The sequence below is a fragment of the Pelophylax lessonae genome (genome assembly GCF_965119305.1).
Source record: "Pelophylax lessonae genome assembly, chromosome: 9".
NCBI lineage: Eukaryota > Metazoa > Chordata > Amphibia > Anura > Ranidae > Pelophylax > Pelophylax lessonae.
Window position 1 is genome coordinate 121,335,255 of NC_138776.1, and position 72,089 is coordinate 121,407,343.

A 72,089-nucleotide genomic window follows, 5' to 3' on the forward strand; every position below is an offset into this window, starting at 1 on the left:
TGTAATCGGGGCCTAGTTGGTGTTTGTACGTGTGAGATACACCGTATTATAACATTTTTTCTATTCCGCTATTCAATATACACCCTTTTGGAGTGTAAGAAAATTAAATTACGGCATAGTCTGTATCAGTACATGTGAGATACACCTTTTAAATTTGTTTGGCGCATCTCCTTCCACCGCCAAGGATTGCAGGGCGCTTCAGTTTGCCTCCTGTTCCCAACTCCTCCTACTCCTCTTCCTCCCATTAGGGTACAAAAAATTTGAATCGGGGCCTAGTCTGTGTTTGTACGTGTGAGATACACCGTTTTTTTATCCTTTTTCCTATACCGCTATTCAATATACACCCCTTTGGGGTAAAAAACATTAAATTGCGGCATAGTTTGCATATTTGACTGTGAGATACACCCGTGCGATACTGTTGTTGTTTTGTTCCGCTATTCAATAAACACCTTTCTAGGGCAAGATCATAAATTACAGAAATATGAGGAGACCGTCAAATAGGGGCCGTGGCCTGGGTCGTGGTGCTGCTGGTAGAGCCCCTGTTGCAAGGAGAGGACGTGGTCGATCTGTGCCAGCTACACGCACAAGTGAAACACCTTCCACAAGTGTGAGTAGGCGACAGAACCTGCATCAGTATTTGGTAGGGCATAATGCGCCTCTAGACGTGATGAGGCCTGAAGAAGTACAGGCGATAGTAGATTGGGTTGCTGACAGTGCCTCCAGTTCCTTCACATTGTCTCCCACCCAGTCTACTGCAGAAAGGTCAGAGTTGGCACCTGCAGCCAATGTCCAACCGTATTTCACCACACCCCCTTGGAAATCAGGCAAGCAGTCTGAGCCCCAATCCATACAGCAGTCTCTTCTTCTTTTTGAGGACTCTGTCAGCAGGGTTTCCCAGGGCCATCCACCTAGCCCTGCCCCAGAAGTTGAAGAGATTGAGTGCAGCGATGCCCAACCACTTATTTCTCAAGATGAGTACATGCAAGGACCATCGCAGCACGTCTCCGATGATGACGAAACGCAGGTGCCAACTGCTGTGGCGTTCCGTTCAGCATTGTGGAGACCGACAAGGAGGGCAGGGGTGAAGACTGGGTGGAAGATGATGTGGAGGACGATGAGGTCCTCGACCCCACATGGAATGAACGTCATGCAGGTGACCTGAGTAGTTTGGAGGAAGAGGCGGTGGTCGCACAGAGCCACCAGCACAGCAGAAGAGGGTGCAGAAGCAGAGCGGCCGTGCCCTAGACACTACGCCTGCTACTGCCCAATGCAGCAAGGGAACGAGCGCACCAAAGTCAGCTCAAAGGAGTTCTCTAGCGTGGAAGTTCTTTAGAAAATGTGCTGATGACAGGACACGAGTGGTTTGCACCCTGTGCAATCAGAGCCTGAAGCGAGGCATAAACCTTCTCAACCTGAGCACAACCTGCATGATCAGGCATCTAAGTGCAAAGCACGAGCTGCAGTGGAGTAGACACCTTCAAAACCAAGAAACGTCTCTGGCTCATCCTGCTTCCTCTTCTGCTGCAGTCTCGGCCGCTCCAGCCACATCTGTAGTGATACCGGCACCTGCCACCCCGCAAACAGACGATCTGTCAGCAACACCACCACCTGGGTCACCAACAACCATCTCCACAATGTCCCGTGGAAGCGTTCAGCTTTCCATCTCCCAAACACTTGAGAGGAAGAGGAAGTACCCCCCTACCCACCCGTGATCCCTGGCCCTGAATGCCAGCATTTCAAAGTGATTGGCCTTTGAAATGCTGTCATTCCGTCTGGTGGAGACGCACAGTTTTAAAAACCTTATGTCGGTGGCTGTCCCACAGTGCGTCGTGCCCAGCCGCCACTATTTTTCCAGACAAGCCATCCCTTCCCTGCACAACCAAGTGGGGGAAAAAAGCAGGTGTGCACTGCGCAACGCCATCTGTGCCAAGGTCCACCTAACTACCGATACGTGGACCAGTAAGCACGGTCAGGGGCGATATATCTCCTTAACGGCACACTGGGTAAATGCAGTGGCGGATGGGCCTGAGGCGGATAGCAATATGGCGCATGTCCTTCCACCACCGAGGATTGCAGGGCGCTTCAGTTTGCCTCCTGTTCCTAACTCCTCCTACTCGGCCTTCCCGCTCACCGCCTCATATGTGACGTGCCCACAAGGTGGAACTCCACCTTGCACATGCTGCAAAGACTGTGCGAGCAGCAGCAGGCCATAGTGGAGTTTCAGCTGCAGCACGCACGCGTGAGTCGCTCTGCGGAACAGCACCACTTCACCACCAATAACTGGGCCTCCATGCGAGACCTGTGTGCCTTGTTGCGCTGTTTTGAGTACTCCACCAACATGGCCAGTGCCGATGACGCCGTTCTCAGCTTAACTATCCCACTTCTATGCCTCCTTGAAAAAACAATTCAGGCGATGATGGAAGAGGATGTTGCACAGGATGAGGAGGAGGAGGAGGAGGAGGATGAGGAGGTAACATTTCCAAGGCTTTCAGGGCAGTCATTCGCAAGGGGCTCCGAGGGTGGGTTCCTGCACACACAAACGCCAGGGACACAATTGTCCAGCAGGGGCACAGTTCTGGAGGATGAGGAGGATGAGGAGGAGGAGCTGGAGGAGGAGATGGAATCATGTTCACAGCAGGGTGGCACCCAGGCCAGCTCATGGCCATCACTGGTGCGTGGCTGGGGGATACAGAGGACACGGACGATACACCTCCCACAGAGGACAGCCTTTCGTTGCCTCTGGGCAGCCTGGCACACATGAGCGATTACATGCTGCAGTGTCTCCACAACGACCACCGAGTTGCCCACATTCTAACTTGTGCTGATTACTGGGTGGCCACGCTGCTGGATCCCCTTTAAAAGGACAACGTACCATCCTTGATTCACTCGCTGGAGCGCGATCGCAAGATGCGCGAGTACAAGCGCACGCAGGTAGACGCGATGCTGCTGGCATTCCCACCTGACAGCAGGGCCACAGTGGAAGCACAAGGCAGAGGAGGAGGAGGAGGAGGAAGAGGTCGCCAACGCAACCAGGGCACCGCCAGCACCTCAGAAGGCAGGGTTAGCATGGCTGAAATGTGGAAAAGCTTTGTCAGCACGCCACAACAAACAGCAGCACCAGCAGCTCATATGGAACGTCTTAGCAGGAGGCAGCATTTTACCAACATGGTGGAGCAGTATGTGTGCACACGCCTACATGTAGTGAATGACGGGTCTGCCCCCTTCAACTTCTGGGTCTCCAAATTGGGCACATGGCCTGAGCTTGCCCTTTACGCCTTGGAGGTGCTGACGTGCCCTGCAGCCAGTGTATTATCTGAACGGGTATTTAGCACGGCTGGGGGCGTTATAACAGACAAGTGCAGCCGCCTGTCCAGAGACAATGTGGACAAGCTCACGTTCATTAAAATGAACCAGGCATGGATCCCACGGGACTTTTCCGTACCTTGTGTAGAATATCGATGGATACCGACCTTACCCACCCATTGTTCCATTTTTGCTCTTTCTCACTCTTTTGGGGTGTACCCTCATTTAAAATTTGTGAAAAGAAGCAGTGTTGGCTACCTCGTCCTCCTCAGGGCCAGATTAACGTAGGGGCTATTGGAGCTGGAGCTCCAGGCCCCTACCTTTTATATAGGCCCCGGGTTGGCCATATTCACTGTTACCGCTCTTCTGTCACTTGTAAACACAGAAGTCTGGCTTCTATGCTCGCTTCCCCAGGCAGCTCCCTCAGAACCTCCCCACACAGCACGAAGGCCGGACAAGGAGGGACAGTTGCCGATGCATGGATGTGTTTATGGGCTTCAGAGACAGCATCCCATGTTGAATTAAGCATGCATGGCTGCACCCTTCCTCCTCTGGGTGCATGCCAAGGCACGGCCCTTAAGGCCCTTCAAAATCCTCAGCACCAAGCCCATGATGCTCTTAATCCGGCCCTGGTCCTCCTCCACCGCCGCTTCCACCTACACCGCCCATAGGTGTGCGCAGCCTATTGCATTAGGGTGTGCACCCCAAAGTTTAAATACACATGCATGTGTTTGCCTACATGTACATGGCCCCGATACATTACTCTCCCTGCTGGCAAAGTGAAATAGAGCAGAGCAGGTCCGAGGGAGATCTTTCCCATCTCCTCACTGGCAAACAGAGCGATAATGCTAATGTGCCCTAGGTGATTAGGGTGTGCCCAGGTACACCCGGCACACCCTGTGCGCACGCCTATGACACCGCCACATCCACCACCACCTCAACCTCCCTCCTACTCCTTATGGGCCTCGTCCTTCAGAGATGAAGAACATTGTTTTATTTTTCTGTTTTTTTTTGTTGTTTTAATTTATTTCCCTATCCACATTTGTTTGCAGAGCACTTGCCATGCTCTTAACAACGTTTTGCTGCCATTTGCAGCACTCTAGCCCTTTCCATTGGTGTTTTAGAGCCATTTTAGTGCCTGAAAGTTCGGGTCCCCATTGACTTCAATGGGGTTCTTTGTCCGGGAAAAGTTCGGCAAAAGTCCGGGACACGGACCCGGACTTTTTTTTAAAGTTCGGCCGAACCCGCAGAACACGGACATCCAGGTGTCCGCTCAACTCTACTTATGGACTCTGGTTTACCTCTGCAAGTTCAGCTAGTTAGTTATTTAATTTAGTGGCGCTGTACCTTCCTTTCATTACTACAGGGGCGCCCAGAATCTGGAATTCCCCTATCTGCCTCTGGACCCCCTGCTAAATTGGGAGGGCCACTCCTTTGTTGATGACCTTGCTTGGAGTGGCATGAGGTATTGGATTAACTAAGCTTTCAAGACACCTCATGTCCAAAGAAACCTCACATTCTATTCTACCTATACTGGTGGTCAAACCTCTGAAAAGGATGTTGAGGATTTGAGAAGAGATTCTGTGATTTGTGCATAAATCAAGTTTCTTACCCTGGTACCTGCAGTTCCTCTTGTCCACTAACCATTCCCAGAAAACCTTCACACCAAGGATGGCATTTTACATACCTCTTCATTCATTTCCTTCAACTTCTACCTTGTTACCGGTATTAATTTGGGAAATCTTCAGGCTTCATAGCATGCTTATCCAGTGATCCCTGTCTTGAGTGTCTCCAGTGACCCCAGCATCCTTTAGCTGTATAAAAAGTATGATGCAAAGCATTTTAAATGTTCTAAACTATCAGATAATACTCTGAAAACTAGCAATATTAAGATGTCATCACGATTGCCCCAGAAGATAAGTGTTTAAGTGAGCAAACACTCTAGGAAGTAGGTTACTGCAACCCCTTTTTCATATTCAGTGAGTGGGGTATAAAAAAAAAAAAAACATAAACTCCACATAGCACAGTACTGTATGACTTGTATTATTTATTAAAAAATCAATAGTAGTATACTTACATTTAGGACGATATAAAAACGCTCAAACATAATAAACAGGTCGGCTCCCGCGCTTAAGATGGCTGAACTCTACTTGGACACAAGGGTCCTATTAGCACCAGAATACAGGAAATGTCGCACAAATTGCTGTCCTTCTGGTATGCTACGCCTACAAAAGTTAAAATGTGGTACCCACTATCCTCTGATACTTGCTGGATGCAACAATTCACGTGGTGACACGTTACACATTTGGTGGGCCTGTCCTTTACTAATCCCATTTTGGAATGCAGTCTGTAAAACTATTGAGTGTATCACTGGAACTGATGGGACATTCTCAGCAGCCTTTTGCCTACTCCATGTATCTAAATGCCCAACAAGACTACCCAAACGTTCTCTCACTGGCCACCTTTTAACTTCGGCCAAGCTCCTTATCCCCAGACATTGGAAGTCCTCGCATTCTCCTACTGTAGTCGAAAGCTAGCCGTAGTCGAGGAAATCTTTAACATGGAAGAGCTAGCGGCTATCTCCAGGGATTCCATTGATAAGTTCAATAAGCTATGGTCCCCCTGGCTGGTATTCCGTTATTCCACTTCTTACACTCAACTGGTCACTATTAGTGACTCACTAATTGACTGCCTCCAAGATCCGGGTTGCACCATACCTCTCACTTTTCTTCTTCGGTCCATTATCATGATGCCCTTGATGGCTTTTGCTCTGGCCTCTTCTTTGATTAAACTGTACCAAGACCTTTCTCCCTCTTCTCGAGTACCTGTGTTTCTTCTATTCTTTTAACTCTTTGTTTTGGATTTACTGTTGATAATACATCTGCTGTACTATTGCACACTGTTGTCACTTTGAATTGTGTAAAAGCCTTTTTTTTGTTTTGATGTTATTCAATTTCTGTACGTGTTTATTTCTCTAATAAAATTATTTCAATTGGAAAAAAAAAAAAGATGGCTGAACTCCGGTTGCGCTTGCGCAGTAGCGTGTGCACGTGGCTCTACATGTAGAACTAGAGTTTGACCATCTTAGGTGTGGTAGCCGACCTGTTTACCATGTTTGAGCTTTTTGATACAACATCTGACACTTAAGTTGTATCAGATGCCTGTGTCTCTCTGCTGTACACTGTAGTGTTAAAACTCATGCACAGAAAGCTACAACGTTGATGCAAATTTTAACATTGGCATTTGACATTAGTCCTGGATACTTTTATATTAGTAGAGTAGAACAGTGTCAGAATCAATACTTCTCACATTTGATAATGATTACTATTCTTGTGCTTTGAGCTTTAAGTTATAATAATGAGAATAAAAAAATGTGGTTTTCCAACTAGCTCTTGTGTTGTCACATACTACTACATCTCATTAGTATAATGAACCCTACACCATAGCAGAACATGAAGAAGAAGTTGGTGACAACATAGAAGTCCCTAGGTAACAAGAACAGTTAGAGACAGGTAATTCCCAAAGAAGAGGCAGATTAAGCATATAATTCAGAGGCTGCTACTGTAAAAGATATATGTGCTCTTCTCACAGTTTTTCCTGTGTGTTCTAGTCAATTTTTGAGTGTACACAGAATGTGTCATAAAATCATTCAGAATGTTTGTAAGCAGAGCAAGATTTTGATTTCATACCTGGAGCCAGTTTGTATACAATCCTTGGTGTTGTTAAAGTTGAACTCCTGGCATTTCTAAAAGTAACAATTCAAAACGAATGTAAGACCCTGAATTTGATCTGTTATCACCCTTTGGCATTCCCATGTACAGCAGAACTCAGACTGGGAGTGGGAGGGACAGCACAAAGAGTGATTTGCTCGGCTGCAGTGCTCATGTGCTAGCAAGGAACATGCTCATATGAGGAGAAGGCAAAAAGATAGAAAGATAAGCTCATCAGACTGCTGCTTTCCTCTGTCCAATCACAGGTTGGCAGCAGGGGAAAGACCTAATTTTCTTACTTCTATAAAATCAATAGAGAAACATCAGGAATTAGGACTGGTTGTGCCGTGTGGTAAGGCTATATGTGTGTTTAAACATTATGAATGAATGGACAAAAATATGAATCCTTCAGCAGGCAAAAGGGTTCTCAAATATTTATTGCACCCAGGGCTGCTGATAGGGGGGGCACCGGTCCTCCTGTAGGAGGCCTGGGCACAGAGGGGGGCCCAACAGCATGAAGAATCGGTGCATTCGGGCAGAGGGGCAATTACAGAGGGAAGCCCTGTGTGGCTTTCTGCAGCAGCTGAAAGCCAGTTTCTCCCCCTCTTGCCAGCTTTCAGCTGATGCGGGGAGAGACATAGACACAGCGTATCTTTCCTGTAATTTCTTCTCCGATGCTGACCGATCCTCCTCGCTGTTCTGCCTTCATCTAATTCCACCTGTTCCCCCTCCTCCCGCAGCACTGCAGGCTTCCCTGTCCTGTAAAAAAATAACAAATTGTAAAAAAATAAAATAAAATACATTTCAACCATTTTTAACATTTAAAAAAAAAAAATATATATATATATATATATATATATATATATATATATATACTGTATATATATATATACTGTATATATATATATATATATATATATATTTAAAATGTAAAAAACAATTAAGGGCTAATTCACACAAGTTCTCTGTTATGTTTGTGTCCACTAATTATGATTTTAGTGCATTTTTAGTGAAAATATTGTCTTGATGTATTCGGAGGGGGGGGGGGGCTGGTCAGGTAGGCTGTACGGGGCCCCCGTGATTCCTAACAGCAGCCCTGATTGCACCTGCATTTCAGTTGATTCCTTTAGTTCAGTTTTAAACTCCACTTCATTCACTGAATTCACCTTCTCACTAAAAATTGCAAACATGATAGAACATTTGTAGTCTTCTTTAATAATTGAAAAAAAAACATACAAGTTGTTCAGGAGAAAGTTACCTGTGAGGAGAGAGAAGAGAGGCATAGGGTGCATAAACCTTGGGAATGCAAAAAAAACAAAACACTGCTCCAGGTCGGCCATACATCTAAAAATTGACCTTTATTATAAAGTCTTCAATGAAAATACATCTTCACAAAAATGACAGGGGTATACAGCTTCCACAGCTAATGTGTTTTGCGCTATGTCAGTGCTTAATCATTAGCTATGATTAAGCACTAACTTAGCATGAAACATGTTAGCTATGGATGCTGTATTCTCCCGTTATGTTTGTGGAGATGTATTTTCATTGAAGACTTTATAATAAAGGTAATTTTTTTAGATGTGCAGGTGACCAGATTTTTTCTCCTGCCATAAACCTTGAGAGTTTGAAGCTGAATGTGTGCAGAACTCTGCAAAACTGCTATCAGAAAACAAGTTTTCCTCTACAAAGAGCAGCAGAGAGGGTAACACAATACCCAGAAATGGAGATGAAGCATGCTCACTGAGAATGTACATATGAATAATGCACAGGAAACAGCACATGGTCTTCTCTATACAGAAGCTTCCATATGTTTTTCAGCCCAATAAAATGTGATTAGCCATACAACATATATTAGATGTTTAACTCTTTTTCAAACATAGTTTTAACATGATGAAATTATATATGTTAGGTTCACAAGGCTATGCTGAGCTAATGCCAGCTCAATACTGAAAATTCTGTGATTTTTAATACAAAAAAATTGAATAAAGGTATATTAGTGAGTGCTCTGAGGGAATAACAGCACAAGGTAACACGCTAACCTTAAAAAAAAAAAAAAACAATAAAATTACTATTGTGGTTTTCAACGACAAAATGGTGCTGGTAATTAACATTTTTTCCCATGCTGGCAGGCTATTTAAGCTATTGGTGTCTGACATCAGTGGTAGGCATATCCCCTGAGAATGTGCGTGCACAGAAAACGCATTGGAAGGGGCCTTATGAGCTGATGTCCTGCTGCTGTTTCTGGGACTCAGATCAGCAGACATCTTAGTGAGTTTGAAATTTGTTTGTTTTTAATAACCATGTTTTATGGTTCTGTACTGTCTTTTCATTAAAATACTACACTATGTACACTTAATATTTGGGCTCCGTGTGGTGAGCTTTCCTTCTTAGGACCCTGCTCTGGCCATAAAAGGTTGGATTACAGAGGTGGATCCTTTGGACATCTGGGGTGACTGTAAGGTCTCTTTTTTTTTTTTATAACAAGCATGTTATACTTACCTCCTCTATGCAGTTGGTTTTGCACAGAGCAGTCTGGATCCTCCTCTTCTTGGGTCCCTCGTTCCTGCTCCTGGCCCCTCCCTCCTATTGAGTGCCCCCACAGCAAGCAGCTTGCTAAGGAGGCACCTGAGCCGAGCTGCAGCTTGGTGTATCCATTCAGACATGGAGCTGCCATTCGGCCCCGTCCTCTCTCTCTCCTGATTGGCTCACTGACTTTGATTGACAGCCTCAGGAGCAAATTGCGCTGCGGCTGTACAGTGCATCAGGAAAGTATTCACAGCGCTTCACTTTTTCCACATTTTCTTATGTTACAGTCTTATTCCAAAATGGATTATATTCCTTTTTTTCCTTTAAAATTCTTCAAATAATACTCCATAATGACATTGTGAAAGAAGTTTGTTTGAAATCTTTGCAAATTTGATAAAAATAAAAAGCAAACAAATCACATGTACATAAAGTATTCATGGCCTTTACCATGGCACTCAAAATTGAGTTCAGGTGCATCCTGTTTTCACTGATCATCCTTGAGATGTTTCCGCAATTTGACTGGAGTCTACCTGTTGTAAATTTAGTTGATTGGACATGATTTGGGAAGGCACCCACCTGTCTATATTAGGTCCCACAGTTAACAGTGCATATCAAAGCACAAACCAAGCAATGAGGCTCAAGGATTTGTCTCTAGATCTCTGAGACAGTATTGTATCGGGCCACAGATCTGTGAAAGGGTACAGAAAAATGTCTTCAGTATTGAAGGTCTCAATGCGCACAGTGGCCTCCATCATCAGTAAATGGAAGAAGTTTGTAACCACCAGGACTCTTCCTAAAGTGAGCTGCCCGGCCAAACTGAGTGATTAGGGGAATAGGGCCTTAGTCAGGTAGGTGACCAAGAACCTGATGGTCACTTTCAGCATTTCTCTGTGGAGAGAGGAGAACCTTCCAGAAGAACAACCATCTCTGCAGTACTCCACCAATCAGGCCTGTATGGTAGAGTGGCCAGACTAAAGTTTGCCAAAAGGCACCTGGAGGACTCTCAGACCATGAGAAACAAAATTCGCTGGTCTGAGAAAACGAAGATTGTACTCTTTGACCTGAATGGCAAGCATCATGTCTGGAGGAAACCAGGCAGGCACCGCTCATCACCTGGCCAATACCATCCCTACAGTGAAGCATGGTGGTGGCAGCATCATGCTGTGGGGCTGTTTTTCAGTGGCAGGAACTGGGAGACTAGTCAGGATGTAAACATCCCTTGTAATAGAAAAAAGCAGGACAGGTCCTCTTAATTAGGGATGATCGAACTTTTGAAAAGTTTGGTTCGGCCAGAACATCCGAACTTCCCGAAAGTTCGACCCGGATTTCAGAACCCCATTGAAATCAATGGGACCCAAACTTCGGTAATCAAAAAACACAATTTTTAAGCCCTAAAACCCAATAAATGCCTCTAAAAAGTGCCTAGGGTTCTGGGTCATGCCTCATTAACTATTAATCACACAAAAAAAGTTCTTAAAAATTGTCATTTTTGATAAAAAAAGCCAATTATTGAAAAAAAAAAAAAAAGAGAGATTTTTTGATTTTGGATTTAGTATCTGGGGGGTCTAAAAAGTGTACATGTGAAGTTTCAGCTCTGTAGCATGTCCAGAACCATGAAAAAAAAAGATCATTTTTCAGTAGAACAGGGATGTGGGACGCTCCTTTTACACCTATATGATCTTTTTTTCTGGTTCTGGACATGCTACAGAGCTGAAACTTCACAGGTACACATTTTAGACCCCCCAGACACAAAATCACACAAAAAAAGTTCTTAAAAATTGTCATTTTTGATAAAAAAGCCAATTATTGAAAAAATTTAAAAAAAAAAAAAAGAGATTTTTTGATTTTGACTTTGGATTTCGTATCTGGGGGGTCTAAAAAGTGTACATGTGAAGATTCAGCTCTGTAGCATGTCCAGAACCATAAAAAAAAAGATAGTTTGTATTAGAACACTTTCAGCACAGGAGGTTGGCTTCTCGGTTTTCACACCTTGCCGGTTTAATAGCAGGCATTTTTTTGGGTTCTTTGCAGTCAGGAAAAACATCTGAACTTGTGTATAGTGGTACTGTGCACAAGTTCTGATGTTTTGCCTGCCTCCAAAAACCCCCAAAAAATGCCAGCAAAAACACACCTGGGCATTTTTTTTTTGACGCTAGCGTTTTTTTTTTGGCATTTTTTTGGGTTCTTTTGAGGCAGGCAAAACATCTGAACTTGTGTATAGTGGTGTATATATACACACATACATATATTTATATACACACCTAGACATATATAGGTGTGATAGTAGCAGAAATATATGCTTGCGCTAATGAAATCATTTACAGTAATATATTCCTGCTACTATCACACCTATATATGTCTAGGTGTGTATATAAATATATGTATGTGTGTATATACACCACTATACACAAGTTCAGATGTTTTGCCTGCCTCCAAAACCCCCCAAAAAATGCCAGCAAAAACACACCTGGGCATTTTTTTTTTTTGACGCTAGCGGTTTTTTGGCATTTTTTGGGGTTCTTTTGAGGCAGGCAAAACATCTGAACTTGTGTATAGTGGTATATATACACACATAATTATATGTATATAGACACCTAGCCATATATAGGTGTGATAGTAGCAGAAATATATTACTGTAAATGATTTCATTAGCGCAAGCATATATTTCTGCTACTACCACACCTATATATGTCTAGGTGTGTATATAAATATATGTATGTGTGTATATACACCACTATACACAAGTTCAGATGTTTTGCCTGCCTCCAAAGCCCCCCAAAAAATGCCAGCAAAAACACACCTGGGCATTTTTTTTTTGACGCTAGCGTTTTTTGGGCATTTTTTGGGGTTCTTTTGAGGCAGGCAAAACATCTGAACTTGTGTATAGTGGTATATATACACACATAATTATATGTATATAGACACCTAGCCATATATAGGTGTGATAGTAGCAGTAATATATTACTGTAAATGATTTCATTAGCGCAAGCATATATTTCTGCTACTATCACACCTAGATATATGTCTAGGGGTATATATACAGACATATATGTGTATATATACACCCTATACACATGTTCAGATGTCATGTCTGACATCAAACATGTCCTCAAAAAAGCACTGGCAGTGGCAACCCCTGCAGCATGAAAAATGCTTGCTGGTGAGAAGCCATATGCCTGTGCCGAAGCAACTCAGAGAAATGATCATTTCTCTATAGCAGTCACAATGCTATGGAAGGGTTTTGTCACCCTTCCATAGCAGTCACTGTCAGTTAACCCTACACTACACTACGGTCCCCTTACACTTAACACTTTCCCTACAGAAACTACATTTTTGAAGCTAACTTAAGTGTAAAGGAGCACTCTAACTACACTAGATATCCCTTTCCTCACACTAATAAATGCTAAATGACACTTTTAAAGTAAAATTAACAGAACTGCTTCCACTCTCTTCCATGTCCAGTATAACAATGCTAGGAATATGGCGGGGGCTATCTTATATACTGGGGGGCTTATTCACTAATGATTGGTCTAGGGACCCCCTAGTCACTCCAATCACATTCCTAGCATTCTCCTGCCCCCTCAATTGGCTTTTGCTAATGGTTCTGGTCCAATCACAGGCTTTTAAAGCCCATTTCCTGAAGCATTGCATTTTGGTCGGTTCTGGTTGCCGAATTCCGAACTTTTTGGGCAAAAAGTTCTAAATTTGGCCGAACATCAAACACCCAATGTTCGGGCCGAACCCATGGTCGACCCGAACCGTTCGATCATCCCTACTCTTAATGTAAAATCTGTGGTCAAAAAGATCTCAGATCTCACATCTACACTAAAAAGCAAAAAAAAAAAAAGTAATTTTTTTCATCATGAAAAAAGTGGGCCCTTTAAGGCCGTTGGGAGGAAGTGACATATGACGTCACTCCTGTCCTCCAAGGCCATAGAGTCGAGTGGGGGCCAGCAGAGAGATCCCCCGCTGAGCAGGCGGATCTGCTTGACAGAGTCGGCTCAATGTTTTTTTAACATATATATATATATATATATATATATATATATATATATATATATTTTTTTTTTTTTTTTTTTTCAATTTTTTTTTATGGGGGGGGGGGGTCTTTGGTGAGATATCAAAGGTCTAAACAGACTCCCATATCTCTTTTTTGAGACAGAGAAAGGGACTTAAGAAAATCCCTTTCTCTCCAGCACATGAATGAATAAGGAGTCTGTTTCGAGACTCCTTATCAATTCATAAACTGTCAGTCTGACACATAATAAACTCTCGTTAGCAATGGCTGCCTCTATTCACTGCACTACAGGGAGGGGGCTTTAAACACATGTTTACAAACAAAGCCCCAGCTTCACCAGCAATCCCCCCCCCTACTCAGCATGAAAGTTGGCCGGACAGATGGAGCGGCAGAGGAGGGATGCCGGCTTCTAAAGGTAGCTGCAGGGGATCTGGTTTGCTGGGGGGGCAGATTAGGTGTGGGAGGGGGGAATTAGTGATGGGGGAGAAGAGAGATAAAGGGGATATGAAAGGAAGGTGGGGGGGATAGTTTTAGGTGACAGGGAGCGGCGGGAGGTGGAGAGCCTGGGGACAGGTGTTGTGGAAATTGCATATTACATATTTCCTTATTAATACAGGGGCTCACTTATGCATTGTAGCCTCCAAGTTCTGGTCAAGAAGCCATATAAGGTCATATGTATAGCTATTCCTTTCTGTGGCTTGGGGAATGCAGTATGACCAAGCCTAACCTTCCCCCCTTTAAAGTATTAGTCACTGTCCAAACAATGGATAAGCAAGCCATTTTCTCCCCAGGACAAAGGGTGTTGGCTTGGAGGGGATGGTATATTCTAAATACCACTGCCCAAGCTATTAAGAGTGAGACTCAACACAGAACATCCATGCAGCAAGTACTTGATCCTGATTCTCTGTGCCATGTGCATAATAGCAAATGGGACTCCATGGCGAGAAACATCTTTAGTTAAGTATTCTTGATATTTCTTTATCTTTATCTGTATCTGCCACTCTTGTATTATGTTCCTAATATTGTAATAGTTTTGTATGTACAGATTGCTTTTGTATAGTAAAAGCACATTTATACACTGCAGAGGTTTGAGCTTCCTTGATTATACCACAAAGTAACCTTGCTAGATAGACGCAAGCAAAACAACAGGGAACAATTCTGTTATAAGTATATGGTCATTGAAGTGACCATGAGCTTTTAGCAGGGGGAGAAATGAGGTCTGTACAATGTACGGACCTGGCCAGCTGCAAGCAGTGCTCTAGGTCCACACGCTATATGGAACTGACAGTAAAAGGGTTAACTTTAACCACTTTAACCACTTACTCACTGGGCGCTTATGCCCCCTTCCTAACCAGGCCAATTTTCAGCTTTCAGTGCTCTCAAATTTTGAATAACAATTACTCATGCAACACTGTACACATATGAAATTTTTGTCCTATTTTTCAAACAAATATAGCTTTCTTTTGGTGGTATTTAATCATCACTAGAGGTTTTTTTTTTATGCTATAAATGAAAAAAAAACTAAAACTTTGTAACAAAATGCATTTTTCTTTGATTCAGGTATAACATATTACAAATTTAATCATTTTTTTCCATAAATTTTGGCCAAAAGTTTTGCTGCTACATATCGTTGGTAAAAAAAACCCAAATAAGTATATATTAGGTGGTCTTTGTGAAGGTTATAAAGTCTCCAAGCTCTGGTGCCAATCACTGAAAATTGATCACACCTGATGTAACACCAGCCTAAATTCTTGAGACGCTAACAAGCCAGGAAAGTACAAATACCCCCCAAATGACCCCTTTTTGGAAAATGGACATTCCAAGGTATTTAGTAAGAGGCATGGTGAGTTTCTTGAAGTTATCATTTTTTCCCACAATTCTTTGCAAAATGAAGATTTTTTTCTCCCACAAAATTGTCATATTACCAAGTTGTTTCTCACACATTGTATAGGCATACTTGCAACTATATCCCAAAATATATTTTGCTACTCCTCCCGAGTATGGCGATACATCATGTGTAAGACTTTTTCACAGTCTGGCGTTCTAGGAGCATAAATTACACATATAATTTCCTGACAACCTGTCACACTTTTGAAGGCCCTGGAGCACCACGACAATGGAAACACCCACCAAATGACCCTAGTTTGGAAAGCAAATACCCCAACACATAATTTAGGAGGCATCATGACATAGGTGTGCGCAGCCTATTGCATTAGGATGTGCACCCCAAAGTTTAAATACACATGCATGTGTTTGCCTACATGTATATGGCCCCGGTACATTACTCTCCCTGCTGGAGAGTGAAATAGAAGTGTGTGGCACTTCTCTTATGGCAGAGCAGGTCTGAGGGAGATCTTTCCCATCTCCTCACTGGCAAACAGAGCGATAATGCTAATGTGCCCTAGGTGATTAGGGTGTGCCCAGGCACACCCGGCACACCCTGTGCGCACGCCTATGCATCATGGGTCTTTTGAACTTGTTGATTTTTTCCACAAGTTTTTGGAAAATTTGGAAAGAAAATGAAAACGCATTTTATTTTTTCACAAAGTTATCCATTCATAAGATATTTCTAACACATAGCATGTACATAGCAAAAATCAGACCCCAAAATACATTACATCTGTTACTCCTCCTGAGTATGGCGATACCACATGTGTGAGACTTTTACACAGCCTGGCCACATACAGAGGCCCAACATTCAGGGAGCACTGTCAGGTGCTCTAGGGACATAAAATTACAAATCTAATTTCCTGACTACCCATTACACTTTTGTAAGGCAATGTAGGGCACTGATAAGCACTGTAGTGGCACATATGAGCACTAATGTGGCATGGATATGGCACAGATGAGTGATGTGGCACAGATGAGCAATGATGTGGCACAGATGACCACTGACATGGCATAGATGAGCACTGAGGTGGCATGGATGAGGAACGGACGAGCACTGATGTGGCACAGATGAGCACTGACATAGCATGGATGTGGCACGGATGTGGCATGGATGAGCATAAATGTGGCATAGATGAGGCATGGATAAGCACTGATGTGGCATGGGTGAGCACAGATAAGGCATGGATGAGGCACAGATGGGCATACATGAGGTACAGATGGGCAAGAATGAGGCATGGGTGAGGCACAAATTGTCATGCATGAGGTATGATTGAGGCACAGATGAGGCAGAGATGGGCATGATTGAGGCATAGATTGGCATGAATGAGGCATGATTGATGCATGCATGAGTCACAGATGGGCATGATTAAGGCGCAGATAGGCATGATTCAGGCACAGATGGGCATGATTGAGACATGGATGAGGCACAGATTGGCATGAATGAGGCGTGGTTTAGGCACGGATGAGGCACAGATGGGCATGATTGAGGCACAGATTGGCATGAATGAGGCATGATTGATGCACAGATCGGGCACAGATGGGCATGACTGAGGCACGGATGGGAATGATTGAGGCATGGATGGGCATGGTTGAAACATAAATGAGGGACAGATTGGCATGAATGAGGCATGTTTGAAGCATAGATGAGGCACAGATGGGCATGGATGAGGCATGGAACAGATTGGCATGAATGAGACATGGATGAGGCACAGATTGGCATGAATGAGGCATGGACGAGGCATTGATGAGGCATAGATAGGCACACATGGGCACAATTAAGGTTTAGATTGGCATGAAGCAGGCATGATTGAGGCTAGGATGAGGCACAGATGGGCATAAGTGAGGAGTGCTGCGATCTCCCTCCTCTCCTCGCACGCAGTACTGATCGGTGTGTATAGTGTGTGGTAGCCTGTTGATTCACAACCATAAGGGGGTATCCTCTTCTTTGGTATTCTTCTGGCATTCAGTGATAATATACAATGCAATTGTTGAAATTTGTAAGTACAATCTAGCCTTTGTAACACGCTTATTATGATACTACTATGGATTACCAATTTTGGGTTATACTTGTCTCTATATATATAATATACTTCATGATACACATAACCATGTTACTAATTAAAACACATTTATGTCCTAGAAGTGAATAATACCCACTATCACGCCTTTGAAGAAGGACTTCAATACAATAGTCCGAAACATGTCAGGTATCTCTGTATAATTTATGGCAGTTACTAGGATGGTTCACTATGGATGGCCATGTCTATGCCATATTTCTAGTATGTAAAGGGTATTCTTGTTTTACTTGCATTCATTGTATAAGAATTCCTATCTATGTAATTGTTGTATTATTGTGTATGCTTTTGTTATTTACTGGGGGCAATCAGTGTAACGGACCGTTTCAGCAGACAAGGGGTTAAAATCCGTTTAGGCGATATGCCCCTTTCTGAGAGAGCAGGCACAGCTATTGCAGGAGATCACACTCCCGAACTGGATACAATATAGCACTCCAACCTGGAACCTCACGAATAGCTGCTAGCAGACGAACAGGAGAAGCATACATCAGCTTACACTCCTAGCAATCGGTCTACAGCAGCATACAGTGAATCCCCCCAAGAACGAGACAAGGCTCCGTGTGGAAGGTCAAGCAGTGGTCTGTTTATTGAGGGCTACCTGCCCCCGTATTTATACAGGTCTCCCACCTGGTGGACACTCCCATAGGGAACCAAATGGAACACTGTAACACAAACAGACATGTATCACATTACAGACTCCCAGAAGCAAAACATCCCCACAATGCATCCTGGCTTCCTCCCTTAGTAGACAGCCAGGTGAGCTCATTAACATGTTTATCAATAGTCTCAGTTAATCAGTAGACATTCCTCAGGAGGGGGCTGCTGGAAACCATCCCCCCCCTCTCTCTGCAGCTAGAACTAGTTTTCACAGCGAGACTCCATTACACGCATGGGGACCCAAATACAGTATTCTGCTTTAAAATATATAAAGTTACTTTTTATACACTAAACATAGACATGTTACATATCCCCAGATAGCTCAGGTCTGAGTGCACATTATTAGGTGAATGGCAATCAGACCCCACGAATACAGTTTAATTGCCAGGGAGTCAAAGTCTTTTAAAGTCTGGTCCATAGTCCAAAGGCAGCAGGCGGGCAACCAGGCTCCTCCAATGCAATGTGGCGAGGTTGGTCTCGTCACATCTCTCCCCCTTTCCAAAAAGACTAACAGGGTACCTGACCTCCTGCCGGTCAGTGCCCTCGTTAGTCCAGCAGCCCACCCACAAAGCAGAAAAAACAGTACAGCCCACCCACAATAAATGGTCACTACACCTGGGTAGAGGAGAAACTTGTCCATGTCCAGGTGCCTCACCACGGCTGTGTAGGGGACTGGTAGGCTGCCTTGGTGGGTTGCTGAGTGGGCAGAGACCAGCGGTACTCTTTCCTGGTGCCAGCGGTACCACAGAAGTAGCCTGGTTGGAGACGGGTTGTTGGAGGGGGAGACCGCCTGTCTCCCCTTTAGATACACCACCATACTGCTGTGGGGGAAGACCGACTGTCTTCCCTTTGGCTAAACAGCCCTGTTGCTGGGGGTCAGGACCGACTGTCCCTACCCCCTGTGCTGTGAGTGCAGAGACCACAGTCCCATCTGCACTGTTGGGGGGCTTACTGTCTCCCCCTGGTACGTTAAGCTGCTGCTGTGGGATGGAGACTGGGCTCCCAATTCCCAACAAATCAAACTGTCCATGGGGAGAGGGGGTAACAAGCTCCTCTCCCAAATATACTTCCAGCCCCTGGGGAGGGAGACCGTCTGTCTCTGCTCCCAATACAGTGTCCTGTTGCTGGGGAAAGGAGACTAGGCTCTCTGTTTCCTGCAGGACACTCTGCTGCTGTGGGATGGAGACTGGGCTCCCAATTCCCAACAAATCATGCTGCCGCTGGGGAGGGAGGACACTGCTCTCCTCTCCCTGCACTTCACACTGCCTTCCTGGCATATCACTCTGCTGCTGGGGGGCAGGAACAACTACCTCTGCCCCCTGTAACTCAGCCAGCCGCTGGGGAGGGAGGACGCTGCTCTCCTCTCCCTGCACTTTACACTGCCGCTGGGGAATGGAGACTGGGCTCCCAATTCCCTGCAGGACCGGTGGAGAGACCTCGGTCCCATCTCTACCGGCCACCTGGGGTTCTTCCCAGTAAAACTTTACCATGTCATCCCCTCTGAATGGGTCTGGGTCTGTCCTGCTGCTCTCCTGCTGAGCCTTCTCATAGTATTGGAACAGCTGTTGGTAGCCCTGTTCTAGCTCCATCTCCCGGGTCACCAGGTGGACCAGGTCTTGCTCAATTTCGTGAGCGTCGTCCCAGTCATACCTGCTCTCCCTCCACTCCAAGAGATCATTGAACCGGGCTTGTGTAGGGCTCCCAAATTCCAGCTCTGAAAAAGACTCCCATAACAAGCCAGGACCATCAAACTCCTCTCCCTCTGGCTTGTCATGCTCGGCTGTCCAGGGCAGGTACTGTGCAACACACCACCACAGCGCCTGGTAGGCATCCTCCAGCCACATCTCCTGCCATACCCGGAGCTCCAATTCTTTTACCCATTCCTCCCGGGGCTGCTCCCCCAGGAAGGGCATCCGCAGGGCTACACGCTTCTGCAACCGCTGGTCTTCCTTGGGGAGTCTCTCACCCCGCTGGTACGCCACAATGCCCAGTGCCTGGTACCAGATGCCTTTACGGACTGCATCTCGGTCATCCATGGCACCCTCATCGAACTCCACTGCTGGTTCCATGCTGGTGCTGTCAGGGTCGCTGTACTGGGACATGCGTTGCCCTCAATTGTAAAATCCAGAGCAATGGTGTCTCCTGTAGCTGTCCTTCTGGCTGTAGGAACGATCACGCCGCTTGCCACCAAATGTAACGGACCGTTTCAGCAGACAAGGGGTTAAAATCCGTTTAGGCGATATGCCCCTTTCTGAGAGAGCAGGCACAGCTATTGCAGGAGATCACACTCCCGAACTGGATACAATATAGCACTCCAACCTGGAACCTCACGAATAGCTGCTAGCAGACGAACAGGAGAAGCATACATCAGCTTACACTCCTAGCAATCGGTCTACAGCAGCATACAGTGAATCCCCCCAAGAACGAGACAAGGCTCCGTGTGGAAGGTCAAGCAGTGGTCTGTTTATTGAGGGCTACCTGCCCCCGTATTTATACAGGTCTCCCACCTGGTGGACACTCCCATAGGGAACCAAATGGAACACTGTAACACAAACAGACATGTATCACATTACAGACTCCCAGAAGCAAAACATCCCCACAATGCATCCTGGCTTCCTCCCTTAGTAGACAGCCAGGTGAGCTCATTAACATGTTTATCAATAGTCTCAGTTAATCAGTAGACATTCCTCAGGAGGGGGCTGCTGGAAACCACCCCCCCCCCCTCTCTCTGCAGCTAGAACTAGTTTTCACAGCGAGACTCCATTACACGCATGGGGACCCAAATACAGTATTCTGCTTTAAAATATATAAAGTTACTTTTTATACACTAAACATAACGGAAAATTTATATCAATACTTACCGTAATTTTCCTTTCCTGATGGACTCCATGGCAGCACACGTATGGGTAGGCTCCGCCTCCTCTCCTACCCTATAGGACCCCACTCCCATAAATCTTTGCTCCATACCAGGAGCCGTGTTCCATAACTTGAACTACTCCAGCAGATGGGAGGGGACTCCTGCTGCCATGGAGTCCATCAGGAAAGGAAAATTACGGTAAGTATTGATATAAATTTTCCGTTTTCCTGACAGACTCCATGGCAGCACACGTATGGGAAATAACTAGCCATACACACCCGGGCGGGTAACTGCTGGTTTAACAGAAAAAGGTTTAATTTGCACCGTCAACAGACAAGACTTTTAAACCAAAGTTGACCGAAGATAAAGAAGCCGGTTCAACACAGTAATGCGACATAAAGGTATGAATTGATGACCAAGAAGCCGCTCTGCAAATCACGTCAGGAGCTACATGAAGAGAAGCTGCCCACGACGTAGAGATCCCTCTAGTGGAATGAGCTGTCACCACCTCTGGAGGAGCCAGTCCCTTGGCTTTATATGCCCACTGGATGGTCTGAACTATCCAACTTGCTATAGATCTTGAGGAAGCTTGTTTGCCCTTGTTTTTTCCACAGATGAGGACAAAAAGATGGTCTGACTGGCGGAAAGGAGCTGTAGTCTCCAGATATAGCCGAAGAGTTTCCCCCACGTCCAAAGGATGGACAGAATTTTCATCTTGAGATTTGAACGTGGGTAGGACAATTTCCTGGTTGACATGGAATACCGACATTACTTTCGGATTGGAGCCAAGCATCGGAACCAATACTACCCGATCAGGGAAAAACGTAAGGAATGGTTCCTTGTAACCCAAGGCACCGAGTTCAGAAACCCGTTTGGCCGAAGTAATAGCCACCAGAAAGGCTGTTTTCATGGAGATGTTTTTAAGGAAGAATGGATCCTTCTGATTCAAGGTGAGTGAGGAAAGAAACTCCAAGACCGTAGGAAGATCCCACTTAGGGAACCTGGGCTTTCTAGGAGGTCTTAACCTAGTAGCGCCTCTGAAGAACTGGTGAACCAGGGAGTGTTTCGCCCATGCAGTCCCAGTGAAGGCCGAAATGGCTGAAATTTGGACCCGAAGGGAGCTTACTGCTAATGACAGGTCCAGACCGGACTGGAGGAAGCCCAAAATATCCTGGATTCCTGGGTCAGAGACAGAGCTAGATCTGCTATCCACATAATCCTTAAACTTGGACCAGATTTTTTCATAGACCTTGTTCGTGCCGGGTCTTCTGGCACTCATCATTGTAGCGATTGCCTCGTTTGGACAACCGAGCGCTTTCAATCTTTCCCTCTCAACAGCCATGCCATGAGATGAAGCTGTGCTGGGCAGGGGTGAAGAATAGGCCCTTGGGACAGAAGGTCCGGCCTGACTGGCAGAGGTATCGGGTCCCGACAGCTCAGCTGGAGCAACAGAGGAAACCACGGTCTCTTTGGCCAGAAGGGAAGAATCGCTATGATCTGCACTCTCTCTGTTCTGAGTCTGTGAAGAAACTTGAAGATGACTGGCACTGGAGGAAACGCATAGGCCGTTTGAAAATTCCAATGATCCGTCAGGGCGTCTACCCCGTAGGCCTGGGGATAACGCCACCTCGTGTAGAATCTCTCCAGTTTGGCATTGCTTGGAGATGCGAACAGATCTACCTCTGGATGGTAACCTAGAGACATGACCCATATGAAGGTCTCTGGATGGAGTGACCACTCGTTGTTGTCCAGAGCAGACCTCGAGAGGAAGTCTGCCTGGACGTTCTGGGCACCCGGAAGATAGGCGGCTGACAAGTTGGACAGATGTCTTTGAGCCCAATCCATAATAGGTTTCACTTCTTTCAGAAGAGACGGACTGCGGGTGCCCCCTTGTCTCTTGATGTAGGCGACGGCTGTCGTATTGTCCAGTCATTAGTCTTATCGCCAGATGCTGAAAGGCCTGGAGAGCACAGAACGCTGCCCGAAGCTCCAGCACATTCGAGACCACCCCGTATGTAGGGAAGTCCCATCTGCCCTGGGCCACCTCCGACAGGCAATGCGCTCCCCATCCCGTCCTGCTGGCGTCCGAGGTCATGACCAACCAGGACGCTGGAACGATTGAATGGCAGTTTAAAAGATTCTTTCGCTGAAGCCACCAGGTTAAGCTGTCCTTCATGGACGTAGTTATCCGAATGAGGACTTCTGGATTCTCGAAATTCCATTGTTGGAGGAATCCCATCTGAAAGGGCCTCATCTTCCACTGTGCCCACTTCACCAAGGGAGCCGTGGAAACCATGGTCCCAATTATCTTCATGCACTGGGACGCCCGGAGATGAGAGGCTGATAATGCCGGACGAATCCTGTTGCGAATTGTCGGAATCTTCTATAATGGAAGGGAGATAGTGCCTCTGGAAGTGTTGAAGAGGGCCCCTAGGAAGACCAACGACTTCGTGGGTTCCAGATGACTTTTTTCCAAATTCAGGAGCCACCCGAACTCTTGAAGGGTGGAAATTACTTGAGATCTGTGAAGCAGAATTTGATCCTGATGTTCTGACAGAAGGAGCAAGTCGTCCAAGTAATGGTAAAGACGAATCCCTTTTGCTCTGATCAGGGCTACTACAGCCAGTAAGATTTTGGAAAAGATTCGAGGTGATGTGGTAAGCCCGAAAGGGAGACAGGTAAATTGAAGATGCACCTGACCCACTGCGAATCGGAGAAATTTTTGCATTTCTGCTGCGACTGGGACGTGAAAGTAGGCATCTTTCAAGTCTATGGATATCATCCAATCCTCTGGCTGTACCACTTGCCGAATTGTAAAAAGTGTTTCCATCCTGAACCTCTCTTTCTTGATGAAGGTGTTTAGGTGTGTTAGGTCTATAACCGGCCTCCAAGAGCCGCTTTTCTTCAAGACCATGAAGAGCGGAGAGTAGATGCCTTGGAACCGTTCCTCGGTTGGGACAGGCACTGCCGCACCCTGGGCAACCAGGGATTCTACATATGTAAGAAGAGTTGACTTCTTCTCTTCTGAACGGGGTAAGGCCGTAGGAATGAAGCGAAGAATGGGGCTTCTGTCGAAAATCCACACATGTCCGTGTGATACGGTTCTGACGGCCCATTGATCTTCGATCGAGGCTGCCCAGACGTGCGCAAACTGAAGCAAGCGTGCGCCTACCCGCACCGTCTGGACAGGTTCGATGTCAAAAAGACTTCGTCGCCTCTCGGCTTGCTGAAGATTTTCCTTTGGAGAACTTCTGCCCTGTAGACTGAGGGCGCTTCCAGTTCTTCCTGAACTCACGACCGGGCCTGTAAAAACGGGCCTCTCTGGCACGATCAGGATTTTGTCTGTTTTGAGGTCTTCTCTGATCTATCAACCGGCGATCCTGGGGAAGGAAACCAGATTTACCACCAGTGGCACGGGTGATAGCACTGTCCAGTTTATTACCAAAGAGGGAGGAACCCTCAAAGGGAATTTTGCACCAGGCCTGCTTAGAGGCAGGGTCGGCCAACCAGGGGCGCAACCACAAGGCGCATTTGGCCGTGACAGAGGACAGCATGACCCGCGCCGCCAAGCGGATTATATCAATGGATGCCTCACCCAAGAAAGCCGTTGCCAGTCTCAACTCCTGAATGGCTGAACTCCTGGCCACCTCTTCGGAGACACTCTGAAGTGTAGCCTCCACGCTGTCTACCCAGGCTTCCATTGCCTTGGATGTGGCTGCCAAAGCCAGAGCCGGCTTACACGCCATACCTGCGGAGAGATAAATCTTCTTAAGATCTGTGTCAATCCGCCTGTCAAGAGCGTCTTTGAATGAGACTGAGTCTTCCAATGGTAAGGTTACGTGTTTCACCAACCTCATCAAGGCCGCATCCACCGTGGGAGCGGAGTCTAGATGTTTCACCTTATCATCCTTAAAGGTAAACATTCTGGAGACCTTAGATGACAAAGAGTTTCTCTTTTCAACTCCCTGCCACTCGTCTGTAATGATTTCTCCCAATTCCCCTAGGAGGGGAAAATGGGAACGCTCTTTTTTGAGATGTTTGAAGTATTTCTTCTGTTTAGCTGGGGACTCAGCTGGATCTTCCCATTTTAATGCCTCCTTAACCGCCTTAACTAGCGGTGGGACCATAGCAAGTTCAAAACCTACATTCTGGTCTGCCAAATCATCCTCACTGTCTGTAGAATCTTCTGACAGACGACTTGGTTGTGAGGTACCTGGCTCCACTTCATCCCTTGGGAGGAAACCAGGAGCCTCTGAAGAGTGACCCGAAAGCCTGCTCGAATCCCAATCTCTAAGGGATTCTTTAACAATCCGCCTGACCATAGCCTCCACTGGTTGTGCAGTGTCTTGCTTTTCCCTCAAAACCCTGGAATAACAGGTATCACATAGGGATCTATCCTCAGGGATATGGGCTCGACAGCCCCAGCATGATTTCCCTGAACTGCGGTCAGAATGGCGGGATTGCCGCGGAGCGACTGAACCGGAAGTGTGCTCATGTCGTTTAGACCTGGAGCTAGACCTATGACCAGACTTTGATGAAGAATGCCGATGGGCTGAAGGAGAACGATCCTTTGATCCAGAAATAGGGCGTTGGTCAGACCTAAAAGGGCTAAATAGGGAAAGAAAAACACACTTAGGCTCCATTCCACCAGCCAACGCAAGCAGGTAAGGGTTAAGAAAAACTAGCTCACCTGTTGCGCAGGGACTGGCCACCGGGGGGTGATGAAGCATCCATTTGCAGATAGAAGCAAAAGCCTGCACAGGAAGAAAGTAAGCATACATGTACTGACTTTCGTCTCCACACCAACCCTTTTACCCCAAATGGCACCTGGATCAAAGCATGACTCACCGCTGAAGAGCAGAGAAACAGCACGGGGAAGCCACCGCAACGCCCGCAGACATCCCATTGTAAACAGGAATGACAGCTGCTTAAATCTCCCGGGCGCCGCAAAGCCACGCCCCAAACGACGCAATATCGTCATAGGAGATCGGGAGCGATGCGCGCGCATGCGCAGACGATACCAGGGCCAAGCCTCATCCTGGACAACCAATTGAAGGTCCAGCGAGGCAGGGGGAGGAGCCTAAGCGACGATCTGGAACGCAGGAGTGCTCCACCGACCACAAACAGGAAATGCAATGAAACCAAAAGAAAGTTTTATACTTTACCACCATGACGATAACCGAACAGTCTCAGGCCTGGATGAATTCATGCGTGTGTGACAGGGCATCAGGGCCTATCCGCTCAATAGCAAGGACGTATTAGCCATCAATGCAGCCCACCTCTCATTCAGGATTTACGGCATCTTCAGCATTTTAAAATAATATTGCCCGGGTCCACCCGATAAATATCGAGATTGCTGGACATAAAACAGGAGGCATCCGACATCAACAAGGTCCACACGCCACCAGCTCGCCTGAAACCGATAGACGTCCTATAAGGTAAGACTTCCTTCTCGCAGGAGGAGGACGAAAAAGGAACACGGCTCCTGGTATGGAGCAAAGATTTATGGGAGTGGGGTCCTATAGGGTAGGAGAGGAGGCGGAGCCTACCCATACGTGTGCTGCCATGGAGTCTGTCAGGAAAGACATGTTACATATCCCCAGATAGCTCAGGTCTGAGTGCACATTATTAGGTGAATGGCACTCAGACCCCACGAATACAGTTTAATTGCCAGGGAGTCAAAGTCTTTTAAAGTCTGGTCCATAGTCCAAAGGCAGCAGGCGGGCAACCAGGCTCCTCCAATGCAATGTGGCGAGGTTGGTCTCGTCACAATCAGCAAATAATAAGTACAAAGCTCTTATGGTAAGATGTGCCAAGTATACAATACAGGCTGGTCAGCAGTTAGAGGATGGATCATAAGGATGTATGACCCACATCATCAAATAAGAATAATGAGTTAGGAATGAGAAGAAGAAGAAATAGCACATTTGAGGCTATGTATACTGGTGGTATGGAATTACCTAATGAAAGAGGGGCACTTCTGGTATCCTGAGCCTAAAGTTCTCAATGTTTTTGGAATTTTGTGGGTTGAAAATGGGCTTTGGCAAAAGAAAATTCCATAGCATAGTAGTGGTTGAGGATCTGCAGAATGTCTGTCAGTAGGGTCAGTTGTGGAGAGAGAACAAGGGGAATCTTAGTGGGTGCTGAGATAAAGAAATAAAGTGTAACTAAAGGCAAAAGGTTTTCTTTAGTTTTGGACAGAGTGGAGAGGGATTAGAAAACCTATCAGTTGTTATTGCTGTGTGTGCACCCTTCAGGGAGATTCATCCTCTCTATTTGTCCTGTTTAACATCATCATTGAAAGTGAAAGTAAAAGTAAAAGTAAATCCCAAAGTTTGGGTTGTCCACAGAAAAGTAATAGAGGGGTAATCTTTGAAAGGAGATACTAATTCTGGTGACTAGGTGTCCCCGAGGGATTCCCTTAATTTTCCAGGATTTCCTCTTACTTTTTTACTGTTTTGTCGTTAGAACAGGAAATGAAGGTACATTTCCTCAATGATGTAAAGATGGAAGGAAAAAACAAACAAACAAACAAACAAACAACAATATGGGGTTATAACACTCCCTTACTCTATCCAAAATGAAAAAAAAGCTGCCTATAGTTCTACTTTAATGTCCTTACAGAAATTACAGAAGCTGGGAAAAGACCACCAAATGTGAAGTAGGGAGCCATTAGTGCCACATCCTGGGTACAAATAGGCAAGCCTGGTAGGAGTATAATACCATCTATGAAGAAGTTCCAGGATGGTATCCCACTGGGAGATACATCTGGAATATTTCAAGACATGTCTGAGAACAGTGATCCAGTGGGGATAAGAGATGGAGAATTAAAGCAGGGTTTCCCAAAATAGCATCACTGGGATCTTGTCTTGGAGGTTCACTTTAGAAAGCAGTTTGTAGAAGTAGAACTCTTGAACATTGCAAAAGTTCAGACCTAAACGGCAATCCCCATTGAAGTCTATTGGATCCGAACTTGAAAAATCAAAAGTCCCCATTTTGCAGGCTTATATGCAAGTTGTTGGCAATAAAAAGAGTAGGGGGGCCTGACTACTGCTCTGGGGGACATGCACCAATGCAAAAAATAACTTTTTTAGATCATTTTTAAAGAAGCAGTGATTTTAATGATGCTTAAATTGAAAAAATAATAATGAAAAATTCCTTTAAATATAGTGCCTAGAGGGTCCCCTTAGTTTGCATGTAAAGTGACAAATCTGTACCATGCATAAAACCTGCTGCAGCAATACTAACAAAATTATAAAGAAAAAAATGACATTTAAATTGATTTTTCCTGCAAGCTTTCTTTATTTTGTAAATAGTCTGTATGATGAAAATGACAATTTAGTGCACTAGAAAAAAGATAAGAGAATTTGAGGATACATTCTGGTGCCTCTTTGAAAGACTTTAGATGGAAAGAACAATGTTTTGCACCACAGTGAGCAAGCCTTATGTGAAGAAACCAAATTATAGTACACTCAGGCGAAGATTAAGAATTATTTTTAGATAAAGTCTGGTACCTCTTTTGCAGACTTTGGATAGAAGTACCAGGTGCAGAAAAAATGGGTTTAGGGTGTTGGTGGTGCCTTCACACCATAACCCTACAGAGGTACTCTTGATGAAAGCAAGAATTGACATTGCTGAAAAAAAATGAAATTTGACGCCCTTGTCACACAGTTGCAGAAAAATTGGTCTATGGGAGTTGGTGGTGCCTTAACCCCTTAACCTTCTAAAAGTACTTTTGATAAAAGGAAAAACTGGCATTCCTGTAAAAAAAAATAAAAATTTGATGCACATGTTAAACAGGTGTGGATAAATTGGTCCTTGGGAGGTAATTGTGCCCATGAAACCTATACCGAAAAGTTATTTCAGGATAAAATCTAAACCCACAAAGCTAGGCAGAATAGACAGTCTTGCAGAGATTTGAGAACCCAGTAACACTTAATCAGTGGCATCTAGAGATGGCCTTGCGGTTCACCCGGCGGTCGGTTCATGGCAAATTTTGCTTGTTCGCTACCCACCAAATTTGTGAACACATGGTGTTGTTCGCGCTGGCCATATTAGTTTACATTGGGGAGAATTCTGACCCATGACACAGCCGTCAGGTGGAACAGGACAGCCAATTGAAACATTCCAGCACATGGACAGTCCCCCTACCCAATAAATAGACCTGAGCTGTCGGCCATTTCACATTCCGCTTTCTGCCAGTGTAGGGAGAGCTCTGCTGTGCTCATGAGGGAGAGTTTGCTAGACACAAATAGCGCTGTGAAGATCAACAAAAGTCCTTTTCAGGGCTGGTATTTCGGTATAGGTCTACTAGTATCTTTTGAGTTTAAGGACAGGTATCCAGTCATTGCTTTAGGGGCAGTTAGAGATCGGCTGCAGTGACACAAATCGCTCTGTTAATGTCCACTAAAGTCCTTTTCAGGGCTGGTATTTCGGTATAGGTCCAGTCTCTCTTCAGTATAGGGACAGTTTATGCATTTTGTGCTGTAGGGACAGTTAGAGATGGTCCTCTGCAGTGACACAAATCGCTCTGTTAATGTCCACAAAAGTCATTTAAAGTGCTGCAATGTCGGTATAGGGTCTATTACAGTCTCTTTAGTATAGGGGCAGGTATCCAGTCTGTGCTGTAGGGGCAGTTAGAGATTGTCAGCAGTGACACAAATCGCTCTGTTAATGTCCACAAAAGTAATTTAAAGGGCTGCAAATGTTTTGGTATTGCTGTGCATAGCACTAAAAAGGGGGGGGAGGGGGTTAATCCACATTATAATATACTTTGTAGAAAGCATATTATAGTGGATTAGTAGTATTACTGTGCACTGTGCAGCATTGTGACAGGTGTGGTGGTGACTGAGCGTTTCTGCAGCAATACTACACACAGTGGCAAACTCCCTGGCCAATTATTTGTAGAACTGGTGTGATAGACCAGTGCCCCCCCAATACCACATATTGAAGTGGGGTGTTATCTGAGTATACTTTTGCAAGTGTATTTGCGTCCTGCAACAATATTGCCTCTTCTGCTGAGTTAAGTCTGATACACACAGTGCCAAACTCCCTGGCCAATTTTTTCAACAACTGGTGTGATAGACCAGTGGCCCCCCAATACCACATATTGAAGTGGGGTGTTATCTGAGCATACTTTTACAAGTGTATTTCTGTCCTGCGCTAATATTGCCTCCTTTGCTGAGTTAAGTCTGATACACACAGTGCCAAACTCCCTGGCCAATTTTTTCAACAACTGGTGTGATAAACCAGTGGCCCCCCAATACCACATATTGAAGTGGGGAATTATTTAACAGTATACTTTTCTAAGAGTGTATTTTAGTCCTGCAAACATTTGGCCTCTCTTGCTGTGTTGACTGTGCTACACACAATGACAACGGTTACTGGCCAATTATTTATAGAACTGGTGTGATAGACCAGTGGCCCCCCAATACCACATATTGAAGTGGGGTGTTATCTGAGTATACTTTTACAAGTGTATTTGTGTCCTGCAACAATATTGCCTCTTTTGCTAAGTTAAGTCTGCTACACACAGTGCCAAACTCCCTGGCCATTTTTTTCAACAACTGGTGTGATAGACCAGTGGCCCCCCAATACCACATATTGAAGTGGGGTGTTATCTGAGTATACTTTTACAAGTGTATTTGTGTCCTGCAACAATATTGCCTCTTTTGCTGAGTTAAGTCTGATACACACAGTGCCAAACTCCCTGGCCAATTTTTTCAACAACTAGTTTGATAGACCAGTGGCCCCCCAATACCACATATTGAAGTGGGGTGTTATTTAACAGTATAACTTTCTAAGAGTGTATTTTAATCCTGCAAAAATGTGGCCTCTCTTGCTGTGTTGACAGTGCTACACACAGTGACAACAGTTACTGGCCAATTATTTGTAGAACTGGTGTGATAGACCAGTGGCCCCCCAATACCACATATTGAAGTGGGGTGTTATCTGAGTATACTTTTACAAGGTTATTTGTGTCCTGCAACAATATTGCCTCCTTTGCTGAGTTAAGTCTGATACACACAGTGCCAAACTCCCTGGCCAATTTTTTCAACAACTAGTGTGATAGACCAGTGGCCCCCCAATACCACATATTGAAGTTGGGTGTTATTTAACAGTATACTTTTCTAGGAGTGTATTTTAGTCCTGCAAAAATGTGGCCTCTCTTGCTGTGTTGACTGTGCTACACACAGTGACAACATTTACTGGCCAATTATTTGTAGAACTGGTGTGATAGACCAGTGGCCCCCCAATACCACATATTGAAGTGGGGTGTTATCTGAGTATACTTTTACAAGTGTATTTCTGTCCTGCAACAATATTGCCTCCTTTGCTGAGTTAAGTCTGATACACACAGTGCTAAACTCCCTGGCCAATTTTTTCAACAACTGGTGTGATAAACCAGTGGCCCCCCAATACCACAGATTGAAGCGGGGTGTTATATACCTTTTTCTAGATATACTGCAATTCTCTAGAGACTTTTGTCACAGGGTAATTAAAAAACATGACAGGCAGAGGAAGAGGCAGAGAAGTACGCAGGGGTGGTAGGGATAGGGCAGGAGCAGTAGGCCGGAGCCTAACTGTGAAGTTTCAAAAGCCACGTGCAATTACGTCAAAGGACGCACCAGACTTGGTTGAGTGGGTCACTCAGCCTTCCTCTTCTGCACCCTCCTCATCCTCTCTATCTGCACCCTCTTTACGCTCTGCTGTGTGCACCCCCATAGACACCACCACCACCCCATGCCCTCCGCTTGAGTCACTGGAATTATTTTCCGATCCATCACAAGACGTTTGCGATGCGCAGCCATTGTTGGCATCGGATCAGGAAGAGGAGGTAGCAACAGCAGCCACTCAGCAGTCTGACGACAGTACCCAGATCAGCCCAAGGAGGTTGGTCCCCGCTGTTGCTGCCTACTCTGAGCTCTCGAATGTTAGTAGTGGGGAAGGTGACGTGGATGATGACGAGTCTATGGACGTCATGTGGGAGTCCACAAGAGAGGAAGAGGAAGGGAGTTCAGAGGGAGAGACAGACCGGCAGATAGGGAGGAGAGGCAGGCAGAACTTGCATTGCACAAGAGGTAGAAAGCAGACTGGAAATGTATCAGGAGCGAGCCATCAACCATGTACAGTCACATCTGGCGCTCCCAGGACGCCGGCACATGGCTCCGCAGTGTGGGCTTTTTTTAATGTGTCCGTTACTGACAACAGTGTTGCCATCTGCAGCTTTTGCAGTCAACGCATAAGTCGCGGTAAGTCCAACACTCACCTAGGGACCACCGCCTTAAGAAGGCACCTGAACTCCCATCACCGAGCCCAGTGGGAGCAACACCATCAGAACCCACAAAGCCACACTCCAGGCTCTCACCGTCCAGCCCCTTCTCCTTCTCCTCTCTCCTCACATTTGCCCTCTTCTCCACCTTCCATGATGCCGTCGTCACGTTGTTCTGGAAAAAGGAAGGCTTCTGTGGTCCAAATGTTGGAGCGGAAAAAAATGATGACGCTGGATAACCCTCTTGCTCAATGTTTGACTGCTGGCTTGTCGGAACTGATAGCCCGCCAACTACTGCCATATCAACTGGTGGACTCGGAGGCCTTTCGTAAATTTGTGGCCATTGGAACACCACAATGGAAGGTCCCAGGCAGGAAATATTTCTCTCAAAAGGGCGTTCCAGAGCTGTTTGGCCATGTTAAGCGGCAAGTGAATATAACTCTGGCACACAGTGTTGGTACATCTGACCACAGACACATGGTCTAGCAAACACGGGCAGGGAAGGTATATCACTTTTACTGCCCACTGGGTGAACTTTCTGACGGCCGTCAAGCATGTAACCCATGGCACCCTTGTAGATTTAGTTGTACTGCCACGATTTGCAAGCAGACCTGCCTGTTCTTCTCCTCCTCCTCCTCCCTCTCCTCCTCGGCTGACTCCTCCTCTTCCGCTGCTACCGTCTCTTCCACTGCACCGCCCAAGATCCCCATAACCTATTCCACATGCCAGGTGAGACGTTGCCATGCTGTGCTGTGTCTGTTGTGCCTGGAAGCCAAGAGCCACACTGGTCCTTCACTCCTTTCAGCTTTGCGTTCACAGGCAGATCAGTGGCTGACACCGCTGAATTTGACAGTTGGTAACATGGTGTGCGACAACGGTGCCAATCTGCTGAGTGCGCTGAAACAGGGCAAAATAACACACGTGCCATGCATGGCACACGTCCTGAACTTGGTGGTGCAGCGATTCGTTGGCAAATACCCTGGGAACCCGTGACGTCTTGCGGCAGGCCAGGAAAATCTCGGGCCATTTCCGAAGATCTTACACAGCCATGGCTCGCCTTGCTGACATTCAGCAGCGACACAACCTGCCCCTCAGGCATCTTATTTGTGACTGCCCGACGCGATGGAACTCAACGTTGCATATGCTCGTTAGGCTGCTCCAGCAGAGGTGTGCAGTTAAGGAGGAGCCAGTGGCTGCTCATGCGGGATGCATGCAAACTTCTGCGGCCATTCGATGAGATCACCAAACTGGTCAGTCACGGCCAGGGCGTCATAAGTAACATCATACCTTACGCCTTCTTTCTGGATCGTGCATTGCATCGTGTCATTGATCAAGCCGTCGAGGAGCAGGAGCATGAAGATGAGGAAGTTGCAATGTTGGATGAATTCCCAGGGGGTGCTACTCCATCTGAGACAAATCAACAGCAGGAGTCTGAAGAGGAGTCAGAGGAGGATGGTTCTGGGGGGAATGAGGAGGAGCAAGAAGAGCATGCTTTAAACCTTTCTGGGATCCCTGGTGTTATCCATGGATGGGAGGGAGGAGAACGAGGACGACATTATCCTGGATTATGAGCTGGAAGCAGGCCACTACACCGTTTCCAGTTTAGTGCGAATGGGGGCCTACATGCGCCAATGTTTTAAGGGGGACCCCCGTATAAAACGCATTAAGGCCAAGGAGCAGTACTGGGTGGCAACGTACATAAAACCCCGTTACAAACACAAAATGGCGGAAATGTTACCACAATCACAGAGGGCGGTCAGAATGCAGCACTTCCAGGCCTTGCTTCGGGAAATGCTGCATTCTGCTTTTTCGTGCGCTGGCAGAGAAATTTCCAGTCACAGAGAGACAGTTGCGGGTAGCAATCCAACAGCGCCTGCAAGAAGAGGGCGGTTGGAAGATGTCTTGGTCACTTAAGATATGAGATCCTTCTTTTAGCCGAACCTTCGACAGCTGTACCCCTGATCCAGCATGAGGGAATGCCTAGACCAACAGGTGTCCGACAAAATCGGGTTAACGGCAGATGTAGACGCTCTGAGGAGTGATGAACCCCTGGACTACTGGGTGGGCAGGCTTGAACTCTAGCCAGAGCTTGCACAATTTGCAATGGAAATGTTGGCTTGCCCCCCATCCAGTGTCCTGTCCGAAAGGACGTTCAGCGCAGCAGAGGGGGTCATGAATGAGAAGCGCACTCACCTAGCTCATGACAGTGTAAACTACATCACATTTATAAAAATGAACGAGGTATGGATCTCTGAGGAATTCAACACATGTGACCAGTAGACCAGGTTTCATCGAAATTCCTAATGCCAGGCCACAAATATCCGCCAGACCGCCATCCACCCACAACAATTCCTGGTCCTTGGCTTCGCTACATACAGCGGCATAAAAGGCATTTCATGGCCATTGAATGGCAAATTTTTGGGGCCTTTCAGGGCCGACAATTATTTTTTCTGTGAATGCCTAATGTACCTCCAGCCACCAAATCCTATGTTCTTTGCTGTCAGTTCAACCCATGTGAGATAATTTTTTCAGCCTATACAGGCCGACACTTCTGTATACTGTGTGAATGCCTACTGTACCTCTAGCCATCAAAAACAAAGTTCTTTGCTGTCAGTTCATCCCATGTAAGCTAATTTTTGGAGCCTATACAGGCCGACACTTACTTCTGTATACTGTGAATGCCTACTGTACCTCTAGCCATCAAATACTAAGTTCTTTGCTGTCAGTTTAACCCATGTGAGCTAATTTTTGGAGTCTATACAGGCCGACACTTCTGTATACTGTGAATGCCTACTGTACCTCCAGCCATCAAATACACTACGTTCTTTGCTGTCAGTTAAACCCATGTGGGCTAATTTTTTGGCCTATACAGGCCGACACTTACTTCTGTATACTGTGAATGCCTAATGTACCTCTAGCCATCAAATACACTACATTCTTTGCTGTCAGTTAAACCCATGTGCCTAATGTACCCGCAGTCACAGAATACTACGTTCTTAGCTGTCAGGTAAACCTATGTGGGCTAATTTTTGGAGCCTATAAAGGCCGACACGTCTGTATACTGTGAATGCCTACTGTACCTCCTGCCATCAAATACACTACGTTCTTTGCTGTCAGTTCAACCCATGTGAGATAATTTTTGGAGCCTATACAGACCTATATACTTACTTCTGTATACTGTGAATGCATACTGTACCTCCAGCCATCAAATACACTACGTTCTTTGCTGTCAGTTAAAACCATGTGAGCTAATTTTTGCAGCCTATGCAGGCTGACACTTACGTCTGTATACTGTGTGAATGCCTAATGTACCTCCAGCCACCAAATACTATGTTCTTTGATGTCAGTTCAACCCATGTGAGCTAATTTCTGCAGCCTATACAGGCCGACACTTACTTCTGTATACTGTGAATGCCTACTGTACCTCTAGCCTTTAAATACTACATTCTTTGCTGTCAGTTCAACCCATGTGAGCTAATTTTTGGAGCCTATACAGGTCGACACTTACTTCTGTATACTGTGAATGCCTACTGTACCTCTAGCCATCAAATACTAAGTTCTTTGCTGTCAGTTCAACCCATGTGAGCTAATTTTTGGGGCCTTTATAGGCCGACACTTGCTTCTGTATACTGTGAATTCCTACTGTACCTCTAGCCATCAAAAACTAAGTTCTTTGCTGTCAGTTCAACCCTTGCGAGCTAATTTTTGGAGCCTATACAGGCCAACACTTACTTCTGTATACTGTGAATGCCTACTGTACCTCTAGCCATCAAATAATAAGTTCTTTGCTGTCAGTCTAACCCATGTGAGCTAATTTTTGGAGCCTATACAGGCCGACACTTCTGTATACTGTGAATGCCTAATGTACCTCTAGCCATCAAATAATAAGTTCTTTGCTGTCAGTCTAACCCATGTGAGCTAATTTTTGGAGCCTATACAGGCCGACACTTCTGTATACTGTGAATGCCTAATGTACCTCTAGCCATCAAATAATAAGTTCTTTGCTGTCAGTTAAACCCATGTGGGCTAATTTTTTGGGCCTATACTGGCCGACACTTACTTCTGTATCCTGTGAATGCCTAATGTACCTTCAGCCACAGAATACTACGTTCTTAGCTGTCAGGTAAACCCATGTGGGCTAATTTTTGGGGCCAATACTGGCCGACACTTAATTCTGTATCCTGTGAATGCCTAATGTACCTTCAGCCACAGAATACTACATTCTTAGCTGTCAGGTAAACACATGTGGGCTATTTTTTGAGGCCTTTTATGGCCGACACTTACTTCTGTATCCTGTGAATGCCTAATGTACTTTCAGCCACAGAATACTACGTTCTTAGCTGTCAGGTAAACCCATGTGGGCTAATTTTTGGGGCCAATACTGGACGACACTTACTTCTGTATCCTGTGAATGCCTAATGTACCTTCAGCCACAGAATACTACGTTCTTAGCTGTCAGGTAAACGCATGTGGGCTAATTTTTGGGGCCTGGAATGGCCGACACTCACTTCTTTATCCTGTGAATGCCTAATTTTTCAGACTGGAAATGAAAAACAATGGGTCTGTAAAGGTTCCGCCAAATTGTGGAATGGATGCGGACCCATTTTACAGATGTGTGAATGGACCCTATATGTATTAGACATGTATTTAGCGGCTGCTGTCAGTTCTGGCTGATTTATGAAAAAAAAATATTTATTTTTTGCTGTAAAAATAAATAAATACATTTAGGGCAACTTTTTCAATTGCAATACTTCTGTTATGACATTGTCCATGTGCTGGGACTATTTGTGCTCAGCTAGTACAGTAAAACCTTGGATTGCGAGCATAATTCGTTCCGGAAGCATGCTTGTAATCCAAAGCACTCTTATATCAAAGCAAATTTCCCCATAAGAAATAATGGAAATTCAGATGATTCGTTCCACAATCATTTATTCATAAATCCTTCAATTTATAGTACATTGATTATAGCATTGCGATAGGTTGTGTAACCATACAATGTCCATCCACAAATAGCCGCTTCCACAAGGGGATTGGAAGCAAAATCCAGCAGGAGCTACAGGGTAGCAATATGGTTCCATTTAATGAAGGTACAACACTTAGCAACTCACATGGTTGATGATTATAACAAGCACATCTAAGTATGCAGGCATCCGAGGTAAAGCTGTCCACATAGACCATCTTCTGCACCGCCGGCTGCCAGTCTGTAATCCTGACTGGGAAGACCACCCTGCAGTAAAGTGATCTGAAAGCGAGGGGCAGCATGGAAAGGATGACGTAGATGACGGTGCGAAGGATGGTCTATGTGGACAGCTTTACCCCTGATGCCTGCATCCTTAGATGTGCCTGTTCCAATTTATCAACCATGTGAACTGCTAAATGTTGTACCTTCATTAAATGTAACCATATTGCTACACTTTAGAGGCTCCTCTCTTCTTTTTTTATGCATGACGCTACTTGTATATCAAGACATCGCTTGTATATCAAGTCAAAATTTATTTGAAAATTTTGCTTGTCTTGCAAAGCGCTCTTAAACCAAGTTACTCTCAAACCAAGGTTTTACTGTACGTCTTTTGTGGCTGTAAATATGACCTAAAGGTTTTTAAAGTTCGCCTCCCATTAAAGTCAATGGGGCCCTCCGTGAACTCGCGGTTCGTGGACTTTTGAGAAAATTTGTGGCTGACGTTCGCGAACCGACCCGGCCGATGTTCGCCCATCATTAGTGACATCAGCATTCAGGGGCTTGATAGCTGATTGTAATCCAAGACTGATTCACTTTGACAAATCTCAGATGGTCAACAGAGTCTGTGGACTGTCACAAAACCTCTGGCAGTACAAAATGCCCATTCGGAAAGCACGCTGGAAACTGCTTGCAAAAGTTCTGGCCAGTGGTCTATTCTCATGACCCAGAAACCCAGTGGATAGTTTACTGGAAAGCTTTCCATGTTTGATTTAACCCCTAGATAATCTTCCACCATATGATGCAGATGCTGCCGATAGGATCTTTTTGGAATTTTGGAATGCATCACTGAGGCGGCCCCCTTCTCCACCGCTCCTACTTTGACCAATAGAAGCCTCAAAACTATCTTTCCCATGAGACTGTATCCTACCAAAGATATTTCATCATGTGCACCCTCTGCGAGGGTGGGTAGAGTTCAGAGACTTTACCCTTGTAATAGTGGTCAAGGAGGGTTGTCAACACATACCGATGATTCTCCTTCATGCCACAAATTTAGGTCCTTTCGCAGGCTTTTAAGATTAAGGGAGCCCATGCACTGCAAACTTGCAGAGGCATGAGAAGCAGATTCCTCAGGGTCACTGAGGATTACAGTATCTGGAACTGCCCCCCCCCCCCCAGCCACATACTACTCCCAAGGTTTCTGGGGACTAAAAACCATTTTGGTTTGACATACATCTTCCTCTGCTTCTATGCCTCTAAAACTACCAAAATCCTCCTCCTTCCTCTCTTGTGTGTTTTGTGGTGTAGCAAGAATGGTGTCTAGAATCAATATGTAACAATGGGCAATGAATAAAAGGACTGCAAGATATGATATATTTGGTGAATAACCAATGTATCCCTGGGTGCGGCAGTAGCGCCCAGGGACACACAAAAAAAAAAAAAAAAAAAACTTTCCTCAAAGGTTGAAGAAAATTAAAAAGGTACTGTGAAGTAGATTATGACTCCTTGAACTGTTAGCATGTTTATCACGTAACAATTGCTGTGATATGGATGTAAGAACTTTTCAACATTTTTGGAGAAAATGGAGGCAAACGTCACCCCGAAAATTAGGGGACCCCCGCCTCCATACCCCCAAGAGCAGGATAACATTAACTACTAAGTCACATAAACCACTACATTGGATGAATCAAACCTTTCTAGCATTGAGAAAAAGGGAGAAAGGACGGTTAGTCTTTGATCTCCATTTTTCCGCGTGGATGCTATAAGAAGTTACATTGCCCATTGTTACATATTGATTCTAGGCTTACGTTAAGTCTTTTTTTTTCTTGTTTGTTTAATATTGGATGGGGAGTTGTCCGGCTTCAGACTGGCATATTGTCCGTAATTTGTTCAATTTTTTACAGCTTCTCACCGGACCGACCGGACTGTACTCCTTCCACTCACCCCCCAGTAGGGAATATTATTCATAATTCATTCAAAGTTAAATAATTCTTTGATTTGTACCTAATCCTGATTCTCACCTTCACGATCAGTTGATCATTGTGTCGGTGATACTACTTACTTGTCTATTCTTCCTTCCTCCTTCTCCTCTCTCTTCTCTTTGCCTTTTCTCTACCACCCTTCTCCCCCTCCCCTCATTGTCCGTGTCCAATACCCTTTTGTCCCCTGACTAACCATGGCTTATTCACAGCTGGGAAAGAACCCCCTGATAATTTCCCATAATGTGAACGGCCTTAATATCCCAGAAAAGCGGAGGAAACTGCTATATGAACTACAAAAATCAAAAGCTCAAATTGTGTTTTTACAGGAGACACATTTCAAGGGACCCAAGATCCCTACCCTGACTGACAAAAACTACACTAAAATATATGAGGCATCTAGTACCATCACTAAGACTAAAGGAGTCGCCATTTTATTACACAAATCTGCACCCTTTGTAGTTGAAAATCAACACTCAGACCCAGAAGGCAGGTTTTTGTTCCTCTCTGGTACATTATTCGGACGTCCAACCACGCTAGTAAATGTATATTTCCCAAATAAGGCACATGTGTCCTTTTGCTCAAGAATCATTGATGAATTAAAAAGCTTTGCCAGAGGTTGTATCATTTTAGGGGGAGACTTCAATGTCCCCCTAAATCCCCTCCAGGACACATCTTCAGGTCATTCGTGTATTAAATACCAATCACTGAAAAAAATCAAAAATGCACTAAGATCACTGAATCTGGTGGATTCCTGGAGATCGTTACACCCGGTCGACAGGGATTTCACTTTCTACTCGGCGCCGCACAATAGATACACAAGAATAGACCATCTGTTTATTACTCAGAGGGACCTTCCCAACCTTACGGATGCTAATATCGGGGTCATCTCTTCATCTGACCACGCTCCGATATTGCTCTCTCTCTCCTCAACCACGCATTGCAAACCAGTATTCAATTGGAGGCTAAACCCCTCTCTCTTAATAGACGCTAAAATACAAAGTGAAATCCAAACTACAATCACAAATTACTTCAATGAAAACAAATCCTCTGATATCTCCCCCATGACCCTGTGGGAGGCCCACAAATGTGTGGTGAGAGGTGAATTCATTAAATACGGGGCCAGGAGAGAGAGAAGGAGCAACAGGTCCAAGATTTGACTGCAAAAATTTCGACCCTTGAGGCTCAACATAAAATGTCATTAACCAAAGAACACCACCAAGAACTATTATCTCTTAGGAAATCCTTGTCCGAAATCCTAAATAACAAAATAAAAAGATCACTTTTTTTAAAAAAGGCAATATACTACGAATTTGGGGATAAAGGAAGCAAGTACCTAGCAAGGGCATTAAAGGACGCGCAAGCCTCTACACATATTATGTCACTAAAAGACAAATCTAATAAACTAACACATGACCCGAGAAAGATAGCGGAATCCTTTCGATCTTTCTATGAGAAGCTTTACAATTTGCCCCCTCAGAATAGACCCAGCAACCTCATAGGTTCCAGACATTCAATCATGAAACAATATATTATTGACAGTGGCCTTCCTCAGATTTCAGATGGAGATGTGGAGGCATTAGAAAAGGAAATCTCCCCAGAAGAAACCAAATTGGCAATCCTAGATCTTAAAAATGGGAAGAGTCCTGGTCCAGATGGACTAACGTCCCAATATTACAAGATGTTTGAAACCTCTTTAAAAGATCCCCTGACAAACGCACTAAACATACTAACCAAACAGCATAAACCATCTCAAGATTTTCTTACTGCTCACATCACAGTAATCCCGAAAGCGGATAAAGATCCGACTACCTGCGCCAGCTATAGACCGATTTCCCTACTAAATCTTGATGTGAAGCTGTTAGCAAAAATCTTGGCGAATAGGTTAAGACCGCTATTACAACAAGTTATAGGCCCTGAACAAGTAGGCTTCATGCCAGGCCGTGAGGCTAGGGATAATACTATCAGATCCCTGAACTTAATACACGGAGCCCACAAATTAGGAATTGAAGGTCTGTTAATTTCAACTGACGCCGAAAAGGCTTTCGATAGAGTGGCCTGGGACTACATGTTGATGATTTGTGAACATATAGGACTGAAAAGTAGTATGATATCTTGGATAAAATCCCTCTACTCTAATCCCACAGCCAAAGTTAAGGTGAACAACATCCTTTCCGCCCCTATCCATCTAAAGAATGGAACTAGACAAGGCTGTCCTTTGTCACCCATCCTCTTCATATTGGCGTTAGAACCATTAATTAGACATATTAACGAAAACACAGATGTGCATGGCTTCGGCATTAAAGAAAGAGAATTCAAAGTTTCTGCTTATGCAGACGATCTCCTCTTCTATATATCACAGCCACATATCTCCATTCCAAAACTGAACTTACATTTCCGCACCTTCAGATACATATCAAACTTTAAAATCAACCATTCCAAATCGGAAGCCATGGACATCTCACTCCCCGATAAAGTAAAACAATTAACTAAATCTAATTGCCCCTACAAATGGGATTCGACCTCACTTAAATACTTAGGAATCAAACTTACCCCAACCCTGGATGCCCTCTATGAGGCCAATTTTATCCCAATCCTGAAAAATATCACTAATGACCTGAGTAAATGGGATATTAAACATTTCTCATGGTTCGGCAGAGCAGCCATCTTAAAGATGGTCATCCTACCTAGACTGCTCTATCTATTTCACGCTCTACCCATCACAATACCTTCCTCCTTTTTCAGGAAACTAACGACTATTCAAAGGTAAATTTATATGGGCCAACAAAAGACCTAGGATACAACTAAAATATATGCAATTACCCAAGATCAATGGAGGCATAGGGGTCCCGGATTATTATAAATATTACCAAGCCACTCACCTCACTAGAGCGATCGACTGGCATTGCCATTCAACTCAAAAGGACTGGGTGGCCATGGAGAGGCACTGCTCCCGGTATCTGACCCAGTTCCTGCTATGGACAGACCCTCACAACTTCCCTTCTGAAGTTAAACACCATCCCCTAATCAACACCATCCTTACCATCTATCACAAGCTAGCGAAATCACATAACTTATCCACCAACCCGAGCCCTCTAACTCCGGTTTCCCACAACCCAGACTTTGTTCCGGGTCTTAATATAACGTGCTCTGCTGACCATCCTTTGCTCATTAAACATTGCATTCGCGATCAAAAAATCCTATCTCTTCACGAACTAAACAACCTAAAACCCCAAAACATCTCATTGAACCAGTGGAATTATATCCAGCTGCACAGCTTTGTTCGAAATAATAAAAAGAAAACGTTGTGGGCTAGACAACTAACTGCTTTTGAGAGGATATGTGAGAGACAGTCCCCAATATGGAAAACGACATCGATGACCTATCAGTGGCTTATAGCCCCGTCGCCGAATTTTGACGACAAATATAAGAAACTATGGGAACTCGAGTTATCACGCAAAATTTCTGAAAGGGAATGGGAGAAAGCCTGTGTATTTACTCACAAATGCTCCCTGAGCACAAAAACTCAAGAAACATCATTTAAAATCTGCACGCAATGGTACATAACACCAGTGAAAATGAAGACGTGGTCCCCACAGTACTCTGGAAGATGTTGGAGATGTCTAGCTCACACTTTTCTACATATTTGGTGGAATTGTGACATAATCAAAACCTTTTGGAACAAGGTTGTGCTTCTGATCAAACATATCACTGGTTCTACTTTAGAATTTAATGCGGCAAGCTGTTTATTACATATCAATAAACTCTCATATAGGTCATATAAAAGGTCTCTAACGAGACATCTACTCAACGCGGCCAAATCTCTTATACCTTTACACTGGAATTCCAAATCCGTCCCCTCGACTAAGAATTGGGTAGACAAGGTAACTTCCACATATGAGATGGAGGAAACTCTAGCCATCAAAAAAGAAAATAGCGGACCCTTCCATGACATGTGGAGACCATGGTTGATATTTACTCTTTCTTCGGATTTCAAAAAACTGATTGAAGATTAGTAATCTCACAATCAACCCTCATATTCCACCTGGACCTTTAGTATACGCCTCTACAATGAGCTACTTGATCAAGTACCACTTATCAATAGTACTCCATTACCTCCCCCTCCCCTCCCTTTTACATTTTCTTCTCCTTCTCTTTCCTTTTTACTCGTCTTCTTTAATTCCTACCTTCGCTTCCTTCCCTGCCCTCTAGTGGCCTTCTTTGAGACAGGCATATGTCTTTGGTCCTGTCTCATCTGAGAGAGGGTATCTAGTTTAGATACCCCCATTATACCTCAGGAGCTGACTTGGATGTTTAATGTTGTTGCACTAACTTTTGACCCAACATGACATGATGTTGTGATTTATGTACATGTTGTACAGTTATACCAAAATGTCATACTGCCATTGTTAATACTGTACATGTTTATTATTGCTATTCAATAAAGCTTTTATTGAAAAAAAAAAAGAATGGTGTCTGCATAAAGCGGGCCTTAAGAGGAAAGAAAGTCCTCCTCTTCCTCCCGCTGCTCTGCCTCGAATGCCCTGTACATACTGTAATGCCACACAGAGTATGCTCTAGCAGGAACACAAGAGGGATTGTGTCACTGATGCATGCATTGCCAGGGCTCACCATTCTTGTTGCCTCCTCAAATGGTAACAGTACAGTGCATGCATCCTTTATCAGCAGCCATTGACATGAGGAAAAAAGCAGAGCTGCCCTGAGGCTGTCCTTGTGCCATACTCACACAGGTACTCATTGACGGCCCTTTGCTGCATGAGCAGCCACTGCAGCATTGCCAAAGTTGATTTCTACCTGGTGGGCATGTCACAAATCAGGGTGTTTACGGACAGGTGGAATTCCCACTGAATTTCAGCCAACTGGACACTGGCTGTGTATAATCGCCTTAAATGGCTACAGACTCTTCTAGCCTGTCTTAGAATATCTAGCATACCTGGGTACCTGTTTAATAAATGCTGCACCACCAAATTGAGGACATGTGCCAGGCATGGCACATGTGTCAACCTTACCTCTCAAGGGACAAACAGAAGGTTAGTGTCATTATCGCACACCACCATTCCAAGCTCAAGATTCCATGGCGTGAACCACCTCTGAGCCTGCCCCTGCTCTGGTGTGGCTTCTTTCCACTAGACAGACCAGCTGAAACACCGCATGGCATCTTTTAGCCAGTCTTGTTTAATGGCCCATTGAATGCTTAGGGGGTACTGGTGGTTAATCAATCAGAGGAGGGCATAAAGGAGGGAGTACAGCTGACAGATCTTGCATCATTACCACCAGCTGTATGGAGGCCAAATAAACTCCAGCACTGAACCTTGTCCTGCATCCTTCCTAATTGAAGCAGAGGTAACCAGTGTGCTGTGAACAAAATATATTGTCCCTGACCATGCTTGCTGGACCACGTGTCAGAAGTATTGTGGACCTGATGGCTGACTGCCTTGCCCAGCTATGCCAAAACATTGTCTTCCACGTGATGGTACAGAGCTGGAATAGCCTTGCGTGCAAAGAAATAGTAACTGGGAACCTGCCCTTGTGGTACAGAACATTCTGTAAGTTCAAGGAAGGGGGGTAGAATCTACCAGACAGAAAGGCAGGAGTTGTAAAGCCATAAATTTGAAAAGCTGGAATTTAAACGCTGGGCATGTGGGTGGCAGGGAGTGTATTTTTTTTTTTTGCTGCGGCTCATGTTACTCCCTTCTTCTACCTCAGAACCAACATCAGAATCATGTAATGTGTGTGCATCTTCAAGAAGCAAGTGGCTGATGCTATGTTCAAATAACTCAGCTGACTCCTCCATGCATGATGCTGGGGCTATGGCTGGAGTAGCTGTGGACAAGGAGGCATAATAGGCCACTCTGGCAGCTGTGGTGGTCTGCGCACTTGTGTCAGCTTGGGTTATAGAGGATGAGGAGGATGAGGATAGTTTATTAAGCCAGTCCACCACCACCTCTGCATGCTGTGGCTGGATAGCACAGGCAACATCGCTAAACAGAGGAAATGGTTCCTTGCCTGAGGACGGACCATGTCCAACTTTGCCTGTGGACACAGAAGCTGCTGGCCCCCTCATAGTGGCATGAGAATGTCTGCCTCTCCTTGTTGGCCTCCAAGACATGATGGGGGGGTATTACCTAAATTTAATATAGAAACTGGGAAATGTGTGATTGGATGCACTTTATAGAATGAAAAGTCGTGTTTGGTGCACTTTAAATTGAGGACTGACGTTGACAAAAATGTAAAAACGAGAAAAACAATAAAAAGGGGGGAACACCAGTGACGCAATCAGAAAGACTGCGGCTGACAATTAAAAAAAAGGGGACAGGCTGGGTACAAAAAAAAAAAAAACGAAAAAATAAACATGCAGCAATCAAAAAAAAAAGGGGTATACAGCACTGAATGTTATGCAATGCTGTATTAAACACTACACTACAACAACACACTACACTGACACAACACTATACTGACACCCTATACTAACACTAGACTAACACTCTACACATAAGTGAGCACACTGACTCACTAGTGGCAACTGAGCCCTGCTCTATCCATCTCCACTCCAACACACTGCAAACACTTTCTATGGGAAGGAACCTTTAGAAGTGTAGGGTGGGACTATGAGCACTGAGCCATGATTTGAGAAAGTCATCATCACCTTGTCCAATCAGGGCTCTGACAGTGCTCTGTGCCCTTATTGGCAAAGCCTTGCACCTGACCAGCGCCCCACTTTCTGAGTCGTTGTTATGGTACATGGAAAGGAATAGGGAGGATGAGCTCCAAGGATCACAAGTTTAGGAGATACGTTGAGTGCTGCCATTTTGATTTGAAACAGGTAGTAGAGGGAAGGGGGCCCACCAATATCTAGATTATTCCAACAATACAGCTTTATGGTAAAAGATGAGAAGTTGGGGAACCAAGAATTGAATTGTGTACACATGTTTTTTTCTTTTCCCAAATAAATGTATTGAGAAGAGACTGGAGTTTGCGAAGATATATTGGTAAAATTAGAATTGGGAGGGTCTGGAAAATGTACAACACATGGGGAAGTGAAAGCATTTTTGGAAGATCAATACTAACAGCCCATGAAGCTTTTGCCGCACTAAGGTTGTGGCTGATGTTATAGAGAAGTTCTAGTAGAGTGTTGAATTTGACTTGAAAGAGGCTGGAAGATAATGGCACTAATTTATCTCTTATTCAATCAATGTGCTGTGTTTCTAAACCAACCTTAAAATCACCTTCTAAGCAAATACTTTGTATCACTCTATAATGCACATATAACATCAAGTGCTTATATAATAAATCAGTGTGTGCAAATAACAAAACAAAACAAAATAATAAAATATATAAAACAATATATATAATATTGTCAACTTCCTATCTCACATAAAATCACAACAATCTCAATATCAGTGTTCATAAATAAAGTGACAAATGAATATACTGTATAAATGAATAAATATTGCTGTGCCAAGTGAAATATAATCAATCAGGGTGATTAACATATAAACAACATCATTGGTGTATGTAAAATAAATCAATAAGTATTTCAATGACAATAATCTGTGCCAGATGCTAAAATAGTGAAACAAAGTCCAAGTGCTAGTGACACCGTGATTATGAAAGTCCCTAAATCAATAACAAATAGATCAAAATGATCCAAATAATTCCATCTGTAATCCAAATTATACTGCAAACGTGCTTCACACTCCAAACCAGTGGGAGGTTCAGCCCTTGAATACACATCAGCTGTTTGGAAGCCCGCACTGCATAAGTGCCGGTGAATGTAAGTGTATCTCTATCTTTACCTTTAATAAATCATTCAAACTGAGAGCACTAGATCCCTTTTTTCTTTATCCTACTGAGTTTCCTGTCGCACTCGGACTGTCAGTATAAGGAGGAGGAGAAGGAGAGGAGTAAACAGGCTGCTTGTCCAGTATCTATTATCCTTAAAAACGTGTATGACTCCCTGGAGTCTATCCTTGAGGTGTGCTGCCATTTTTGCACCAAGCACTGGGAGCACTGGTTTGGAGTGTGGAGCATGTTTTAGGTATAATTTGGATCACAGATGGAATTATTTGGATCATTTTGATCTAGTTTGTTATTGATTTTGGGACTTTCATAATCACTGTGTCACTCACTAGCACTTGGACTATTTTAGCATCTGGCACAGATTATATTTCACTTGGCGCAACAATATTTATTTATCTATTATTCACTGGTGTTTTTGTGTATAGCACTGTTTGTTTGCTGTCTTGTGTGCGTTGTATTCATTAATATGGTTTGCAGTGATTATTACACATTTTTTTTAATGAATATACCGTGTATGAACCTTATAGACCTTTTTACAGGGTATATCCTCAAAAGAAAAAATATATTGAAAAACAAAACCACTCTTTCTGTGACATCCTTAAAAAATAAAAAATGCAACAAAAATTTAAAAAAACGGTCCAATTAAATTTTTTGTGTATGTGGTCACCACTCCTTCTATGCAATCCTTAAAAGTGCTCATCTACTACAACAAGTGATAACACCCCATGTGTGCTCCCCTTCTGGGTGTGCTCTCACCTCTATGCCAGTGACCTCACAATTAAGTTTGTCAATACTCGGTTTTCAGTCACCAGCAGACTAATGAGTAAGGATGTTCTCTCTTCAATGTCTCTAACCATAGCTGTCATATATGCAAGAAAAAATACTCCCATAGTGCTTTTACCATGTAAATCCAACACTTTATTAAAATGTCAACAAATTACTATTCACATATATTTAGGGTACTTGTAGTGCACCACTCTGACCTTGCTTGATAAATCAATGCAGTATGTTGCCTACGTGACAACAGCCGCTCGTATGCAATTCCTCCTGCTGGGTGCACTTACAGTACCGTCCTCCTTGCACCTCCCCTACGCATTATGCCACAGGGTCATGTGGCTTCCTCAGGGGGGATTCTCAAGCCCATGCCCACGAGGCTTTCTCTGCACTTAGGTTGTGGTTGATGTTTTTGAGAATTTCTAGTAGAGTGTTAAAGTTGACTTGAAAGAGGCTGAAGGATTGTGGTACTAATTTATCTCTTAGATAAGATAAGGAGGATGCTGGAGCTTGAGAAGAAAAAGGAAAATTCTTAGTTTTCAAGTCTAAACAAGTGTCAAGCATATATGATTTGGAAAAATTCATTTTGTAGAGGGAAACCTCTAGCGTTGCATACTAGCTCATTATGGGTTTCTCTTTCAAGTTGCAAAAAAAAAAAATTATGGGTTTACAACCTCTTTAAAGGGTTGACTATAGATACTGTATAAAGAAATTGTCCGCATAAAAGCCTATTTTGTGTTCCTATAGTGACACTCAATATACGTGGGTTGGAGAGCAGACCAATTTAATTGTAATAAATAATCTACTTGTTGAAAATAATATTGCTATACATATTTTTATTTTTGCAACAATGAATATCATTACAAACTGTAAAAAAGAAAACAGACGCCGGCCAGATTCCAAATGCCATGTATTGCTCCAAATTCCTATATTAAGCTTACTCTTCGGAAAATGATATTTAATTTTATGAAATAGGTAATACATAAGGAGATTTGAGTCAATTTAAAATTATTTTAAACTTAGAGTTTTGATACAGTTACCACAATTATCAGAATCAAAATGAAAATGACATAAATGCCTTAGACACTCGTTAGTACCTCCCATTTCAACTAACACACAATCTACTTATATCTCAATTATCTCAATTAAAACTCTTCAAGCGAATAGCAAAACCTTGAATCCACAACTTGCAACAATGTCTTTTTCACTGGTTGTTCCTGACAATGCTCTAGGCAGTATTTATATCCTTGAACGCATCTCTATAGATAGGTAAAGGAATACAAATGAGTATTTTACTATGTAAAATAACTAAGATTTAGAATGTTAATGTTTGTAAAAATGTTTTTAAAAATGTAATCCGTACTTAAGGCCTCATTCACACGGGTGTGCTATAGAATACGCCCATGTGAGGGCCATGTTTGCCCGCACAGGGATGCACAGGTGTTCCATGCATCCCTGTGCAGTCGGTCCTGTTTATGTCAATTGGGATGCAGTAACTGTATTAACACCTCCACTGCTCCTAATTTGACAGCCATGTAATTGTTGGTGCACGTCCCCAAATGCACTCTGCTTGTGCACTTTTACTGCTGTCAAAATGTCTAGGGGAACTTATGTAAATAGATAAACCTGTATGTAATCTCAACTATCAACCACATAAAAATAAAGTTCAATAAAACCTGATGTGTGACATTTCTGTACTCAAATTCCACCTGTCTTTCTTTACCAAAGTGTTCTATATCTAGCTTTCTTATGAACAATAGGTGCGGAAAAGTTCAAGGATCTGGAAAATAAATAAACAGATCACATGTGGGACATGGTGCTACTTCACTGAAATGAATTTAGTCAGCTTCTACCTAAAATCGAAACATAAACCACCATGCCCCTGAGGAAGTTCACAGGTGAAGTGTAGATCTTGCAATCACATCATAATGTTACAGTTATGCTGTCTATGTTTTTTTAACAAAGACTGTCTCCTGTTACATTGGAGGTGCATTGTACACCTTTGTTTTCATTGGAGGTGCATTGTACACCTTTGTTTTCATTGGAGGTGCATTGTACACCTTTGTTTTCAATGCACATTTGATAGTTCTATTGAACATTCTTTTAATGTGAATTTATGCATTGTATCTTATAAATAAAGTATATAAAGTGTTTTTTCATTGTGAGGAGTTTGCTTTGTCTTCCTCAAGAATATTGCAACAAATGATTTCTGGATGAATTAGAGTGGCAGATGAGTTCCTACTTTCCACTTGAGAACATTATGACTTCCTGAGTCACACTGCTGGTGGTTTCAATCATTTTTCATTTGACTTCTCTAAAAATAGGGATCATATCATATCATACCGATTAGCTGCTTTCCCAAGGTGGTTGGTTGAAATGGACACATGTATTTTTGCATGTGAGTGGCTGTGAAGCAAGATTAAAATGACTTTTATTAGGCTTGACACTGATTATGTAAGTTGTTTTTTATTTGAATTAGCTTAAATACCATGCCTGAGGGACACCCTTCACTTGGAATATATAACCTACTGTAGCAAAACTGAAAACAGAAAATGCAGTTTTAACTGCCAGCAGTTGACATGTTCATCTGCTTTACCTCCGTTCATAAACAAAAGGGATTCCCTTCATCTATTCTAGGTAAAGGTCTTTTATAGATGTTTGCTTGGGAACCCACCCCACCCGTTTGCTTGGGACCCCACTCAACCCTAAAACAAACAAAAAAAAAAACAGTGTGGAGTTTCCCCATAATCCATACCAGGCTCTTTAGTCTAGTATAAATTTAAAAAGAGAGCCCCACTCAAAAACAAAAGTGGCACCCCTCCCCACATTTTATACCAGACCCCACAAGTCTTGCATAGGTTTTAAAAGGGAACTCCATGCAGAATCAAAAAGAAAAAAGCATACAGACTGGCAGTCCAGGAAAGAAGGTGTTCTCCTCCAGAACTATACCAGGCTGCATGCCCTAACATGGGGGTTACCATTTTGATGCGGAAAAGGGTCTCTTTCCCACAACCCTGTCTGGAGGTTGTAAGTGTCTGTGCATGGTAGGCTTATTTACCAAAAAGGAATATCCAGATACTGTCCATCCTATTTGAATGAGTAAGGGGTATGTACCTCTACACTTTCACCAAAAAATTACCTGTCAGAGCTGTAATTTTGTGGATGGGTAGTTGTTGGAATCATGACGATGGTCACCAAATTTTTTCTCTGTGGATTGGTGAGTGTTGTTCATTTTTATTGATGTGAATCTGCATTCACCAACTCCTATTTCTGATGCTCGGTACCTGTGTTCCGATAAATCTCAAACAAACAAAGTTTAGTCTGAACCTGTTTTCGGACCAAACCAGAAGCTCATCTTTATCTGGACCAGGTTATGTAAACTGGTAGGAGTGCATGAATCTCAAGACTAGATGCATACTAATCGTTTAGCAGATTACACAGTTCCTTTATTCAGAAAGTTATGCCCCATTTACTAACTCATCCTCAAATAAACAAATACTAAAGTTATGAATAATGACAGCATGTCTATAATTGCAAGTCTTGCTGGCTTGAAAGGTAAGAATATACACAAAGATCTAAAGGCTTCATCTGCTGTATATGAACTTAACTGCCTAATTAACTATCTTTTGTTGATATTTAAAAATATATGGTTTACAGATCTTAGCATGAAGGTGCCTGCTTTTAATTATGCTTTTAATTATATGTAGTGGATATCTTCCAAAAGCATCCATGTGATTGTAAATTTATAGGCTGTAGGATGGAGACCAATTATTTACATTTATCTGAACTGCCATAGTTTTTCTTTAATGAGTTGATACGTTTATATTTAATATTACATATTATTGTGTTTATTTACACTGCCATACAGTATAACCAGCACTTTTATCTTTATAACATATATTACTAAAGTGGATGTAAACTCACTCTGTAGTCTTGTACCTACAGGTAAGCCTATAATAATGACTACCTGTAAGTACTATGAATATCTACTAAACCTTTACGGTTTAGGAGATATTCCCATTGCATGCAGCCGGTGCAGGTATTCTGAAGGGACGGTACACACGTGCCGTTCCTTCTGAGCTCTGTGCTGTGGTCTGTGTCTCCCGTGCACATGCGTGGGAGTGACTTCTTAGCAGCGCGGTCAATCAGATGGCCGGAGAACACAAATATGGCACTCTATTACAGGAAGTGTGTTACTAAACAGATGACAAGGTGAAAACAGATGGAAAAAGTCTACAAAAAGAAAAGAAATGCAGCCACCACAGCTAATGATTGATAAGCTGCAATAAACTACAGTTTTGGTTTTGAGTTTAATATTGCTTTAATATAGCAAGTAATGGCTTACACCAAGCCACTATAGGTATTCTCTTAAATTATGCAAAAATTGTAAATCATAATGATGGTAAAAAATGAATAAATATAGGATCCTACTGGGGTGGATTTTTTAAAACTTTAAAGAAAAGCAAAATATATTTTTTATAGTTAGGATCTAAACCCATTTTTTTTTAACTTATGGCATGTCTCTATGTAGTGTTATCATTTTAAAGCTAGGTTTTTTGAAAAGACTGAAATTATAAAAAAGTTGAATTGCATGAAGGCACCCTGATCAAAACAAAGACTTCCAATGGCATCATACTGCATTTTCCATTGCTGCTCTGACTTCATGACAGGTTTGACCTCTTCTTCTCCCCATAAATAATAAAATGCAATGCTTGTTTAACCACTTTAGCTCCAGGAGGTTTTACCCCCTTAATAACCAGGCCATTTTTTGTGATTCGGCATTGCATTACTTTAACAAACAATTGCGCAGTAGTTCAATGCTGTACCCAAATATAATTGATGTCCTTTTTTTTCCCCACAAATAGAGCTTTCTTTTGGTGGTATGTGATCACCTCTGAGTTTTTTAGATTTTGCGCTATAAACAAAAAAAGAGCAACAATTTTGAAAAAACACCATATTTTTTACTTTCTGCTATAAAACATTCCCAATAAAATGTTTTTAAAAATCAAATTTTTTTTATCAATATAGGCCATATTTTTGGTACAAAAAATCCCAAAAACTGTATTTTGATTGGTTTGCGTAAAAGTTATAGCGTTTACAAACCACGGGATCGATTTTTGGAATTTTTTTTTATTAGTAATGGCGGCGATCAGCATTTTTTAGCGGGACTGCGACATTGCAGCGGACAGATCGGGCCCCTAACTGACATTTTTGACACTTTTTGGGGACCAGTGACATTATTACAGTAATCAGTGCTAAATAATGTGCATTGTTACTGTATAAATGACACTGGCAGGGAAGGGGTTAACACTGGGGTGATCAAAGGGGTTAATGTGTACCTAAATTTGATTACTAACTGTGTATGGGAGGGGTTCTGTGACAGGCACAGAGAGATCGAAGTTTCAGCATAGCTGAAACTCCTGATCTCTCCCTGACAGAAGACTCGTCTGCTTTGTTTACATAAGCAGGCGGGTCTTTGTCAGTTTATCTGACGATTGCGGGTGGAAGGCGGAGATCGCCGCCGCTCCTCCCATGGCCCACCTCCCCCTGTGTCCGAAACCTCGTGCACAGCCGAGCCGCCCTGCCGCAGTAATACTACGGTGGGCGGTCAGAAAGGGGTTAAGGAGACTCATTTGCAGAAAATGAGCCAATGAGGGCAAGTAGGATGAAACCCTCCACCTGAGTGTGGTAGCAGGTGTGAACATTTTTTACTGCAGACACACCTTCACTAGGTACTAGAATCACTGGGTGCATAGGGAGAGGAGGCACTTCTGGGAGCATATGCATGCTATGTCCTTCTTAATACCTTTTTTCTACATGGAAGGAGCTATCTGGTCTTGTACACCGTAATGCAGCTTGGTTCTTTTGCTCCCATATGGTGGTTTTGTAGCCATTTCAGAGGAAGTTCTTTTTCTTTTTTTCTTGCAAATAGTTTTGAATTGAATTTGAATATTTTACATGGATTACAAAGAAAAAAGAAAACACATAACCCCAAAAATGAGTTACCCTTGCAAAGACAAAGTTACCATTTGCTAGTGAAAATAACAATGTTGTGAACAACAAACAAGTATTAGGCATTATATTACATTTAGCATAAATGAGAATTATTCATAGCCTGTATCATCTAGATAACTATTGGCAAGAAATATGAACATGAGGGAATTGCAAAGTTTGAATATGTTGGTCATTGGAAATCTAGGGGGGGTCGCAGTGCTGTTCAGTCATATTTGTGGAAACATCCCACTTTTGAAATGACAGGTTACCAAATGTTTCCTATGTTAATACCTCCTTTGGTTTACTGTTCTTCAAGAATATCTTTGTTGATAGGACAGGTTTCCTTTTACTGGTTCATCAGGTGTTGGTGCAGTTGTCTCATTCTCTGGTTGTAATTCTGTCTCCTGAGGAAGTGATTCTGGAATACCTTCTTTCACAACATCTGTGGGTGGCTCCAAACTACTTTATTTGGCATGTTTTGACTTGTTAATTCTCCAGGTGAAAGGTTAGGGTGACTAGGATAGAATTCCTTAGCCTCAGGTCAAAATTGGGGATATATGCATCTCTCACTGTCTTGAAAGAGTTTGGGACAATACACATAGTATTCATTGTTGGAGGTATCTGAATCTAAAATCTATGGACTATTGTTTTCTTTAACTCTTGTCACTGTCCTAGTGGCATTTTCCTTTGTTTTGTCTGGTGAAATATCTTCAAAAGGCAAATCATTCACTGGGAGTAGTAAGTTGCAATGAATAACCCTTACTGGTTTGTTATCTTTATCTGGTTTAACTTTGCAGATATGGGCAATGTAGATATGCTCTTGCCCTATCTGTTCAATTACCCTGTACACTTCCTTTTCCTAATATGTTCGGCGTTTTTTGGGCCTCCCCTATCTGACAAATTTCTTACAAGAACACTCCAGCCTGTAGTGCCACTCCTTTTGTGCGTTGGACTGAGAGGACTTTTGGGTATTCTCAGAAGCAATTCTGTAAGATTCTTTAATTTTGGTAGCCCAGTTTCTAACATACTGCTGGGGTGATCTTTCCTCCTTGGTATTTAACGTCAAGTTTTCCATGCTTACTGGAGCCGTCGGTAGCGGGGGAGATGGTCTGGTCCACTCTCCTCTCGGGCAGGAAGTCAAGTGAGGGCAAGATGACCCTCCCTTGAATCTATGGCCTTGCACGACCAGAGCGACATCATACGTCGCTTCCTAGCAACGGCTTTAAAGAGCCCATTTTTTTTTCTTTTTTAATGTAGATGTGAAATCCAAGGTCTTTTTGACCTCAGATCTCACATTAAAGAGGTCCTGTCATGCTTATTACAAGGGATGTATATGATCAAACATTTTATTTTTTTTAAAAGGACAGTGTAAAAATAAAAAATAAAAGATAAAATAAATAGGAAAAAAAATATAAAGTAAAGAGCCTTTAATAATAATAATTTTAATAATAAAAATTTAGCTTGCGCGCAGAAGTGAACGCCCACATATGTAAAGGGTGTTCAAACCACAGATGTGAGGTATCGCCGCAAGTGTTAGAGCAAGAGCAATAATTTAAACTCCCTAGATCTCCTCTGTAACTGTAAATTGGTAACCTGTAGAAATTTAAAGTGTCACCTATGGAGATTTTTAAGTACCAATCTTTGTCGCCATTCCACGAGCGTCTGCAATTTTGAAGCATGATATGTTGGGGGTATATATTTACTCAGGCGCAATATTATCTTTCACATTATAGAAAAAAATTGGGCTAACTTGACTGTTTTTTCATTTTTTAATTAATGTTTGTAAGACCGCTGCGCAAATACGGTTTGATTAAAAAATATTGCAATGATCTTCATTTTATTCTCTAGGGTCTCTGCTAAAAAAAAATATATATATATAATGTTTGGGGGTTCTAAGTAATTTTATAGCAAAAAAAACAACAAGTGTCAGAAGTAGGCCCAGTACTTAAGTGGTTAAAAGGAGCACTAGGTTTAATGTACCTCAAAGGTGCCTGCTCTGGCCCTGTTGGGCGTTTCTGTATCAGACAACTACATATTTGTGTGACACAATCAGTTGTCTGCTTTTGCTTGAGTAGCTACTAAAATCTCTCCCTTGCAAGCTGGATTACCTTGTCTGCTTCACCATGCCCCATATCATTATACTGTATAGGTGTTTCAGCACTATCTGTGTTAACTGTTCTGGAATAACCATTCTGTTGTGTCAAAAAAAGGCCATCTTGTCCTGTCATGCATGAGTTGTTTTTCTTTTCTATTTAGGCACCACTTGTCAACTTTGGCGGGTTCAGTCTTTTTATTCTTAAGGTCAATGATAGCATGGATGGCTTTTTTTCCTGCAGCTGAGCAGCATGACATTTATCCTTTGTGATAATTTTCTGAATTTCAACATTCTGAATGATATTTGCATCTTTAACTTCTGGTTGTAGAGCTAGTGACAGTGCCCAGATACCTTCCTCATCCACCATTGCCCTGCCACCTTTCCATACAACAGAAATACTATGTGGCATAGTCAGATTTGTAAACTCTTCTTCATCCTGAAAACTGCATAGTGGATTTCTAGACAAGGTATCAGCATCTGCATTTTTTTACCTGGCTAATATTTCATGTCAAAGCAAAAATCAGCTGATTCCCCTACCCAGTGGTGTCCAACACGGTTTAGTCTTGCTGAACTGAGAACATATGTTAATGTGTTGTATTCTGTATAGACAGTAAACAAGGGGGGATAGTATAGGTAGTCCCTAAACTTATCACAAGTGGCTCACTTTAAGGCTAAGAAGTCCAATTTTCCTGAATGGAGATGATAGTTCATCTCACTTGGTTTCAGTGTTCGTGAACCAAAACCTATAACCTGTAATTTGCCCTCTTGACATTGATAAAGCACTGCACCAAACCCATCTTGTGATGCATCAGTGTGCAACACGAATGGCGAGTTAAAGTCAGGATAGGCAAAGACTGGGAAATGAGAAGTGGTCAAAGGTGCAGGACAACTAGTGACCAGATATGATAAATAGTCCTAAGTCACTGTAGAAACTTAAGACATCCTTCATTCATCTTGTCACTGTGAGTGATTTGCAGCTTTTCTCTTTTTATGCATATACCTTGCAGCTGAACCTGTCATGCAAAGGGAGGTCACTCATACAGCCCTGGCTTAGGGACACCTGATGTTGTGACAGTGGCCGTGAGAGCACTGTGAAGTGTGAGTGCCTGTGTAGTCTTCCGCTGGTAGCAGTGATGCATAGCAGGTGTGTCATCAGAGTTGGCTGTATAGCTGGAACAGCAGATGGCAGCAGAAACAGCAGACCCTGGGCTGGTAGACAGCAGGCAGCAGTATACAGTGGCTGATTGTAGGTGCAGGAAAACTGCCGGCGCACAGCCGAATAAGCAATAGCGAGAGCTAGGCAGGGTGCAATCAGGACAGATGAACAACTAAATGTGAGGTCAGACAAGCCAGGACAGTCAAATGCAGCCATAGACTGCAGGCAGAGAATTATCAGAATACAGGCAGAGATCAGCAACACAAGATCAGACAGATGAGCAGAAGGCAGAGGGAAGTCCAGAGACGAGCCAAGGTCAGGGCAGGTGGCTTTCGAGCAAAGTCAGGAGCAAGTCGCATCAATCACAGAAGTTAGCAGAATCAGATGCAGGAACACAGGTACAGTTGCAGATCAGACAGCAATGAACCAGTGCATCTGCTGCACTTACGTATATAGACCATTTGCAAGGGCCTTGGAACTTCATCTGCGCTATGGCCAGCACATTCCTGACAGCACCCTTGTGTCATATGACCTTCTTGTTCACAGTTAAAGCAATGCCTACATTTTTCTATTCCATGGTTCACACATGGTTTACATCTCTACATATTCTTGCTTTTATTATTGCTTTTATTATTATTATTTTATTATTATTATCTGACAACTGTGCTGGACCAGCTTCACACTTTCTCACTGCAACTGCCTGCAATAAAGATTGGAATTTGTTTTGCAAGAGCAGCAACCTGCACAGTTAATTCTACAAATGAAGCATGAGTGGAATTCCTGTGCCTGTGTGACGTGTGTCATGGTTAATAATTTCCTCCACTGCAAACTAGCTCATCCATGTCTTTATGAACCTTGATTTGTGCACTGGTGAGCAGTCATGTTGGAACAGGAAAGGGCCATCCCCAAACTGTTCCCACAAAGTTGGGAGCATGAAATTGTCCAAAATGAGTGAATAAGAAATCCCTTCACAGGAACTAAGGGGCCAAGCCCAACCCCTAAAAAAAAAACCCATACCATAATCCCCCTTCCACCAAATTATTTAGACCAGTGCACAAATCAAGGTCCATATGAGTCCTGATCTCAACCCAATAGAACACCTTTGGGGTGAGTTAGAGTGGAGACTGTGAACCAGGTCTTCTCGTCAATGTATATATTGTGACAGTGCGGTTCCCTGTCATGCGGTATGTCACCCAGGATTTTCAACTTGGTTGAGGGGCTATAGGACAATTGTTTAATTTAGAGGAGACTGTGTTTTCAGTTTCCTCTGTGGTTTGTAATGTTCAGTTGGGGTTAGCCAGGACATGAATGCAAGTATGCCCCCCTACGTTACAGTCATTGATAATGGACGTAAATTCTACTCTCCTGAACAAAAAAAAATGATATATCGTCATAGAGGTTTTCCAGCCAAATATGATAAGGACTGGAACAGGTGGTTGGAACACTCTTTTACCTGTAGTGACTGACACACGATTGCAGGCAGGATACAGTTGCTGAGTGGCCGCTATGCCAACCTACAATGGAAACCAGTCACTGTACCTTGATGGGTTTAGATGCAGATGGTTCATGATTACAACCAAATTTTCCATATTCTGTATTCCACAACAATGATATCATAATACTATGGTAGTAGTGCTGTTGGATTATTAACCTACTGAATGTTTCTTCTGTACTGCTCAAAATGTACCGTGTTACTATGCTTTTATTACAAATAAACATGAATTTCAATAAAAAAAAAAAAGTTCAGTTGGGGACCTGGAGCCTGGAGATTTCATAGAGATCTAGGTGGGGGGAAATCTCCAATCCTTGGACCAGGTTTTAATCTTAGCCAGTACACTGATTGTGCAGGTGGGTTCTGGGCTTTTTGTGAGAGGTAGGACCAGGTTCTGGGCTCCACCCTCCTGAGGAGTCTTGGTGTGCAAGACAGAAGCGTGCATGTCAGCACAGTACAGTCTGTCAGAGCAGATGGAGGGCCCAAGCCTGTGGGTGGTAGAAGCAAGGAAGCTGGAAAAGAGAGTGCCAGCAGAGGCACAGAGTGTGCCAAACAAGGACACTGTTACAGGCTCAAGAGGACTGAGACCAAAGCCTAAGCAGCAGTGCTGACCAGAGAGCCATGTGGCTGTGTATTTTTCATTTGTAATTACATTATTGCTGTGAAGTTGAAATTCCCCTGAGTGGGAATTCTGGATAGACATTTTCTTTTACTTTAATAAAAGTGGGCCGACAAGCCCTTAAATGGCACAACTGCCATGGACTCAACTCACTGGTAGGCTCTACACTAAGCTAATTAATTAAGCCATTAGTAGGCATGGCTGTGATGGCTTCTAAGGGCACACCAGTTAAACGCTTGTGGATTGGCTGCCCTGCATCTTTTTTTACGTGTCAATAAATTGCCGGACACCAAACTCGATAAAGAATATACAGTACGATGTCCAGGTTCGGGTCCAATACCCGAAAACCCTAAAGTCCGGTACGAACCTGAACTTTACAGTTCGGGTTCGCTCAACCCTACTAATAACCTTTAAAACGACTAGAATTGATTTTCAAGATTTGTGTCCTTGTAGACCTAACTTATGTTCAGAATTTTTAGACTTTCATTTCATGACTCCCAACCACCACCACCACTATGAACCGAACCTGTGCTTTTTCACTTATCCTTACCGGGTGTTGGCTATGGGTTATATGACATGACTATTTGTTTGAAGGAGCATATAGCCTAATACCCCTAATCACACACAAACAAAACCATTTCCACGTTAACAATAAATCCAGTGTGCTGTGTCTTAATAAAGAAGTCTAAGAAGGATGAACTAGCTCTAAGTGTAAGATTTTAGTTCAACCATTGACAGAAGCATTTTCTCTGCCTTCTGATTGTTTTTAACTTAGTAGTCAGTATTAGTTCTGATTGACTCACTAATGCAGATTTGTTGGAAATGTCAATGCATTGATTTAATTCGCCGATGCTACAGTCACTGACCCATCTTCTATATAATAGTTGTAATATGTAAAATATGCTGATTTAGAAAATTGTGCATTAACCTTGGCACCTCTTTATAGGGATCTGTTCAGCTGTTCCATTCCAGAAACTGGCCAGTAAATGTTTTCTCCAAAGGCTAAGGAACAGCAGCTTAATATTTTCATTTCTATTACCATACATGTTAGGAAAATGTCAAATATTTAATACTTACATAAAAGTTCACATTTGGTTGTAGCTAAACGTCTGTGGTGCATATAAGATGTTAAATTAGATAATTTTCCATCTCCGATGCCATAGATGAAATCCATCATTTCAGATATACAGAGTTTATGTCTCACTCATAGTTTCATTCTCTGCAATTTTTACTAGTATAAAAATGGGGCAGTGATTAGTTAGTTGGTTATTCTCTCAGGGCAGGTGATATTATCTTGACCACAAGATGATCATGTTTTTTTTTATGTTTCAATATGTTTTTATTGTTTATTAAAAGGCTTGACAGAGATGGAACAGCTTTTCACATGAGGTACAGGTGCCATAGATTTATCTCAGAGGTTATGATACATAGTTAAATGAACAGCAAACACTGTCAGCACTTGACGCCGCTCCTAGTAGACGTCTTGTGACGAAACCGGTAGGGCGGAGTCAGCGACGTCTAACGTCATTTCCGACACCCGGAGCCAGAGCCGTGGAACGCGGAAGCTTCCCGGCCACACAACACTGATCGCGGACAGCCTCGAATCTCCCTGTGAATCTCTACATTTTTTTATCATGTTGTTTGGATATGATACCTAGGGGTCTCCTTTCTTCTTTCTGAGGAACACGCAGACCCACCAGGAAGTCAGAGGGGACAGCGGAACCCATACACGGTACCCTCCTGCAACTGATATCAGGTCATATAGCAGGGTGCGACAACTAGCGGTCACGCAGGTTGTTGCAACCCGAATTCATCACATTAATTTATTTATCCTATTCATCTTACACCTATTAATTTCAGTTATACGTTTTTTTCTTTTGCTCACAGCAGCATTTACTTCTTTTCTCTTCACTAAACACCATCACCTCTGGTTCATAGTGAGGATAGATATATGCTTCACCTGGTCTTTTTATAAATAAAATTCACTAATTTATTTCAGCCTTGTGTCTCTCCTTTCTTTGCACTAGCACTTATGCACTTTATCACTAATAATTTAAGATACAAGGCATTTATATAATCTATTCTTATTGATTTTTACACAATATTTTTATACAGCATTTTATAAGATTGCACTTTAAAATTTATTTATTCATTTATTCACGGCACACATTAAGTGGTATCACCATTCACGCTAAGCAAATATAATATTGCTATCTCTTGAAAAACGGTAGCGCCGTTCACAACCCCACTTGCACTATTTTATTTCCAACCCAACTTGTTGGGTTTGGTTGTTGGCAGCATACACCGTCTGTTTCTGCATTCACCTTATTAATCCATAGCGCTGGTCACCTTTGTTTTAATTACTGTCAGCACTGTAAGACAGACAATGTAGAATAGGGGAGGGAAAGGAGGGGAAAAGGGCTGGTGTGGAATGTGAGAGTAAGGAAGAAGGAGAAGAAGAATAGGAAGGGGAGGGGGGGGTTAATTGAGGGGGGGTGGGGTAGGCAGGTATGACACCGTGTTTTAAAGTATCTAAGTACATAATTGGATAGAAAAATGAAGTAGATGGTTTAGGTTGCATAAAGATGTGATACATGGGAGCAACAAAGAGCATGATATCAAATGAAGTAATTAATATATTACTAGGTATTATCGCTGGCTGAGGCAGGAGTAGCGCAGTTTGGAGTTGTCAGTAGAACTGGGGTAAAGGGATGGTGCAGGAAGGGTGCGCAATCCAGGGAGCCCAAGAGGCTGTAAATTTGTTCATTTGTAGATGGGCCCTGGCAAACATAAGTGCAAGTAAGGTGTGTTCATTCAAGATGCAAGTAGTAGTTGAAATATCAGGGGGTGTTACTTGTTTCCAGTTCCTGAATATTTTAAGTTTGGCTACTATGAATATGTGGGTTAGGTAGAGTGAAGAGCGGGAGGCCATGAGTCTATCCCTATTCCAAATAAGGCTATCTTTGGAATTGTTAAAGGGCAGGTTCAATATAATGTCCCAGTGCTGAGATGATATCTAAAATAATTACACAATAAAAAAATCTAAAAAGTTAATTAGGTAAAGTGTCCCAGTGTTGCGATGAAAAATAATAGTCACTCGTGAAATTAAATCCTCCACCTTATAGGTAAAATTCACACTCACCAGAGTTGTATGCTGTCTAAACTATAGGACAGCAATAGAGTGTATATCTATGGATCTCTTAGTCTTGGAAAGCCTTGAAGCCTGAAACAAGCACTGCCGGAGTCCTCCTCCAAAAGGGTAAACTTCTCAACATGGCACGTATAAGAATCCAAATAAAAAGAAAAGGCTCATGGTGTAATAAGAATGTGAATAAAATGTAATAAAAACAGCACTAATACAAATAAAACACTGACCAGTCAGTACATTGTAAGCAAACAAAGTCTGATGATATAATAAAAGCACTCACATCAGAAGCCACCACTTCAAGGATTGGAGTGATGGCTGGACCTTAGGCATATATCGGTGGGAAGTTTGATCTTATCTAGAAAGGTTTGGATATCTAAGGGGTCTGGAGGGGAAATGGAATCTGAGTCTTTAAGGTTGTATAAGGATGAGTACTACTTGAGGAACTGCTCTGCTATTTCTGAGGGGTTAGTTTTTTTTTTTTTTTTACCAGAGTGGTCTTGTAAAAAGGGAATTTTGGAAGCTGATGCTCTTCTTTTTTATTGCTTTGCGAGAAAGGCCCCAGGTTTGTTCCCAAAGGCATAATGCTGGAGTTTGAGTCATTTTATGTAAAAGTCATAACCCTTACGCAATATAGAGCTAAGCAGATTGTGGAGAGAGAATATTTTGTCAGTCAGATGGGGATCATAATGGGCTTTATTGCAGGCTTCCAAATTTTTGATTTGGTCTATGAGAGATGTTATTTGCTGTGCGCATCTCTTTCTTTCATGGGCTGAAAGTTTGATCAAAATCGATCTTGTAGGTGTTCCACAAGTGGTTTGGGTCTGTGTCAGGATTGTCGTTGGCTTGAAAGAAGAAGTTGATGTCAGTTTAAATTTTGCTTTTGGAGTTTTTGGTTCGTCAACAGGGAAAAATTAAATCTCCAAGGAGAAGGAGTGCTGTTTGCCTTAGAAAGGTATATTTTAATGGAAAAATTATAATAAAAAGTTCAGTGCTGAGTGAAAAATGAATACATTGACACCAATATATTAAGATAACTTTGTGCAAACAATCTCCTAAACTGATAAGGAATGCAAAAAAAGTCCATACAGTAAGCAATGAAGTGAGATAATACAAAAGAGACAGTAACATAAAGAATCCCATGTGTGAACTGTGAATCCTCAGAAGTTGTGCAAAACATCTAGTAAAAACCAAGTGAAGAGCCAACGACCACAGGAAGGGGATATAGATGTGTGCTCACTGGATTCTGTGAACCCAAATGCTTCATAGCAGGAGGGTCAAACACACATGGTACTGATTCACAGGTCCCACATTATAAGGCAATCCAAATAACGGTGGTCTCACAAGCGATGGCAGGTAACTGGGGATGGTTTACTCAAACCTCCAGACATTCAAAAATACATGTAAAAAATGGGGACACCCACATAGTGTAATACCGCTTAACAAAGTTACTTTATTAAAATTGGAGGTACTTACAAACATCCATGAAACAAAGGCAGTGTACAGGTGCCGTTGAAAATTATGGCGGTTTACAGAAATGTATGGCCCTTAAGGCCCTTTATGCCAAAACCGAAAAATGCAACTTTGAACAACGAAGCATCCAGTTTCTGGGGTAATTATTTCCACTGACGGAATCAAGATGGACCCACAGAAAGTCTCAGCGATCCTGGACTGGCCAGCTCCCACAGATAAGGGATCCAATGATTTGTAGGATTCGCCAACTTCTATCGCAAATTCATCAGGAACTTTTCAGCCATCATCTCTCCCCTTACACGTCTTACCAAGCAGGGTATTCATTTTTGATGGACTACTGAGGCGCAAACCGCTTTATATACATTAAAGAAACAATTTACCATTGATCCTGTCCTGAGTCACCCAGATTCCACCTTACCCTACATCGTAGAAGTGGATGCATCAGAAAGCGCAGTGGGAGCGGTCCTGTCACAACGTCAAGGCCTCAAAGATGTGATCCACCCGGTCACAATTCTTTTCAAGGAAACTTACCCCAGTGGAAAGGAACTATGATGTGGGAAATCGAGAGCTCCTTGCGATTAAAGTCGCTTCGGACGAATGGAGGTATTTGCTGGAAGGAGCCAACCACCCAATGCTAATCTATACAGACCATAAAAACCTTGAAAATCTGCAAAATGCAAAATGCCTCAAGCCACATCAAGCTCGCTCGGCACTCTTTTTCTCAAGATTCACATTCCACATCACTTAGAGACCTGGATCAAAGAACACCAAGACCGACCACTTGTCACGCATGTTTGAGGATCTTAGAGACTTACCAGTACCATACACTATTTTGCCAGCCGGGGACTTCCTACTGTTACAATCTGATCTTCTGTCACAACTACGGCAGGCTTCTGCAGGAGCACACAGTCCTCCAGGGGTCATGTTACAGGCAAGAAACTGTTATGGAAAGATGAACAGATTTTTGTGCCAGAAAATGTTCAGGTAACTGTCCTAGGAATTTGTCACGATCATCCTCTGGCAGGCCATTTTGGGATTCACAAGACTTCTGAATTGGTGCAACGCACATTCTGGTGGCCTGGGCTGGAGGAATATTGCAAGGCCTATGTAAATACATGTACAACTTACATCCGGAGTAAGAGTACCCATAATAAAGCCTGGGGGTTGCTCAGACCTTTGCCGATGATTTCCATGGACTTTATAGTCGAACTGTCACCATCTGAAGGTTGTACTGCTATCTTTGTGGTAGTGAATCACTTATCAAAGATGGCTCATTTCCTACCCCTGAAGAGTACATCTGCTGTTGAGACCGCTCGGGTCTTTGGTAAGGAAATTATCAGGCTCCATGGAGTCCCTGCAAATATTGTGTCAGTCCAGATTTTGGAAAGCATTGTGCGGGACTTTAAAGATTGAACTTTCCTTATCTTCGGCTTACCATCCACAAACCAATGGACAAACAGAGCGGACTAACCAAACTTTGGAGCAGGGGGGAGCTACTCCTACGGCCAGGAGACCAAATATGGCACGCTACAACAATCTTGAAGATGGTATACCCCTGAAGAAGCTGGCACCGAAGTTTGTAGGAGGATTTCCGGTAAGAAGAAAGACTAATGACGTTTCTTATGAGCTAGCCTTACCAGAGTCCTTTAGAATCCACCCAGTGTTCCATGTATCTTTACTGAAGCCTGCAGTGCCAGATCCCTTTCCTGATCGTAGATCCGGACCCCCTGCACCTGTAATTATTAATGGGGATGAGGAATTTGAGATCCAGGCTATCTTAGACTGTAGAAGGAGAAGGGGTCAGATACAGTATCTGATCAAATGGAAGAGGTATGGTCCAGAGGAGAATTCCTGGGAACCTGTACATAATGTGCACACCACAGGCTTGATTCATGCTTTCTTCGACAGCCATCCCCAGAAGAAGAGCCAATTGGGCATCCGGAGGTTGCCCATTGGGAGGGGGCAATGTCAGAGAAGTCAGGTCCATAGAATTGATGGAGTTCCTTGGCGCGTGCATACACGCATGTGCAGACCAGCAACCGGTCAAGCAGATGTTCTTGTTCGTGGGTTAGGGATCACACATAGGCGTATATGCATGCACACCAGTGCATCAATATGTGCACCTGTCACTAATGCTGGCGCCAGGCTGGCTATTTAAACTGGCCTTCTGCATGGACTCATTGCGGTTTGGTCTGCAGCCTCTGTGTATTGTTCCTGATTCCGTGTGACCTCTGATCTTGATCCAGCTTATCCCTAACCTGTGATTGTCTACTTCATACCCTGACCCCGTCTTGTCTACTGGATTTTGCTTCTGCTTTCTGATCTTGCCTTGCTGTTCTCCTGACTACCGACTTGGCTTGTGACCCGACCATTCTGCTGTCTACCATCTATGTCCATCTGCCCGACCATTACCGACCCGGCTTGTCTGACCCTGCATCCTGCTCATCCGGCCTGCTACAACTTTCAGCCCAGCAAGTCTTGCTTCCAGCTGCCTTCTACCATCCTGTTCACTACTACATCTCCCTATTGACAGTGGCCACGCAAACTACTAGACTGATTACAGGCCCTGTTATGTCACTTTGCTCCTGTTGCTGCTGTCTCACTATCAGTGGCCCTTGAGCCAGAGTTGTACGAGAGGCCCTCCTCTACATGTCAGGCTCACTGACCAGGTACGTGACAGAGGCTATGATAGAGCAAGAGAGACACATAGCGGAGGAGAGTAAAAAAAATCCCAAGAATTCCTTTAAATATAAAAAAAGTGAGGTCAGAGCACATTGGTCCCATAAAAGGGGATGGATGACAATGAGAAGGCAACTGTACTAAATGCTTTCTTCTCCTGAGTTTTTACACAGGAAAAGGAAGGGTATAACAACCACGACCGTACTGATAGTGACACGTCAGAGGATGTAACCTTTTGGTTTACAGAAGTCATTGTCCAGACCACTATTTCTAATCTTTATGGATAGCACACTGACAAGAATGGTACTAGCTGACTGGCGAAAAGTCCATGTGGTACCAATATTCAAAAATGGGCAGAGGTATATTCCTGGTAACCACAGGACTGTCAGCCTAACATCAATAGTATGTAAACTATTTGAGAGAATGATAAAGGACTATATCCAAGAATTTGCTGATGAAAACAGTATCATTAGTAGTAATCAGCATGGCTTTACGAAAAGTCATTCTTGCCAAACCAACCTGTTAACTTTCTATGAGAAAGTGAGCTGGCACCTTGACAAAGGAAGGCCTGTAGATGTGGTGTATCTGGATTTTGCAAAAGCATTTGATACAGTCCCCTAGGGCCAGGTTCGCCCCTATTTATGCTAATGTCTTTATGGGTTTTGGGGAATATCACCATATTTGGAACAATAACCCTTATGGGGGGAACCTGGTTCTTTTTGCACACTACATTGATGACATAATAGTCATCTGGGATGGGACGGATTCCCAGCTGCAAGAATTCATACAGTGCTGCCAGTCTAACCTGTATGGGATCCAGTTCACGCATGTGGTTGACAAGAAGATGCTAGTGTTTCTTGATTTGGAACTTATGGTCGATTCAGATTCATTTATAGTGTCTAAGACCCATTTTACCATATGCCGAGAGACTTAAACAGCCTCATAGCCCCAAGTAGAGTGAAACGGTACAAGAAGACTTAATCGCCTTTGTGGGCTACTATCTTTGACCAGAGGGGCAACTACAGGTGTGGAGTCCCGATATGTGGGTTATGTCAGTTCATGTGGCATAGGTAAAAAGAAGTTGGCAGGGGTTGATGGAAGAACATATTCCATCAACCAGTTCATCAAATGCTCTATGCAATTTGTTGTGTACTGCTTGGTTTGCCCTTGTGGTTTCCGATATGTGGGTCGCACCTCTCATGCGTTCAGGACCCGCTTCGGGGGAACATAAATGCAACATCCTCAAAGGATTTGACAAACATTGCCTTTCTTGCCACTATCGTAATGTCCACAGTAAAGAACCTATGAGCCTCAGAGCATACGGGATAGAGTCCATAATTGGGATCTCAGACACTGGACTTAGATATCAGAAATTGTGCAATAGGGAAAATTACTGGATTCATCAGTTGGGGTCTTTGGCCCCCAACAGGGTTAAATTAAGGCCTGGACACACTTGCAGTTTTGTAGGCCTACAATAGGACCCTTTGAGGGATGGGGTTTACAAATCCGGGGCTATACCCTGATTTCTAGGTGGACTTTTGTTTTTGGGTCCTTATCAACTATAACTATAGGTACATCAACATTTAACCTTATGTTGGAGTTTTATAGGTAGTAGTGTAGCACCCAGCTGATCTCCAGAACACAATGATCCTATTCAGATCTGAAATTTAGCTATGTGTATTCCTTATCTGTTCCAAGGGCATCTATGCTCAATATATAATATATAATATAAAATATAAATTGTTTACACTCTTGATATATGGTTTTATATATGGGGGCTTTACTGGTCTCCTATGTACAAGAAACCCCCTCCACTAGGAGGGACAGGGAGGGATTGCTATGTGCAGATAGATTACATCAAGTTTCTGGGTTTTATTTTTAACCAGTTTCATCAGTTGTATAATCGTGAGCTACATGAATATATATGATTTATATTGTTAGACTTATGATTTAAACCCTACTATAGATCTTCATATGTTTAAAAAAAAAAAATTAAAAAAACTAGAAATTGTAATTTAAAAGATAGTAGACTCCTGAGAGCTACCGTTTTTGGGACCCAAAGGCTAGTAATAGGGCAAATAAAAAAATATTTCATATTTGGTTACCCACTAATAAATGTTACAGCTTGCACACAGACAGCAACATATTGGCAGGATATCTAAAAATATTTATTTTATACATACATTTTCTGCCCATTAAGTGTACACACATTGGGCTGGGCCATTAATGTTTCTGCGGGTGTGCACTGGTAGTATGCACCCCAACCCCCCCCCCCCCCATTATGGGCCTATTAGTGAGCCAAGTGTTATAAGGTCTTTGTGGGAGATGTGTGTCGATCACTAATGGGTAGGGATGTATGGAGTCTATGCTCACATTGAGCAATCATTGTGTTCCTCAGTTGGGGGAGCTATAGCTGAGCTGTACAATTTCTTTTCTTGGGAAGAGACAACTGGAGGGCTCCCTTGGTTACATTCATCTCCCCTTATGGTATGTCTCATAGGGCAGGGCAATTAGAAGCGTCCATAGTAATGGATGAGCAGCTTAAGCACAGACCCCGCCTCTCAACATGATGCGCTGCGAGCAGGACATGCTTCTGGTGGTCAGGACCAGACATCCTGTAAGTCCAAACTGCTGGCATGCATTCTAAATATGCTCATCTTAGGAATGCAGAGAGTGGAGACAGCATACGTTCAAATCTTTGAATGCACACTTCAAAGTCCAGCGAAGATGATTTTGAATTAAACAGGCACAGGAGGACTCAATAGGGTAAAGGTAAACAACATTTGTAAGATTGTTTCTTTGGCAAGAAATTAATTATAACACCTTAGCTGCATATAAACTCTTTATATATTCCCTATAGCACGGCTTATAGCAACTTGATTTAGGATTGATAGACTCTCTTTTCCTTTGTTATTGATGGACACAGGTCTCCCCATAACCTAATTTGTGTAAAGCCCTACCCAATGCAGACGGGGGAGGGGAGGGATGTATGCTTACCACCAGTATATAACAATGGTGCCCTCAGCATGTGGGACTAGCTTTGAGGAAGGGAGCTTGCCTCCTGAAACACACCAGCTTTCCAACCATAGTGATGTGTCATTCCCAATACTGGAGTTGTATATGACATGTGTTTTATCGTTTATGTTTGTGAGTATGCTTTTATCATTTGTAATAAAAAAATGTAAGGTGCTTAAGGTAATGCACTAGGCATTTGTGCTCTCCTTTTCTCTGTTTCAAATTCTAGTCCCTCACAAACGCTTAATCTATAAACTGAGGTCTGTAGGCATGGATTAGTTATTTCAAGATTTTCTAACCTTTTTCTATAGTTGTGGTTTTACACCTCAAACTTTCAGTGAGAGTTTTGCACTTTTTAGTCCTTTTGGAGTGTTGTTTTTTATAGTCAGTGGGGGTGTTTCCCCTCTGACTCCACTTGACTTTGAACTTATGTTCTCATTTTTCTTGATCTTGTTTTTTAGTTTTTCTTTTGTGTTTTTTCCAAAAGGTATTATTGCACGATACTTATATGAATAGTATATAATGGAGGTGCAAATATAATAATATCACAAACACGATATACTACAACGCACTAGCAGCGCTAAATACATAAAAGGGTAAAAGTGCAGTCCACTGGGATAAAGTCCATGTGCTCATATGATCATGCAATGTGCCCAGGATGTTCACTCCTGACAATCCAAAGTCGTGAGTATGTTGTTAAATACAACGGACCCTCCACCGCACCAATGTGCTCCCCCAAATCAGAAACACTCACCAGAAATCTGGTCAAAAAACGCCTGTAACATCAGCCTATCACAGGCTAAGAAACGATCTCCACAGGAATTAACCAGGACCACCGGCACTTGAACCGTCTCAATCGGATCAATTCTGTCCCTCCTTATCCTTCCTCATTCCTCATGTCTGCATTCAGAATGGTGAGTGTTTCTGATTTGGGGGAGCACATTGGTGCGGTGGAGGGTCCGGTGTATTTAACAACATACTCACGACTTTGGATTGTCAGGAGTGAACATCCTGGGCACATTGCATGATCATATGAGCACATGGACTTTATCCCAGTGGACTGCAGTTTTACCCTTTTATGTATTTAGCGCTGCTAGTGCGTTGTAGTATATCGTGTTTGTGATATTATTATATATGCACCTCCATTATATGTCTTTGTATTTATAGCAGCAGCTGTGTTAGATATATTGTTTGTATACAGCATTCATATATCTATTTATTTATTTGATTTTAAGGTACTTTATTTTAGCGCCGGTTGAGCAGGTGTCTTTAGTCCCTCATTGTGCCCCGCTTACTTGCTCCTTTTTTGGAGACTTATATGAATAGGTTGTGTTCTCTACCTGTACTATATGTAATAGTCTATCTTTCTCTTGATTGTAGATTCTTGCAGTTGAGGGCTCCCCGAGATGTTGTCCCATCTACATGTTAGGTAGTTTATCCAGACCTACCATGGGTATTAAGGTAATTTAATTCATCCCGTAAGCGAAAGAAAGCATTAAAAACCTATCAATGCCTGAGGGCTGATATTCTGCTCCTTCAGGAGACCCATTTTTCTGAATATAACCACCCTAATTACTTTGATCCCTCATTTAAGCAAAGCTACTCTTCGAAGTGATGGCCGCGGGTGACGTCATAAACAACTCCTCCCCCCCTTTGTGTTACTTCATGAGCAGGAGCTTCATTAGTGGGAGGAATCCGGCTCCCTCTAATGAAGTCCCACCCACGGTGCATACTGGGTGAGGAGTTGTCTATGACATCACCTGCGGCCATCACTTCGCTTTGTTACACACACTGTTTACATGCACTGGTTCAGTGCTTTATCTTTAAGTATACTTGCTGTTGCAATAAAATCAGTTTTAGTATACAGAGAGCACTAGATCTGTCTTTTTCCTCTCATCTCTACAGAGCCATATGAAGATCCTTTCTCCAATCTGGACCACCTACTTGGAGTATCTTGCAGTGATTTTGAAATCTGGCTGTGTGATCCTTAATAGAGTAGATTATTGGAGGTGAGGGGAAGTGTTTGCCTTGGTGGATAGGCTGTCCTTCTTCATTCACGATTGCTTGCTTTTTTAAATCATCCCTTTCCACAAGAAGTTGAATTCCAATGCTATTTATGGACTTTATGCTTTTAGTTCATTAACTCTTTATTGTTCATTGTTTACTTGGTATTTGTCAAGCGCTGCACTGTTTTATTTCTGGTTTATGTCCTGTATACAGAGTAAAAATGTTTAAAGACTCAGCACATATTCAGTACAATATTTGGGATGTTTTTTATGGAATAAATTATAATTTAGTATTGATTTCTAGATTTAAAAATAGATATTGGAGTGCTATTTAAATTGGAGCCTGAGCACAAATAA